A 69,717-nucleotide genomic window follows, 5' to 3' on the forward strand; every position below is an offset into this window, starting at 1 on the left:
GGAATCTCTCGGAACTCGTGTGTCCCCCGTCTGGTGGGGCGGCCACGTGTGGTCACGTGACCCGTGCATCCTTCAGGCAATGTCTCCCCAGGACCAGAGGCTGCCTCTGCCCTGGCCATGCTCAGGGCCTTCGACACAGCCTCCTCCTCCAAAAGGGCAAAGCTGTGCTGCTCAGGGAGCCGTCGGGGGCCACGGCCTGTGGGCAGCGTCCGGACTGAGGGCCAGGCCGGAGGGCTGGTGCGGGTCCTGGTGCCCAGTCACCCCCCGGAGCCTGGCTGCTGACTGCGGGCCTGCGCTTTAGGTGGTGTGTTGGTTTTCTAACTTGGACAGTTTGTAGTCGGAGGAATTCAAGAGCAGATTTACTCCAGAGCACTTGAATGAAGCAACTGAACATATTACTCACATCCCTGCACAAAGGAGGCGGCCCCCCCGGGAAGCTGCCTGTGTCCTGCGGCAGCAGGACTTCTTCACCGTGCAGACTGGGCTTGCTGCCGGTCGCTGGGCCTGACCGGGGCTTACCTGGACCGGTGGCCGATTTCCAGAGCTGTTTCTCTCATACCGAGCATCTCTACTAGTGCCGTGTGGCAGACAAAAGCTTGAGCTCGGCCGCGGGAATATTCCCGAAGACTCTGCCGTTCGTGTAGGTCTGTGGACGGTGAGCGCTCGAGGCCGGCGAGCCCGTCCGTGGCCCTGCGGTCACAGAGTGAGAAGGGCATTTGTGAGGCAGCCTGGTCTTCCTGTGCCTGTTTTCTCTATTTTACCCCTGGAGGATGTCTGTCCTGTGTCTGCTGCGTGACTTAAAGTGACTCGATGGTGGCATCTGAGACAGTAGGGGATGTGGGGCGCCTCTGGGTCCCTCTGAGAGCCCTCCACAAACAGCCCGCGGCTGGTCCAGAGGGGTCTGGACCCTGATGCTGTCGAATCCACTGTGCCTGAAAGAGGGGTGGGTTCCAATCCCCTGTGACTGGTTAAGAAACCCCACTGGGCTGTGCCCAAAGCCCTCTGCCAGCCGAGGGGCCAGGCCTGAAGGGTGTCTGAGCTGCAGACACCCCTCTTCCGTCACAGGTCATCCTGGGGTTCCCAACTGGAGATCCGGGCTCAGGTTATCTTGGCTGGGTCCAGGTCAGCAGACAGCTCCTGCTGACGTCCTAGGAAGCAGAGGCGGAGGCTGCCCTCAACCTTCTCAGATCTGGACAGACAGGCTGCCCGCCTGAGGGCTTGCTTCAGCCAAAACCCAGAAAGAGCCTTGTCATTTTGCAGTAAACAATGATGCACCTTTTATTGCATTTATAAATGTCCCCAGAGGCTATTACTCAAAAAGGGTTCAGCTAATAAATACAGAACTAATAATTACCTCAGTTCAGAGTGCTGACGTGTGTAACTGCCGTCGGGGTCAAGAATGTCCCGTTTGCTCAACCTCCCTGGCACCATGACACCTGCGGTTACGGAGCCGGGGTGCAGGCTGAGGTCAGGGGTCAGGGAACAGGATGTCCTTCCCGCTGGGTCTGAGTGTGGTGGACAGGCTGTGACTCTGTCACCGGGTCCTTGGGGTGTCCTTTCCTTGCAGGGGTGCTGGGTCCTGCTGTGGGCCCTGGACGGATGGCAGCCCCCGGAGCTGCTCTGGGGGCTCCCCGGGCGTCAGGTGGGACCGCAGCAAGGTTGTTTCTCTTCTGCTTGGGCGCTTGTTCCCTTGTCCATCCTCGGCCAGGTGGCCAGGTGGAGGGAACAGTTGGCTCAGGCTGTGCGTGGATTCGGTTGGAGGTCAGCCCTCTTGCTGGGCAGCCATCGGTTGGGCCAGGCCCCTGGTACCCGGCCTCGTCTCCCGGGGCCAGGGCAGGAGAAGACAGAGCTGCCCGCACTGCCGGCCTGACGCCTACCGCACGAGGCGCGGCTCGTGTCCCCACATCCTCCCGCCAGGCCTCGTGGGGTCCCCAGCTGGCCAGTGCGAGGCCACGGTGCAGCCGGGAAAGGCCTGGCTCTGCACCCGGGCTGGCCCGCAGCCTGGCACTGGGGGTGCTGGCGACCGGCACATGGGCGAACAAACGGGACCGAGATGGGTCTGCTTGGGATGCCTTCCCCGAGGAGGCAGCCGGGCCTCCCACAGATGGGCCGCCTCCCGGGCCCAGGGACAAGTCAGCTCCCTCAGTCTGGGATGGAGTCCCCCCCGCCCCAGCTCCGGAGCCCTGGGGAGATGCCGGGGCCCGCTGCACCCACACCACGGGAGCAGAGCCCCAGAAGTCAGGGGCGCCCCAGCTAAGAGGGCAGGCCTCCGCAAGTCCTTGGAGCCTGGATCGCCCCGGCTCATCTTCCTGGAGCCCCATCCTGAGCACTCCCGTGGATGGACCGGCTCCGTGGTTCTGAGCCTCATAGACTTCTGACAGCAATGAGCACAGCCAGCCAGAGGTTGCCAAACCTTCCTGCCTTTCCCCTCAACCATTAGACCTGGATGATCAGAAACCACAAATCCGCGTCAAGGCTGTTGAGTAGTTTGCTGTCTCAGATCCCAGATGTGATGAAAAGCCCGAGTCGTGGCAAATCCTCTGGGCTAAACTCCCTGAGAGGAGAGGCGGAGAGGCAAAGGGGCTCCGGGCGTGCGAGGGGCAGTGCCGCTGGGGCAGTGTTCGTGTCTGCCTGTAGTGCCCCGGGAAGGCGCGTGTAAGGCCTGTGTGTAAGCTGGAGAAGGGCAGGACACCACTCGCTTCTAGCCAACGGTCCCTCTGAAAGCCGAACACAGAGGTCCGCACAATAGCGCTGTGTGACGTTGGAGCCCCTCCCAGTTTGAAAAGAACCTGGAATCGGAGGAAGATGGATTTTTACGTTTTTGATCACAATCTTAGAAGACACTTATTAGGGCCATTTGCTGACAACATTAAGAATTAACAAGTTATGTCGTCAAAGCATAACAAGAGTTTAATGGTTTCATTAGGGAACTGTAAAGTCTGTTACTTAAAGAACTACTGTGGCTTTAGAAAGCAGGAAGTATTTACTGGACTCTTTGCAGTCTAATTTCTAGCACCCAGGCAAAGCTCAGCTGCTATGATATAAAGAATTTGTTGTTTAGTTGCTAAGTCATGTCTGACTCTTTGCGACCCCACGGACTGTAGCCCACCAGGATCCTCTGTCCATGGGATTCTCCAGGTGAGAATACTGGAGTGAGTTGCCGTGCCCTCCTCCAGAGGATCTTCCCAACCTAGAGATCGAACCCACATCTCTCACACTGCAGGCAGATCTTCTACTGCTGAGCCTCCTGGGAAGCCCAGAGTAAAGAAATAAAGAACAGTATAACAGAGGGGTAATGTCTGGACATGTGATACCAACAAAGCTTTGATGCCTAAGAAAGTTGTGGGCCATGTCGGTGCGTTGTGTTGGCATTTTTTACATGTGAAAATGGAAGGTGGGTTACTGGAAGTTCTTTCTTTCCAGCATGGGAGGGGCTGTTTCTGTTGTTTTGGGAGAGCGGGAGAGGCCTGTGGAAGGGTGCCCATGCATCCCTTCACCAGTGAGCAGGGCTGGAGAGGGTTTCTGGGACCCTCTGGGCACAGAATCCTGCTGTGCCCTCGGGGGGTCGCTCTGCAGTCACAGAAAGGGCACCAGGGGCGCTGCCTAACCTCGACAGTGATGCCATGGCCCCCCCACGCCCAGGCCTCCCCTGGGGGGCGGGCACCAGCTCTCACTAAGGAAAGAAACCATGTCGCAGTTTGGGAGGCTCGCCTACCAGTTAATGAGTGAACTGAGACAGTTGTCTGATAAGTTTAGGCCACACTATGTTTCGGTCTGAATTATCCCGATAATTGTGTTACGATGGAAAGAATTCTGAACTGGATCTTAGTTTCCTCTTGGGTCAGGAAGGAGTGTTTCAGCTACCCTGTGGCCTGTTTTCTCATCTGTGAGATCCAGTTCAGTTCAGTCGCTCAGTCGAGTCTGACTCTTTGCGACCCCATGGACTGCAGCATGCCAGGCCTCCCTGTCCTTCATCATCTCCTTCTGCCTTCAATCCTGCCCAGCATCAGGATCTTTTCCAATGAGTCAGCTCTTCACATCAGGTGGCCAAAGTATTGGAGTTTCAGCTTCAGCATCAGTCCTTCCAATGAATATTCAGGACTGATTTCCTTTAGGATGGAGTGGTTGGATCTCCTTGCAGTCCAAGGGACTCTCAAGACTCTTCTCCAGCACCACAGTTCAAAAGCATCAATTCTTCTGTGTTCAGCTTTCTTTAGAGTCCAACTCTCACATCCATACATGCTTACTGGAAAAAACATAGCTTTGGCTAGACGGACCTTTTTTGGCAAAGTAACGTCTCTGTTTTTCCATATGCTGTCTAGTTTGGTCATAGCTTTTCTTCCAATGAGCAAGGAGAGGCCTGTGGGAGGGAGCCCACCTGTCTTTTAATTTTATGGCTGCAATCACCATCTGCAGTGATTTTGGAGCCCCCCCAAAATAAAGTGTCTCCACTGTTTCCCATCTATTTGCCGTGAAGTGATGGGACTAGGTGCCACAATCTTTGTTTGTTGAATATGAGTTTTAATCCAGCTTTTTCACTCTCCTCTTTCACTTTCATCAAGAGGTTCTTTTGTTCTCCGTTTTCTGGCGTAAGTGTGGTGTCATCTGCGTATCTAAGGTTATTGATATTTCTCCCGGCAATCTTGATTCCAGCTTGTACTTCATTCAGCCCAGCGTTTTGCATGAGGTACTCTGCATATAAGTTAAACAAGTAGGGTGACATAAGATTAGGGTCTGCCCGATAGAGTCAGAGTTATCTTTCATTTGTGTGTGATTTTTCCTGAGAAAGGGCAGTGCTGCTTTGTGACACGGTGGCAGCGGGACAGAGGGGTCCTGGGGGCCCCAGGAGCCCCTCTTCCCCTGTGGGGTGGGGGTGGGGACTTTCTCCATTTGCTTATTCTTTTCTTAAGAGCCCAAGGGACGAAGAAGTTGGCTCAGTTCTTGAGGGAGCCCAGGGCGTGGGGTGGTCTGCCAGGGGTTGTGGGGTTGGGGCAGGGCGCAGTGCCCTGCTGCAGCCTCTGGTGTTTGGGAGAATCCTCTTCTATCTTAGGAAGCGGCTGGGCTGTTCAGGTTTTCTGGCACCAAAATCAGCAGATTGATCCCGGGTTGTAGGGGGCTTGGCCTGGGGCACTGTGGCAGTGCTGGCCCTACAGGGTGAGGGCATGGGTCGTGGGTTTCTCTCCGCGGATCCAGCGCCCTGGGCCTGGAGGGTTCTTCTGGGTGGGGGTGGTCAGGTGACGTGACCACAAGCACGTGGGGCGGGGCGCCCTGGCCCAAGTCTCTGGCCCTCAGGTATCAAAGGGCGTTTCCTAAACCAAACGGACCCCCACCCCACCCCGCTGTCCTGAGCTCCCGCATCAGTCGAGGGTCAGCTGCCCTCAGCCTGTTGTTTGCACAGGTGGGCCTTGGCCTCGTGGCCTGGAGGCTGGGGGAGGGCTGAGGCAGGTTAGGTCTGGGGTGGGCCCACGGGGTGGGCTGGGGAGGGTCAAGGGCGGGGAGGGGCGGGGAATGGGCAGGGCGGCGTCGGGTGGGGCTCCCTTGGGCCCTGCCCTTTGCCCTCCAGAGTGCAGGAGGAACGGGGTTTTCTGGGCAGACTCGGGAAGGTTGGACCTCGGTGGAGTCTCCCAGGGAAACTGCCCCACGGATGCCAAGCTCCCAGGGCTGGGTGGGTTGCAGCTGCCACGGGACCTCCGCCCTCTGCCCCCTCAGGCCAGGCCCAGCAGGGCAATGCGCAGGGTTCTCGGGAGCTGGAGCCTGGCAGAGGTCATGACCCCTGACAGGGGCGCCCAGGTCCCCTGACTCTGGCCTTTTTGTAGAGAACCTGATGGTCGCTGGCGGCGCGGGAAGGGGGCCCCTCACTCACCAGAGTCGGGAGTGTGTCTCGGGGAGGACTGACCTTGGAGGGGATAGGGAAACGCTGTGACTGAGAAGACATCCCCTTTCCCCTCCCCATTTCTGTCCATTCGCAGAGTTGTCCTCGTGTATCAACTGGACATGAAAACACTGGCTTTACCAACCCGAGGGGGCAGTAGGCAGGGCCGGGCCTCTGAAGGCAGCCAGTTGGAGAGGAGGGCTTGATTGGCTGGAGTCAGCGATGGGGATGGGTGGGCGCTCCCCGGGCTTCCCATGTGGCTTCAGGGTCGCAAGGAACTGAGCAATGGGTCCCCACTTCTACCCCGTGAACCTGGGCTCCCCCCATTTCAGTTTTATTTTCTCGTCTAATTATTGGCCATGTGGGTGCAATCTCCGTGTAAATGGGTGCCTTTTGTCGTAATTCAACCCTGTTATTATCCTTCCTCAAGACCACTAAGTAGATCAAATCAGAATCAGTCAGGACTTGCTTTCGGTTAACTAGACTGAGGGATGGGCTTTTCCCTCCTATTTCTGCCAAAACACAGCATCCTGAAGTAAAACCCACTCACCACACCCAGCCTCCACGTCGCCCTCTTGTCTTGGTTACGCTGACACCTGCCCGACCCCGGAACAGGAGCGGGGCCTGAATTTACATCCTCTTGGTCTTCACTCTTTGCAGTCCTTTCCCAAGACTGCAGCCCAGGGACTGTTAGAGCTCGGCTGCCTCTGAGTTTATGGAGAAGTAGTTCCGGTACTTCCTCTGATAGACCCTCCCTCCTATGTCCCGCCAAACCGGTGGTTTTCCCTGCAGATCAGAAGGAGCTAGGGCCATCAGGGACTCCAGCAGATAGAACATCCTCTGCATTCCTAAATAGGTGGGTGGTTTTGTTCAGACACTGACTTTCAAAGTGCTCTTAAAACTTCCTCGAAGTACTTCCCTGGGGGTCCAGTGGCTAGGACCCAGGCTCCCAGTGCAGTGGGCCAAGGCTCGACCCCTGGTCAGGGGACTAGATTCTACACGCCACAGCTAAGACACAGTCAAATAAATAATTAAAAAAACAAAAAACTTCCCTGAGGAAATCTTCAGTGTTAGGACAGTTCCTTGCCAAGATCACATTTTGATCAGAGCCAGTTTACCCAATACCTGCTTGAGGCTGAGACGGTTAACAGCTGAGCTTGTCCCCAGAGGTCCTTGGGAAAGGGCGGCCCACACATTATCATTTCTTCTGGTAACTTAAGTGAATTCTTAGAGGTCATTGCTTTGACGTTTAAGAAACCCCACTGATGGAAGTTGGATCCTGCAGAATCTTACAGCGATGTGTCCAGTAACGAAATCCACAGCATCTACCTTTACTGAATTATTCAAGAAAACAGTTTGAACTCCACAAGGAGTTTCTTAAGAGTCAAACCTGAGATCATTTGGGAGGGGGGTGCAAAAGTCCATCTCCAACCCGTCACCACAAAGTGCTGAAGTCAATTGTCAGTTTTATTAAAAAATAAGCACTATGTTGGATTTCATAAAATTTATATATGAATATGTACACAGACACAAATAAAATAATATTAAAAATAAAAATCACACTTGCTTTCAAGTGGCAGTGATCCTGGCACCCCACAAACATAACGGTCAGCTTTTCCTTGGAAGAAGCCACCTGGCCTAAAGAGACCACACTTAAGAAATGACCCAACAGACAGTAAAGCCGCAACCGTTGCCTGCAACATTTTCCCTTCAGGTTTCAAAAATATATAAATAATTTAATTACAAAACCCAACAATATATATATTTTTCATCTTTTGGCACAGTGAAACATTGGTCAATGGCAGAGATGAGGGACGCTCCTCTGGCCCCTCCCGCTTAGCTGCGCCTGTAGACGCCACAGGCACACAAGGGGGGGGGGGCGGGCCGGGACCCCCGAAGTAGTCGAGTCATGGATCACCTGGAATGGTTCCCTGATGTGCTGTTTAGGTTTTGTTTCGCTTTGTAAGGGACAAAGCAGTGGAAGGTGCAACGAAAACAGCAGGAACAAGGCAGAGCCTGGGCCATGAGAAGTTTCTGTGAAGGGGCCGGCACAGGCTTGGTCACGAATGGAAACTATCGGAGGCCCTGCTTTGCTCCTCTACAACGTGAGTTATAAAGGACGAAGGGAAACGTTCGGGATGCAGTTGAGACCCTTCTGTCCGGTGTTCGCTCTAAGGCACGTCGGGTGATGGTGCTGTCCTCGGGCGGAAAGCGCCCGGCCCCGAGCCCGCGTCCCCCGCCGCCCCAACGCGCTCATGCCAGGAGCGTCTCAGGCCGATTAGGCAGGTGCGGGCCGGGTGCGCGGGCCGAGGCGGCGAGCAGGGCGTCGGGCAGCCGCACGGGGCAGTACAGGTGCGCACCGGCTGCCGGGCCTCGGAGCGGCTTGGCCGGGGCCGGGGCGGCCAGGGGCGCTAGGAGGAGGGGCGGCGCCTCGGCCCCGCGAGCTAGCAGCCCCGGAGGCTCGGCCGCTCCAAACGCGCAGAGCGGCAGCAGGGCCCCAGCGGGCGCAGCCTGGAGCAGCGCCGGGTAGGCGGGCGGCGGCGGGCAGGGAGCCGCGCCCCACGGAGGGCGGGCCCCGGGGCCCGCGTCCCCGGCGCGGCGGCTGCGGAAGGGCTTGCTGAGGATACTGTCGATGGCGAAGGGGCCGGAGAATCTGCCTGCCGGGCTGGCGCGCCCCTCCGGGCGGGCGGGCGAGCGCGCGCGGGGCGAAGCCGGGGCCGCGGCGGCGGGCGCGGGCGGCGGGGGCGCGCCGTCCGGGGGCCGGAGCGCGGGGCCGGGGGCCGCTGCCCGGTGGCTGAGGCGCTTGCGGCGGCGGCGGAAGACCCCGTCGGCGAACGTGTACTCGCTGTTAGGGTTCAGCATCCAGTAGTTGTCCTTGCCCCAGGGTCGAGAGGGGTCGCGAAGCACCTTGACGAAGCAGTCGTTGAGCGAGAGGTTGTGGCGCACGGAGTTGCGCCAGCCGGTGTAGCTGCCGCGGAAGAACGGGAACTTGCCCATGAGGTACTCGTTGATCTCGGCCAGCGTCAGGCGGCCGCCCGCCGAGTCGCGGATGGCCATTGCGATGAGCGCGATGTACGAATACGGGGGCTTGGGCCTCCGGGTGTACGGCTTGCCGCGCGCGCCCTCGCCGCCGCCCGCACCCCCAGAACCTGCGCCCCCGGCTCTGGGCCCCGCCGTCGCCCCCGCCGCGCCCGCCGCGCCCGCCTCCTCGGCGCCCGGCCCGCCGCCCGCGCTCCGCTCGCCGCTGCCTGCCGCCGGGCTGTTGGCTGCGCAGTCCCCGTCCGAGCCCAGGGAGTCGTCGCCCGCGGCCGATAGCGGAGATGGCGCGTCGCTGCCGCCCGCACCCTCCAGGTCACTCCCCGGCTTGTCCCCTAGACCCGCGCGGGGCCCGAACACCTCCAGCTTCATGCCTGCGCCCGTCCCCGCCCGGCGCGTACCCTTTGCCTCCGCGCGGTTCTGGACAGCGGGCGCCCGGGGCGTGGTGGAGATCGGGGCCGGGGTCCTGGCCTCTCTCTCCCGGAGCTCGCCTTCCTCTGGGTGAGACAGTCGCTTTCCGGATTGGAGTCCCCTTCCGCTGGAGTTCTTTGGAGTGTTTGTGCTTATTGGGTGAACCGACAGGGGCGAAGAGGGAGGAGCTGGGGGCGTACTGGCTTCAGGGTGAGGAGCGGAGACTTGGGGGAAGGCGTGCAGAGCCGCGGTTCTAGCCTCGGGTGCCGGGGCGCGCGGGGCTTGGAGTTCCTGCCGGAGAAGGAAGCGTGCGCATCTGCTTCCCGTTCCAGAGATGGGGTTTCTTCTCCCGCAGTCGCAGGTCCCGGACAGGCGTCCTCGCGGGTCGAGTCAGTGCCAGCTCCCGTGCCTGCCACCCCGGGGCGAGGGTCCAGCCTTCAGCCTCGAGCGCCCACGGAGCCGAGTCTCCGATGCCGCGGCGCCCGCAACCGCCTTCCCGCCCCTGGCCTCCGGAGCAGCATCTCCACGCCTGCAGCCTCGGCCCCGTCTCGTCTCCACCTTCGGCCCGGCCCAATATAACCCCGCGGCACCCCGCGAGGGCGGGGCCTGGGCGCCGACGAGGGATGGGGAGCGAGGTGGCCCAGGTGGCCGCGGCTCCGGAGCGGGCGCGCGCTAGGCGGAGGCCACGCGGCGGCGCGGCCGCAGGTTGTTTGTTTTGGGTCCGCCCGGCCCCGCCTTCCTCCTCCCGCCAATGGGAGGCGTGCGCGCGGCTGAGGTCCTCGCGTGTGCGCGCGTGCGTGTGCGCCTCGGCTCGGGGGCCGCGCGCGGGCGCTCGGGAGGGGCCCCTGCGCCCCGGAGCTCACGGAAGCCATACGAGAGCGCGGCCGGGGCACCTGTCGGGACGCCTGGCGCGGCTGGGGCCCGCGGGCTCCCTAAGCCACACTTGGTGTGCGGGTGCTCTGCGAGGGAAAACGGCGCTGCTCCCCCACGCAGACCCCCGTCGTCCCGGCCGAGGGGCAAGCAGCGGAGCACGCGCAGGACACTGCGGTGACCTCCCACCGGGGCCGCGCGACGTGTCCTTCTCGGGACCTCGTTTTGGGGACAGTCTCTCTCTTCTTTCCTTCTCTAATGAATAAAAGTCTGGACTCAGGATTGGCTGCACCTGAGATGACCTTGACTCGTTCTCATACTGGCCTTTCTTTGTCTTCCGTGGCCTCTTCCCTCACCTGGGCGGGGGCTCCTGCCGGCTCTGCACGGCTCTCGCCCCCGGGCGGCCCGGCGGCCCTCCTGCTCCAGGACGTTCGCTGTGGTTTCCGTGGCACCGGCGTCTGGCGGTCGGGAAAGCGGGCCCTCTCACCTCGGCGGGACGCCCGGCGGCGTGGATGATCCCCGAGGGCGCACTTCTAACCCTCTGCCCTACCAAGCTGAGGCTTCGTCCTTTTCCGGCCTTTGTTGCAAATAAGCGACGGAGCTGCGAGTAGGTGGGACCCCCGTCGATGTTTATTTTATTACTTTCCACCATTTGTGCAGAAAATGTACACAACCCTCTCTTATCTTTTTTCAGGCAGTTTTAAAGGCATTCAGCATGGGGTCCGAAAAATGACAGGGCCGTGGAGATGTTGTTTCTGGTGTTTGGGGAAAAGATCTGCTTTAGAGATTAGATTGGATTGCGTGCCTGCCGAGAGCTGGGAGCTGGCAGGAATGGCTTTTTTTCTGAAGGCAGCTGCCAGAGGGGGCCGGCTCCAGGCCAGGGGTCTGTGGTCCCCAGGACCTGGAGGTGGGGTGGGCTGGAACAGGAGAGCAGCAGGTGAACAGCCAGGGGTGACAGCGTTGGCAGTGAGTGCCGTCCTGGTGTGAACTCTGGAGGTGGGACCAAGGCCTGTTTTATGGGGCAGGTAAGCCGGGAGCTTTAAGTGTGGGCCATCTGGCTGCTGCAGAGTCTAAGGCAGGCCAGAGACACTACAGGGCCAGGTGCGAGGGGACCCAATTCCACCCTGGAGACGCCTAGGAGGCAGTCCTGCAGGCCTGTCCCCCTGGCCACCGCCACAGCCCTGCCTCAAGCCACCCAGAGCCTGGATTCGCAGCAGTTCCCTTCCTGGGCTCCCCACCGGCTGCCCCCCAGCCCCTCCTGTCTCTGTCTCTGCTTCCCCCTTCGGCCCCCAGAGGTTCTCCAGCTGGAAGGTTAGTCTGGGAAGTGCTAGTGAGCTGGGTGTGTCGGGGGTTTGATCAGAAGGGAAAGAAGAGACCTACGCCCTGGGCCCTGTTGCCACTCACAGCACGCATAGCAGCGACCTTGGGCCCTGTCCTCCCTGCCGCGCGTGTAAAATGATGCCCAACAGAAGGACTCCTGTGCTCATTGCCTTTGGCACTGCTCCTTTCTTGGGGTGATTATACGGCATTGCATTTCCGCCTCTGGGCACTTGGGCGTTTGGGTGAACTCCCAGAGCCCTGAGATCCTACCCCTCGCCCCTGCTCCAGCCTGGCCTGGTAGGAGGGGGCGTGTTGAAGTGTGGATGCTCTCCCCCCGGCTCCCCCCTTCAAAGGAGTGTTGGTCCTGCCGGGGAAGCAGCCCCCCACCCTGCCCCCTGCAGCAGGGTCTCCTCCACCATCACCATTCTGCTGGGGAAAGGACCAGCCATCACTCCCGTGGGGCGGTCTCTCCCTGCCTCAGGGCTGGGCTGCTGGTGGGCTGCAGGTTTGGGAGGAGGGGAGTGAGGCGAGAGGGGGGACTGTCACCAAGAAAACCTTTTTTATTTTCAGGGTGACAGCTTTGGGAGATGGGGAGAGGGCTTTGTAAAGGAAGACACCGCTGACCGTGGTGGGCAGAGGGCCACTCGGAAGGTTGGAAAGACCCCCAGGTACTGGGGTGCAGGCCCCCTAGGAAGCCAGGAGTTCCCTGCTGTGTCTCCAATCCTTGCCTCAAGGACTGTCTCGCTGTGCCATTCCTTGAGGCAGTGTTGCGCTGCTGTTCAGAACCCGTGTTACCTTTACCATTCTTTTACTCCCAAGAAGTCCTCCCCCTTCTGCCGGTACAAGAAGGCAGAGGTGGATGGAGGTTGCCCTCCCCTCTGCATTGTGTGCACGGCGCCCTCCAGGCCGGTGTGGAGCCTGCAGGCATCTCACGCCTGCTGTTTGTGGGTTCCCTAGAAAGGCTTGGAGACGTCTGCTCCCTAACTTTCAATCCCTCGGGGATCAGCATTGATGGGTTAATGATAAATGCCCGTCCGTGGAGCCTCACCAAACACTGTGTTGGGTTTGAAAGACCCATCTGTTTGTCCATTTATTCCCTTGCCCTTGAACTTGAGTGGCAATGAGGAGGTAAACCTGGCAAAGCATGCGCTCACGTCTCAGTGGTCACCAGGGCTCCTTGAGCCTGGAGGAGGGCACGGCAACCCACTCCAGGATTCTTGCCTGGAGAATTCCACAGACAGAGGAGTCTGGTGGGCTGCAGTCCATGGGGTCGCAAAGAGTCAGACACGACTCGGAGACTAAGCCTTTCTTTACTTTCTTTCTTCTTGGGCTCCTGGAAGTGGTTTTAGGCAAAGGAAGGACGTGTGTCCATCTCTCGACAAAGACTAACAGCTGGAAACCCTCGGTGGGTTTCAAACTCACTGTTACCTGATGTTTCACTGCTCCATGCCTAAACCTCAGGGTGTGACTTCTGGAATGTGAGGGACTCGGTGGACCTGACTCTGCTGGAGACGTGGGAGCTGGCCCCAATGCACACAGCATCCTGGACCCAAAGGAGCCAGGGAATCAGCTCTCTCACTCTCCCCTGCCCCCAGACACCGGGAACCGTTGGTGAGCTTCTTGCCGGGTTCCCTCTGCAGGAGCCACCTTTGGCCTCTGGGTCTGAAGAGAAGGTGAACTTACGTTGCCTGCCCTGGGGTCCCAGGCCTCTAACTCTGTGAGAGCGGCCGTGCTGGGGCCCCAGTCCACAGGCGTGGCTCAGATCCGAGCTCCATCACTTGTGGGACGGGGTGGGGCTGAAAGCTGGGGCCTGACGTCCTCTTCAGGGCTCAGGCCCAGCTCCCTGGACACGCCTTGCTCGTGGTGGAAGGGCGGAAGGAGGGGAGCTGGCTCTGCCCAGACCTCCTCCGTGGCCTGGCTGGCTCGTGGTGACGCAGGGCCCTTGGGGGAGCCTGCAGGGTGGGCACGAGTCCCTGTCGGAGCCCGCCTCGCTGGCCTGAGCTCTGTCACTCTCTTCCTGCTGCTGCTCGGCCGGGGACTCGGTTTAAGCGAGGGCCGGGCACTGTCTGGCACTGCTCACCAGGGAAGCCCAAGGGCTGTGCTGGAAGTTTCTCTGGAGACCACAGGGGTCCCGACCACAAGAAGCCTGGTGGGTGTCCCTGAGACCGCAGGGGTCCCGACCGCAAGAAGCCTGGTGGGTGTCCCTGCGCTGCAGGTGCCGCTCCTGGGCGGTGGGTCCTGGGCGTGGGGAGGGCGGGGAGGGGCGCAGTGACCTGGGGCGGAGAGAGGGGTATGGGGCTCCCTGGGGAAGGGGGTGAGGACGGGGGTCAGCCCCAGCTGGGGGCAGGGGAAAGTCGGGGGGAGGATGGAGGCCAGGGGAGCCGCCTGAAGCTCACGACAGCCCTACTCCCCGTGGGAGGTGCTGCTGAAGGAGAGGAAGCCTGGGGGCCTTGTCTCGGTGCGGTGAGGGCGTGATCCTGGGGTCATGGAGCCATCCTCAGGGCAGCGCTCCTGGTCCAGCTCTAGTCCAGCTTCCCTTTCACCTGAAGTCCTTTAACTTGTGAGTTTTAAAAGCAGAGCAAGAAAGCTTGCACTTCCCTTTAAGGTAGGCGAACGACCAGACACACGCCCGTGTTTGTCCAGGAAGGAGACCTCTGGGGTGTGTCTGAGCCTCCCCTCACCCCTGGCACTGCCCCTTTGACCTGCTGCCACAGCATCCGGCGAGATGGGGGAGACGGCAGCTGGGACCCGCTGTGTCCTTGGAACGAGACGGTGTGTGCAGGGCCCACTCAGCCCTCCCCTGCCTTGACCAGGAGTCCCAGATCCTGGGGGTACAGCTTACCATGGGCAGTTGGGCCTATGGAGACCGGACATCTTTGCAAAAGTTCAAAAACTCCCTTCAAAATCCCACAGGGCCCCCATCAAACTCCCTAATCTTGGCTCAATTAAACTGAGCACCGACTCTGGAGCAGTTAGAAATATGACGGGGGCTTCCCTGGTGGCCCAGTGGTCGGACTCCGCATTCCCTCCATAGGACCGCAGGTTCCATGCCTGGCTGGAGAACTAAGATCCTGGAACTGAGATCCGCAGCATGGCCAGTTTTTTTTTTTTTTTTAATTAAAAAAATATGAAAACATTGTTCTACAATTTTATGCCCCCAAATATTGGCCACTCTAAATAGTTTATATTTTTAAATGAATAACTTAATGACATCGTTCATGCATTTAGAACACTTCAGAAAGCTTTTTGTTTTGGAAAGTTCCACATACTTATTGTAAAAGGTAAAGAAAATAGGATAATGAACTCCCACATACCCAAGATTCCACTCTAGCCACTCCCAACCGATGGCCAATATTATTCTGTCCTTATTCCTTCCCATTTCTCTGCCACCTACCTACATTTTTTAAAAGACAAACCACAGACAGCATATAATTTTATCTATATTTCACTGTTATTCTAAAGATAAGAATTCATTAAAAAAATAACCAAATTCCATTATCATACCTACAAAATTAATAGTAATTTTAACATTAAATACTCAGTATTCAAATTTTCAATTATCTTAAAATGTAAGATTACTTTAAAGTCATTTTTACTGAGCTACATTTTTCGTATAATAAAATGTACCTATATTAAGGGTGCAAGTAAACTGACAAATTTATACACTCCTCTGCTGCTGCTGCTGAGTTGCTTCAGTCGTGTCTGACTCTGTGCGACCCCATAGACCGCAGCCCACCAGGCTCCCCCGTCCCTGGGATTCTCCAGGCAAGAACACTGGAGTGGGTTGCCATCTCCTTCTCCAATGCATGAAAGTGAAAAGTGAAAGTGAAGTAGCTCAGTCGTGTCTGACTCCTTGCGACCCCGGGGACTACAGCCCACCAGGCTCCTCCATCCATGGGATTTTCCAGGCAAGAGTACTGGTGTGGGGTGCCATTGCCTTCTCTGATACACTCCTCTAACCACCGTCATATCAAGATATAGAATATTTTTGCCACCACGGGAAGCTGCTTCCTACGCTTACTGTCAACTTCACCTCCTTTTCCATCCTCAGCCCCAGGCTACCTTGCTTTTCTTTTTTTTTACATTTATGAACAGCAAGGACATCCAACCAGTCCATCCTAAAGAAAATCAACCCTGAATATTTACTGGAAGGACTGATGCTGAAGCTGAAGCTCCAACACTTAAGCCACCTGATGCAAAGAGCCGACTCACTAGAAAAGACCCTGATTCTGGGAAAGATTGAAGTCAGGAGGAGAAGGGGATGAGGATGGTTGGATGGCATCACTGGCTCAATGGACCAGAGTTTGAGCAAACTCTGGGAGTTGGTGATGGACAGGGAGGCCTGGCATGCTGCAGTTCACGGGGTTGCAGAGAGATGGATTGACTTAGTGACTGAGCAACAACAACAAAACATTTATGTGAATTTAGGAATTATAGGATGTATGTATATATATATCTGTTTTTTCTTTTTCTGGCCACTTGAAACATTTACTGCCAACAGCTGGTTCTCAGCAATCTGACTGACGCTCCTCCTGTGGCTGGTCTCTGCCACCTGCTCTGTGTCTTCTTCCTGGACTCTAATTACACACGTTTGACTACTTGACAATTAACCTACAGGTTGCTGAGCTTGTGTGTTTGTATTTTGTCTTTTTCCTCTCTGTCTGAACATTTTCCATTGCAGTGTCTGCATATTCACTGATCTTTCTTTTGGAATATCTAATCCAATGTTACAATTGTCCAGTTAAATTTTCCCAACAGATACTATACTTTTCTTCTCTAGAAGTCCCATTTGATTCTTTTTTAAAAAATATTTTCCATCTGTCTCTTCATCCTGCTCATGTTTTCCTTTTAGATTTTAAATATGCGTGTAATGTATTTTTAGGTGTCCTTGTCCGCTGTTTCCGGCCTCTCATTTGTAGATTTGTTTCTTTTGACTGATTTTCCTTCTTGTTATGGGTCAAAATTTGCTGATTTTTTTTTTTTGGCATGTCTAGTAATTTTTAATTGGATGCAGGACATGAACTTTAGGTCACTGAGTGTTTGGATTTTGTTTCTTTTTTAAAAGGGTTTTTGAATTTGTTTTGCTCAAAAATTAAGTTATGTGTTTCTGATTAACCCTTACCAAGTTTATTTACTTATTTAAATTGGAGCCTGTTGCTTCACAACGTCGTGGTCGTTTCTTCTGTACAACAGCGTGAATCAGACATGTATACACATATATCCGCTCCCTCTCAAGCCTCCTGCTCTACCACCCCCACCCCACCCCCCGCCCCGGGTCATCACGGAGCACCGAGCTGAGCTACCCCAGCTCCCGCAGCTGTCTGTCTGCGTGTGGCAGTGTATGAACGTCAGTGCCCACTCTCGATCTGTCCCCGCCCTGCCTCCCACCCCCATGTCTGTAAGTCCGCACCGGGTTTGTTCTTAAGCCCTCTTTTAGGGCAGCTCTAGACTAGACTGCGGAGAAGGCGATGGCACCCCACTCCAGTACTCTTGCCTGGAAAATCCCATGGATGGAGGAGCCTGACAGGCTGCAGTCCATGGGGTCACTAAGAGTCGGACACGACTGAGCGACTTCACTTTCACTTTTCACTTTCATGTATTGGAGAAGGAAATGGCAACCCACTCCGGTGTTCTTGCCTGGAGAATCCCAGGGACGGGGGAGCCTGGTGGGCTGCTGTCTATGGGGTCGCACAGAGTCGGACACGACCGAAGCGACTTAGCAGCAGCAGCAGCAGACTAGTCTGCAGTCAGTCCCGTTACTAAGACGCGCCACTTCTGGCATCTCCGCCTACGGCCCTGGGTGTTAGAGCAGACGTGTCCACTGCGGCTGGTTGGAAGCCGTAGTTCTCCAGCCCCGTGAAGTCTGGGAACCGTCGTAATTGCAGCTCTTCTTCGGTTCTGGGTCCAGCCTTGCATGGGCCGCCCCGCCCCGTGCATGGTCTGGATTCGCCCAGGCTCGAGGGCCCCTGCAGACTTCCGGACCCTCCGGTGCACAGTCCCCTCACGCCCAGCAGGCCCCGCTTCCCGAGCTCAGCCCCGCGCGCCTCGGCTCAGACGTGGACCTCTTCTCCGCTGCTCCTGTCCTTTGGCTGTTGCTCTAAATTTACTTTCAGGCAAAAATCAAGGATGGAGTCATCTCTGGGATCAGCATCATATTGTTTTATATCTTATGTCTAAAAACATTTTTATTTGTATTTTGCCCAATTTTCTGTTTGTTCAGTGGAGAAAAATATTCTGATTTCTCCTTCATAGTCGGGAATATAAGCCATGACTTTAAGACACAGTTTATGTACTTGAATTGGGATTCAAATAAAGCTCACACAGTTTGATTGGCTCGTGTGTCTTTTAACCTTTTTAAATGATTAAGTCCATCCTTCACCTTCCTTGCTGTCTCTTTTTCCTGCCACTTTCTTTTGCTGAAACACTGGCCATGTTTGTATGTTGAGTTTCACATATCATTCTGGATTTCACTGACTCTGTTCCCAGGGTGTTTGAACCTGTTCCTCTGTACATGTTCCCTGGTAGCTGGTCACTGGATTGAGAGACTCGATCAGATTCAGATTAGGTTTTTTCAGGACAACTTTGAAGATGTTGGTTGGTTTTCCGTCACAAGGCGCACGCCTTTTTGTTGTGTTAGCAGTCACTGATGCTCAGTAACTAGACTAAAGCCTTTCATTTAATTTGCTGAGTTATCACAGAGCCTGGGTCTCAGCAAGGATGAGTTTCTAGACTGAGCAAATTGGACCGTTATATCTAGCCATGTACTTGTTTCCAAAAATACCAATTATGATGACAACTTGGAGCTCCAGTAAAACGTGGAGTGTTTTTAAACTTGCTCAAGGCAAAGTTGTCCCATTTGTACACACTGGAAGGAGGCCACGCTGAACTGTATCCATCCATACCTGTTCCTTTCAAAGCTGTGCTCTAGTTGAAGCTGGGCTCAAGTGGTGCTCCCAGGAGGGAAGGCACCCGCCCTCTTCAATGTGAGGCAAGAACAGTTTTTCAGATCAGTCCTCGACAAGGATGATCCTGTGGTGCCACTGTCCCTGCCTGGGGGTAGGCACAGGACTGTGTCTCGTGGGTTGTGTCCACGGGGGCTGCGTCCTTAGAGGCTGCGTCCCTGGGGTGTGTGTCCGTGGATGCTGCCTCAGCTCTGCGGGTAGGTTGTCCAGAAGGCCTTTCCACCATCTGCATAGACATGCCTGTGGGCGTGGGATGCTCTCTGTCTGCTTTGATATGCCCGATCCTCATCCTAGTCCCGTGAGGACAGGGCGGGTGATGGTGAGAGTAGCGAGCGCGGGTGCTGTTCGGGGCTCCGCTGTGAGCCTGGGGACCCTAGGGGGGGGTCTGGCTGGGGCCCCTACCCTTTCAAGTCCCACAGTCTTGTCCAGTTTCTTATCTTGCAGCAGCTGTTGCCTCACTGGGGGAATAACAAAGAGTCAGAGTGAGGATTAAATGAAGCCTGAGCGTGCTCGGAGATGTCAGCTTAAAACAATGCTCAGCGAGTGGCCAGGACCGCAGGGGCTCAGTGGGCAGTGGCCACCTGCTCCCTGCCCGTTCCTGTATCTTCCCTGAGGAGCTTGTGAGTGAGGGAACTTGACCTGCCCACAGCAGAAGCCTCGAGCGAGTTCAGCTTGCTGCCAGAACGTTTACAGGGAGCTTGGTGATGCTCGGCCTGGGCCAAGGGGCCCGATGGTCCTCGAGAGCCCAGGACATGTGTGAGCCGAGGGGCCTTTGGGGGCTGACCCCACTGGCTCCGAGTGTCTGAGCAAGTCCTGAGACGTGTCCTGTGGTGCCGTGAGGCTGGGGTTCAGAGGCATGGGGGGCAGGCTTCTGACCGCTCCCCGTGTGCTGGACTGAGCCCCTGGGAGCAGCGACCTTGCAGCCTCTCCAGCAGCTGCAGGGCCTCGCCATGAACTACCAGGCGGGAGGGAAGCGCTCCGGACCGGGCGCTCCCGGGTCAAGCCCTCAGCTGACCGGGGTCACCATTGCCCTCTGGGCGCTGGGCCCCAGGGAGAGGGTGTGCCTGGCGGCTCCTCGGAAGGCCGCTCTGCAGCACAGAACGCGTCAGGAGCCTGGATGCGAGTCCCCCAGGAAGGGAGGACTCTTCCTCGCAAGGCTCACGTCAGGGGAGCTTTGAGAGGCTTTCAGCAGCTTCGTCCTGTGCGTGGCTCCCTCCCGCTGGGGCCTGCCGCTGGGTGCCGGGTGTGGTAACTGCTGCCTATCTGACCGAACTCGACTGTTTTGGGTTCAGAGGCAACAGCAAAGCTTCAGCACCTCATTCACTCGGGGCGGCTCCCCTGTGGACCTGGGCTCGGTGAGGACGGCCAGCCCGCTGCCCCAAGCCAAGAGTGGCGGGGGTCTCAGCCGCAGACTGACACAGACCCCTGCACTCTACACCAAGGTCTCCTGCCCAACCTCCCCGGACGCACCGGGTCTATGCACTGGGCACCAGGACCGGCCTTTTCTCAACACTTTACCCACAGTTACTTCGCAGCTCGACGCTGCTGTTGGTCAAATGCCAAGCTGAAAGTGAGCCGGGCGCCCCTGGGGCACAGGGTCCCCTCTGCAAGCTCCCCAGTCTGCGTGTCACTGGAGTGACTTTCCTGCCTGAGGAGAAGAGGTGTGTGTGTGTGCACATGCGTATGTGGTGTATGAGCATGAATTCGTGTCTACATGTTTGCCTGAGCACGGGTGCCTGCAAGTGCCCTGCACATGTGTGAACATGCGTGTGTGTGTACATGTGTGCAGGTGTGCATGTGGGTGGGTGTATGTATATGAAGAAGAATTAGAAGTGTGTGTGTGAGGTGTGATTGGAGGCACCTGATTGCTGGCCATTTTTTTGCATTGACCAGCCCATCAAGTCACTTAACCTACTACTTGGACATTAGTTCTGTCAACAGTTAAGCATAGGAATTGGACTGCATTATCCCAAAGAGAATTTTCAGCCTGAAAAGTCCGTGTTTCCGTCATGAATGCTCTGAAGCCTTCACAACCCCTGGTGGAGAGCGGACGAGCTGACCTTGGTGTTTGTGTCCTCGAAGCGCGCTCCGACCTGCCTTGTAGGTTTGTTCTGATCCTATGTCCGGGTGACACTGGTTTGGACTGCATTTCCTGGCTTCCTCCTAAAGCTGGGATGGGTTTTACCTCCAGTCGTGTGGCCCAAGGGCTGCGCTATCACCAAGAGCATGGGCGAGCCGAGTAGGAGGAGGGCCCCAGGAGCAGGCTGCAGGGGGAGGGCAGTGCCCACTGCTGAGGCCGCCGTGACTGCCCTGGGGGAGGGTGGGTGCCCAGCGCCCAGGCCCCCGGCTGCCCGGTGCTCACTCAGCCCTGACTTCCATCTGCCAAGATGGGACGCTGTCCTCCATCGACTGAGGGCTTCTCGTGAGCTGGGGGCACTGATGGGGGCTGTCTGTGGGGCAAGCCGACATCTGGTTCCACCTTCTGGGTGCTGGGTTGCAGGTATCTGCAGCCTCAGCTCGGCTCCCTTTGGGGGAAACCGGGATGGAGCTGTGCTCTCGGTGGATTTGGGGGGCACCGAGGACATCAACAGGTGTGGGGCTCGGGTGCGGCGGGCTCACTGGGCGCGGCGGGCGCCGTGGCCAGGCGGCACAGAGGGACCCAAGCTGGACTGCGCTTCGGTCGTTGCCTGGCTGTGCGTTTCCTCCTTTGCCGGGAGCGGGGCTTGAGACGAGGTGGTTATGTGTCCTTCCAGCCTGCGGTGCTTTGGAAGGAGGAGCAGAGCTAGACTCAGCAGAGCCTGGGGCCGGAGGGGCGGCTGGGAAGTGACCAGTGCTCGTGGGTTGATTGACCAGGAATCAGACGATGAGGGGATCCTCTTGGTCCTGACAGTGAACTGAGTGGATCACCATTCTCAGCTGCCTTGAAGGAGTTCTGATGTGTTTGAGATCCTCTTTGTGAATTTCGATTCTGCAGTCCCGGGTAATCGAAGGGAACGACAGAAGCCCCTGGGGCCACAGGACGGCTCTGGACGAGCCCTGGGGTCCCTGGCATGGACGGCAGACAGAGGGGCCCGCAGCCTCCAGGGTTCGTGAGCTCAGGCACTGTCCTGAGAGTGGTTTTGGAGGCGCGCAGGCTGAAGTCCCAGCTCAGTGCAGGGCCTCTAGCAAGAGCAGCTGCACAGCCCTCCTGGGCACACGGGGCCCTCCTCCTCTGCGAGCCCAGCTCTCCGGGCCCTGGGGGACAGGGGAGGCCGTGCCGTCTGCCGAGACTCACAGCCCACGAGGCCCAATGCTCTACAATCATTTTCAAGCCTCTGTGTCACTTGGTCATCCCATCCCTATGCTGACGGGGACCCTGAGGCCAAGAGGCTGGAACACATCTCCACGCAGCCACATGCCTGGGGCGGGGGCGCAGCCTGGCCTCTGACCCCACACCCCCTCCTTCACACGTGCCCCGCTTCCTGGAGGACAGTCTGTTACCAAAGCTTAATCTCTGCTTCAATAAAGGGAGATTTAAGTTTCTGAAGAGGAGAAGAGGGTTAGCCCTGTTGGAACCATCCCAAGCGATAAAAGCCACTTCTTGTGGGGGGGCTGGCACTCATCACAGAAAAAGAGCCTTGGCAGCTGAGCCAGGGGAGGGGGGGCCTGTCCCTGATCAGTTTGCACTTCCCTCCCTCCCACCCCCTGGGTCTCACCGCCGACCTCCTGGGCTCTGTGGCCGAGCCACCAGCGGCGTCTGACACCCGGCTCGCCAGCCTGCCCCGTGTCCTGGGAACATAGGGTCTCGTATGGGGTACCCCACCCCTCGCCCAGGTGCCCACGCTGCGTATAAGCAGAAACGAAGGCTGCAAGGTGGGAATAAATAGTTTCCACAGAGAAAAAGTCAGTAGCCAAAAAAGACAGAGTTTACTATTCTTAACATGTAACATGTCGTGGCTAATTAACGAGAAAAAGACAAACAGCCCAATTGTAAAATGGGCAAAGGGCATGAGCACAGCACCCGGGTTAAAACATCCGTAGCCCGCTTGCACCCGGAGGTGAACGGAAGCGCAGCCTGGCTGGACGACACGCTGGGCGAGGGCCCCCCGGCCTGAGTCCTGGGTCACTGATGTTTGGCTCCACAATCTTCGGCACGTGAGACTTGCTGAGACCTGGTCATTCTCTGTGAAACAGGGGCAGGAGGTACCCGCGTGCAGGCTGTCCTGAGGTTGGAAGAGTTGATTCTGTGAGGAGCTGAGCGAGCGCCTGGTATGCACACTCTGCCGTCTCTGCCAGCGGCGCAGGGCTGCTGATAACGAAGCACGTTCATGAGTTCACACCTCGCCGATATCACACACGTGATGGAAACAGCAGGGAAATGCTATTTGTTGCCTATTGGAGTGGAGCAAAGGTGGAAGTGTTGCTAACAACCCCCGAAGGTGAGGTGTGGGAAACCAGTCCTGGGCCGGTGGGACCCAGCAGCCCACCTCCACTGGGCGATTTGGCCGTTTGCCCTCACACTGGAAATGCGGACAGGCCCTGACTCAGTCTTCTCCTAGAAATTAACCCGGGGAAGTTCTGGGACGAGGGCACAGTGAAGAATGTGTCAGGATGCTTATCCTGCCATTGTTTGTAGGAGCAACAATTCAGAAGCAATTATGAATGGATCATCAGTTCAGTTCAGTTTAGTTCAGCCGCTCAGTTGTGTCCGACTCTGCGACCCCATGAACCGCAGCACGCCAGGTTGCCCTGTCCATCACCAGCTCCTGGAGTCCACCCAAACCCATGTCCATCAAGTCGGTGATGCCATCCAACCATCTCATCCTCTGTCGTCCCCTTCTCCTCCTGCCCTCAATCTTTCCCAGTATCAGGGTCTTTTCCAATGTGTCAGCTCTCTGCATCAGGTGGCCAAAGTATTGGAGTTTCAGCTTCAACATCAGTCCTTCCAATGAATACCCAGGACTGATCTCCTTTAGAATGGACTGGTTGGATCTCCTTGCAGTCCAAGGGACTCTCAAGAGTCTTCTCCAACACCACAGTTCAAAAGCATTGCTTCTTCTGCGTTCAGCTTTCTTTATAGTCCAACTCTCACATCCATATATGACTACTGGAAAAACCATAGCCTTGACTAGATGGACCTTTGTTGGCAAAGTAATGTCTCTGCTTTTGAATATGCTGTCTAGGTTGGTCATAACTTTTCTTCCAAGGAATAAGCGTCTTTTAATTTCATGGCTGCAATCACCATCTGCAGTGATTTTGGAGCCCAAAAAAATAAAGTCTGACAGTTTCCACTGTTTCCCCATCTATTTCCCATGAAGTGATGGGACCAGATGCCATGATCTTTGTTTTCTGAATGTTGAACTGTAAACCAACTTTTTCACTCTCCACTTTCTCTTTCATCAAGAGGCTTTTTAGTTCCCCTTCACTTTCTGCCATAAGGGTGGTGTCATCTGCATATCTGAGGTTATTGATATTTCTCCCAGCAATCTTGATTCCAGCTTGTGCTTCCTCCAGGACAGCATTTCTCATGATGTACTCTGCATATAAGTTGAATAAGCAGGGTGACAATATACAGCCTTGATGTACTCCATTTCCTATTTGGAACCAGTCTGTTGTTCCATGTCCAGTTCTAACTGTTGCTTCCTGACCTGCATACAGGTTTCTCAAGAAGCAGATCAGGTGGTCTGGTATGCTCATCTCTTTGAGAATTTTCCACGGTTTATTGTGATCCACACAGTCCAAGGCTTTGGCATAGTCAATAAAGCAGAAATAGATGTTTTACTGGAATTCTCTTGCTTTTTCCGTGATCCAGCGGATGTTGGCAATTTGATCTCTGGTTCCTCTGCCTTTTCTAAAAGCAGCTTGAACATCTGTAAGTTCACAGTTCACATATTGCTGAAGCCTGGCTTGGAGAATTTTGAGCATTACTTTACTGGCGTGTGAGATGAGTGCAATTGTGTGGTAGTGTGAGCATTCTTTGGCATTGCCTTTCTTTGGGATTGGAATGAAAACTGACCTTTTCCAGTCCTGTGGCCACTGCTGAGTTTTCCAGATTTGTTGGCACATTGAGTGCAGCACTTTCACAGCATCATCTATGGATCATAGTTGGATCAAATCAGCATGTTTTATACCCTAGATGTCCACGGTGTGTACACCTGTGTAAACTGTATCTCAATAAAAAAACTCAGGAGCCTTTTAAACACCCCTAAGTGAGACTGATCAGTAACTCGCACTTCATCCATACAAGGGTGTCCTTCCTGACCACACAGCAGCACGGTGCAGTGTCCCAGCCTGCAGCAGCGGTCACGGGTGAGGCTCCCTGACGGCGACGGTAAAGAGAGACGCGTCTGTCCAGGGCCTCCGTTTGTCTGCACCACCTATCAGTTCAATTAAAGGGAAAAGTTTAGAAAGAGGCACTAGCTTTGAAACACCTACATTCCCTTCTTCTTGGGAACTAGGTTTATGATTTGACTCTTGTGTGTCTATTATCTTTTAACCAGAAAAAAGAAAACCAATGCGTTTTTCGGTCCTTTAACAGCTTACACTGTACGCAGAGACCTGTGTGTTGACTTGGCTCCAAGTGTACACTGACTTGGAGCTGTGGTCCAAGAACACATCATCCTAGTGCTCTTCCTTTTCTTCTTTCCTTGTTTGCCATCCAGGAGTGTTTCTTCATTCTTCAGTCTGTGACTCAGCAGCGAGACATGAGAGCCAGTGTTTTGCAAGAGTCTCCGTGCAGTGGCGGGTACCCCGGCCCTGGCGCCAGAGCCAGGCGGGCACGGAGCGTCGCCACCCGCCTGCCCGGGGAGGACGCAGCCCCAAGGGGTGGGGCGAGCCGGAGCCAGCCGGTCAATGCCGGACGCCGGGCCGGGGCCTCGGGCAGCACCGCGACACATAGGGCTCCTCTGTTTGTGTGGCTGAGACTCATTGCAGCAAAGGGTCCCTGAGGTGTCCGCCGGACTGTGTCACCCAGCTGTTCCCTAGGGAACTGGGGGGACGTGCCCCGGTGGCTCCTAAGCCACCCTGGTACGCGTCTCTTTCCCTCTTGGCTTGAGCTTCCCACCGTCCACCAGGCTTTCACAGACTTTCACAACGCCCCAGTCTGCCTTGTTCTGCGCCATGTACAGTGTTTAGCAACTCTTGCTCCATCCGCCCTGCCCAGAATCCTGGGGAGCAGGCAGAGCGGGAATCACCATCATCATTTTGCAAATGAGGAAGGAGCTCAAAGACTTCTGAGGCTTGGCTGGGCACCCACAGCACGGCCAGGCCTGGCGCTGGGTCCTCTGTCCCCACCGGTTTCCTTTCTCACTGAGTCTCCAGCTCTGCAGAAAGCCATTGCCCTTGTCCTCTGTGGACCGAGAGCTGACCTTCAGTTTTCCAACTGAGACACTTGGTTTAAACTGTGGACCTGCACGGGTGCACACATTGGTGCGCACGCGCACACACACACACACACACACACGACTGAAACAAAAGTTTTAAAAAGCGAAACTTAACCTTTCTCCCCTGTGCACGAATGACTCAGACGTTTTCTAGTCTTTTCATTCCATTCTTTCTCCAAAAGAAAAAGGAAGGGAAAGTTTGCCCCTGACGTGGTGACTTGACTTCATGACCCCAGCAAGGCAGGGTGTGTGCCCCGTGTGCCCCTCTGGAGGGTGGGCTCCCGGGTGGGGGTCTGGAGGGGAGAGGCGGAGCGCCTGTCTCTGCAGAATGGAGCGAGGGGCCGGCAGGGTGGGTGCAGACAGAGACAGGCCGGTGTGGACGGAGCGGCTCAAGGGCCCGAAGGGCAGCTTCGGCCTCTGCCTCTTGTCTTTCTCCGGTGGGGGATGGGCCGTGTTGCCTGGGGGCCCTGAGGTTCTGTCTCCTTCCCCGTTCGGGGTCAGGCGGCCTCTTGGGAAGGACGCTCAGCTCTCCCCACTCACCCCTGGTCAGGATTGTTATGACCATGCCACCAGCCGCTGAGGGTTCCCAGGTGACTGGGCATGGGCTCCCTGGGGCCGCAGGGGGCTTTCAGCAGACCTCAGGCTGGGGTTCCAGTGAGCTACTCCACTGCAGCGGCCTGACGGCCGCAGCCTTGGGGCACAGCCTGCATCCGGGCTCTTCACTTTCGTAGGTGGGAGATCGTTGCCTCACATTTCACAGACGCAGAGATCAGCGTCCGTCCAAAGCCTGGAAAGGGCTGTGGACCCAGAGGATCCTAAAGGCTGAAGTCAAAGAAGATGGTGCTGAAGAGGGAATTCTCAGGGGAAGTTCTTCCTTGCGGCCCACTCTTCTGTAGACGACCCGGTGAAGCACAGAGTCTGCTGTGTCTGACCTCACAGGATTAGCCCTCTTCTCTTCTTTGTGCCTGCGGACGCGCTAATTCTCTCGTGTCGCATCTGACTCTGCAACCCGTGCACTGGAGCACATCAGGCTTCCCTGTCCTTCTCTGTCTCCCAGAATTTGCTGAAACTCATGTCCACTGAGTTGATGATGCCATCCAACCATCTCATCCTCTGTTGCCCCTTTCTCCTGTTGCCCCCAATCTTTCCCAGTGTCAGGGTCTTTTATAATGAGTCAGGTCTTCCCATCACATGGCCAAAGTATTGAAGCTTTAACTTCAGCTTCAGTCCTTCCAGTGAATATTCAGGGTTGATTCCCTTTAGGATTGACTGGTTTGATCTCCTTGCAGTCCAAAGGACTCTCAAGAGTCTTCTCCAGCACCACAGCTTGAAAGCATCAATTCTTCAGTGCTTAGTCTTCTTTATGGGCCAACTCTCACGTCCATTGTTGCCTGAATCCATTAGAAAATGAGATGAGTTACCAGTGATAGAAAATTCAAATTAATGGTGACTCAAACACAAAATGCTTGAAGTGCCCCTGAAAAGTTGGAAGATGGGCTGTGGTCAGGCCAGGGTTGGCATGGCTATTCCACTGGGTTCTCAGAGGCCCAGGCTCTGTCTCCCCACTCCCTAGACTGCATCACCCACAGTGGATGCTGGTGCTCCTGCCATCACATCCACATTCCAGCCAGCAGGAAGGAGAAAGCGGCGAGGAAGGAGGCCTCTCTTCTCTGTAGGCAACATTTCCCAAGAGGTACATGTGCAACTCTGCTTGAATTTCCTTGACCGGAAAGCACTGTTGTGGCCACACCCGGATACAGGAGACGGGAAGTGTGGTCCTCACTTGGGACAGTTGGGCATTGAGGGACTGGGCACCTGTGCAGGGGCCGGCATCAGCTCCTGCTACGGGGCTCCAGGGAGTCGATGTCTTAGCCGGAGGGGACTGGGAGGGTCCCATGTGAAACCCTTGGTGGTAGATTTCAGTAACCCGGGCTCTGCTTTGCAGAGCAGAAAATCGAGCTGCCTGGCTGGTGGGTGGAGTCCCTGGGCACTGGAGTCGATCTGAAAGGTGGGAGGAACAGGACTTCAGGCAGACAGCGTCTGGGGCACTGTCTTCAGTAGACCAGCGAAGGCTCTGGAGTGATTTTGAACTTGGACTCAAATGCCAGAGCTGCTGAGTGACCTTGGGAAAAGCGTTTGGTCTCCGGAAGCTTCCACGGTCTCGTCCCCTGGACACCTGACTTGTCTCGGCTCCTGGCAGTGTCCCCTGCTATAGGAGGCCCCTCTGACCCTGGCCTCACCTGGAAAGAAGGCAGCCATTGGCTCGTGGTTTTCAAGGTCCCTTCAAGCCCCCAGCTCTTCTGACCTTCATTTAGGGCCAGTCAGCCCAGCACTGTTGCATTAGGCTGTTTTTTTTGTTGTTTTTTTTTTTGTTTTTTTTAATGCTGACACAATTCAGTTATTTTTAAAACAGTTTCCATAAACAGAGAGAGAGCAAATGGCTTTCTACCTGCTTTTCAGGCATGAGTAAATACTGACAAACGCTTGCAGGTAAGTTTCCGTGATGGAACCAGTCACCCGGGTGACCATGCATCGCAGGCACACAGCGCACTCCAAGCCACACGCGTGTCCGGAGCGGGGCGGTCGGGACGCAGTGGGGGGCTGAGTCCGGCTTCCCCTGGACACCAGGACTTTCAGGAGAAAGTTGCTGCAGAAACATCTACAAGGTGTTTCCAAGAGCAGTTTAATCGTGACCGCCAGCCCCAGTCTTGCATCAGAGTCCCCAGCTGAGCTGGAGTCACATCAGGAGAAGCGCATCTGACGCTCTGCCCCACGGCCTCGACGCCGAGCCTCGGGGAGCGCGCCAGGGCAGGGAGCGTCTCGTTCTCACCCCCAGGCACTCCTTGGAGCCTTTATCGCCGGGCTCAGGGACCACGTGAGTTAAACCACCGCATCACCGCCTCCCTCCCCCAGCAATGCTGAGGGTCATGGCTGAGCTCCCCCACCCCTGGCGCCCCACACCACCCCAGGGCAGGTCTGGTCCCAGGGTTCCTGGGCACCCTGCATGACGGAGCTTCTCCTGGGATTTCTCAAGCAGGGTCTGCTTTGTCCCCAGAAGAGGGATGCTCGGGAACTCTCGTTCTGAAGAATGCATGAACCCGCGGGGACTGAGGCCCGCTTCTTCTCGCTGGTGTTGGGCAACCCAGAGTGGCTCCCTGTGCTCTCCCACCAGGCCCGGCTTGGAGAGAGGCCCTGGGACCGCGCTGCCTGGGGAGTAGCCGCGGGCCTCAGATGGCTTCCGGGCGGGGATCGAGGGCTGCGTGTTCATTTCCTGTCCCTGCACACATGCGTCTGGACAGCCACAGGTCTGGTCCGGACCCTCTGGGACTGAGCAGATGCAGACAAAGGTCAGCCTGTGTCAGCAGCAGGCCCGGGACCTGGGTTTTGTTTTGTGCAGAACGGGCGGCCAGCAGAGCCTTTGGATTAAGAGCAGGGAGCTGGGGGTGGTGCCCGGGAGGCAGGCTGAGACGGTGGCAGTGACCAGGGGAGTAAGGAAGAGGGGGACACAGAGGAGGGAATTCTGGGGTGACAACTGGGCTTCATGCCTGGAGGTCCACGTTCGCTAAACAACCAGGCCAGTAGCGGGTGCTTCAGCCCAGAGAACCGTACGTGGACAGCCTGCAGGGGGTCCGCGCCCCATCAGACCTGCCTGAAGCCCGCTCAGAGCCGAGCGCCCACAGCAGCGCCTCCTGGGCAGGGGCTCCAGGTGCTCACCCCCACTCTGTCGGGCTCACCTGGGTCCCAGGGCAGGGCCAGAGTGGAGGCGGGAGCACCTGTTCCTGCCTGGGGAGTTCATCCAGCATGAGATAGGTGCGGGGCCTGGAGCCGGGGTTCAGGAGGCCGTTTTGCCTCCAGGCCTGCGTTGCAGTGACCCCTGTGCTCAAGAGTGGACGGAAGCTACTCAGGGGCTGCCACGTGGACTCGGTTCGGGGTGAGGCGCAGGACCCCTGCGCGGGGTGGGGCCAGAGGCTGGGGAGCATCCAGGAGGGTGAGTGGGGGATGGCCGGGCTCCAGAGGCCAGGCCTGAGTCTGCGCGACCCTGGATGCGGCCAGGAGTGACCCGTGCAGCTTGCGGGACCCTGGGTGCGGCCAGGAGTGACCCGTGCAGCTTGCGGGTTTGATGGGGTGCTGGCGGGGCACCTCTGCTCTGGCCCCGTCCCTCTCCCCGACTCTGTCATAAATGGGTGTGGTGTGCTAGGCTCCTGGGGAGAATGACACCTGTAAATGCCTCAGAAAGCTCTAAGTGACGTCTGAGAACAATCCCTGCGCCCAGTCAAGGGATTCCAAGGCCGGTGCCTGTGAGCATGGCTGGCTCCTCACCCCCAGTGAGCCGAGTGTGGCATGACCAGCTCGAGGGACACTACGTATCCAGGGACAGATTTTCCAAAAGTGCAAAATGGAATGTGTGGAGAAGCAGGGCGGTTGTTTCCTGAGAGTTTGTCCTGAACAGCTGGGAACAGCACCCCACTCCCGCTCCCGAGGGGGCTGTTCCTTCTGTCTATTGCTCCTTCTGCAAGCAGGGCAGCTCACTGTAGGGATTCTCAGACTGAGGAGGGGCAGGAGGTGATTCGAGTTGCTGTTATCTTCCTGTTTGACAGAAAAAACGGAGGCAGGGCGTCTGGGGACCTGCCAGGGTCGCAGGCTCTGGCGGAGCAGCCGCGTGATACCCGCACGGCTCAGGCTCTCTGCCGTCTACTCCACATCCAGCCACTCTCAGCTCGCCTGCCGCCCTGCTGCGCTTGCCTGCCGCCCTGCCGCCCTGCCGCCACCCTCTGGCTGGACTTGGGCCCAGGTGCCCAGGGGTCCCGCCTTCACAGAGCGCCTGTCCCAGGGGAGTGAGTGACTGACCAGCACCCACACTACGAAGGGACTGCACCACCAGTGGGCAGGGGGCTGGGAGCCCAGTGGGGACTTGGGGCAGGAAGCTCGCCCTGACCAGCTGTCTTGCAAAGGTCACTGCCAGGGTCACTCAGGCACGTGGGGAGCATTCTAGAGAATGTACATTGACGATTCTAGGACAAGCTGTACAGTTTAGAAGGACTGTTTCTTTCTGCTTCATTTTTCTCTCATTGACATGCCTGACAAGTTCGCCCCAAAACACTCGGCCCCACTGACACATTTTTTATTTTAAAAAAATGTTTATTTTATGGATATTTTATTCTTGTATTCAGTTTTCCCTTAACATATTTTGTTTTTTAAAATAAGAAAGGGAACAAGAAAAAAAGCAAAAGATTATCTTAATCCTACTGCTCTAACACAAATTTGCAGTTCTCTTAAATACCAAAAAACTGTACAAAACACAAAAAATGGAAACCCGAAACTAGGCAATCTTAACCATTCTCTTGACAACCAGTGAAAATAAAATTCTATGAACAGATCCCCCCAGGAGCCAGAATTTCCAGTTTGTTCACGGGACTTTCCAGGAGCTGGGCACTGCCTCTTGCACTGAGTAAATAGCAGATGATAAAGAGTAGAAAGAGTTCCTCTTTCCTGGTTGAGCGACCAAGTAACACAGAAGAAATCATTTCTGTTTAGAAAGAAAATAAAAGAAAGTGTCGTTTTATGGGCAAAGAGTGAAGTACCGTCACCCCGTGCTGAGGTCCCTGTGAATCCCACACCCGTTCTGGGGCCTCTGCCTCCAGATCGCCCATCCTCCAGGCTGCAGGACGGTGTCCACGCAGAGAGCATCTCTTGGTCCTTGGGGCCCTCCCAGAGCCAGGAGCTGGAGGTGCCAGGGCACAGGGGCCAGAGCCCACAGAGTCCCTAAGCATCTGCCCGGGGCTCGGACACAGGGGGTCTGGTCTGTTTCTGAGCATCCTCACCCGCGGCGACTGTTGTTCCAAACCGACATCCATACAAACAGCCCTCTCCAGCCCAGCTCAGCTTCGCCTTCAGGAGCCGGGGCTCTGTGGTCACCGTGGGCCAGGGGATGGTGCAGGCCTGCCCCACGACGTGACCTGCCGGTGCCCAGCTCCGGCTTCTTCCGGCCAGTGGTGGAGGGTAGGGGGGCTGATCTCAAAGCCCCTTGTGGCTGTGAGCTGGGGTGGGGCTTTCCTTCTCTGGGGACACCCTGGTTCTGCCACCATCTGCTGTTTTACTTGAAGTCTGTCTCAGGGCCTGGGTTTGGTGAGGGTTCACCATCATGTCTGGGTCTGCAGACCTATTCCACTTAGACGGCGGAGTAGGTGGCACTCTGGGTGATGACCACAGGCTGGACGCTGGCATTGACATCCTGGCTGCGGCACCCAGACAGTGTGTGACCTGTCCGAGGTTCTCAACCTCTCCGAGCCTCATGGCAAGTTTTGTTTCAGTTCAGGGGAAACCTGGCCCCCATGGCTTCAGAACGTTCCTCCCTTGAAGCGACTCTGAGGGCTGTGCGGCTGAGTTCTGAGAAACCCTGGTGGGGTCTGCAGGCATCCACGGGGATTTCTCATAGCTGTTAGCACCTGCTGACACTCTTGGTGTGGGGCCGTCACAGGGCAGGGTGTTTCCGGCTGTTTCAGGCTGTTTCGGGCTGTTTTGGGATGTTTCAGGCTATTTCAGAGTGTTTTTCGATGTTTCAGGGTGTTTCAGAATGTTTCAGGATGTTTTGGAGTGTTTCAGGTGGTTTTTCAGGGTGTTTAAGGATGTTTCAGGATGTTTCAACATGTTTCAGGATGTTTCAGGGTGATTCAGGATGTTTTGGGGTGTTTCAGGCTGTTTTGGGGTGTTTCAGGATGTTTTGGGATATTTCCAGGTGTTTCAGCATGTTTCAGGATGTTTCAGGGTGTTTCAGGCTGTTTTGGGGTGTTTCAGGATGTTTTGGGATATTTCCGGGTGTTTCAGCATGTTTCAGGATGTTTCAGTGTGTTTCAGGCTGTTTCAGGGTGTTTCAGGCTGTTTCAGGGTGTTTCTGGCTGTTTCGGGGTGTTTCAAGCTGTTTCAGGATGTTTCAGGCTCCCAGGAGGCTCTGGGCTCCAGCCTTGAATCCAGTCCTGCTGCCCGTCACCTATATGGAGGAAGCCCCCCCGCCCAGCCTGTCTCCCTGGTGACCCGCCCAGAGTGATGAGACCCCACGATCTGTCTTGTGATCACAAGGGAATCTAACATCACAGAGAAGAGAGGAGGACCCCGAACCCCGGGGGCTCGAGGCTCAGACAACTCAGGGTGCCTCTTGAATGAAAGGGTGTGAGGCTGCCATGCTGAACGTCTCTCGGGTTCTCTGGATGAGGTGCTGCAGCTGCCCCAGGTCACAGAGCAGCTCGGGAAGTGAGGACCCTAGCCCGGCGCCCAGGCCTGGGCGCTTCCCCATGGAGCCGTTCCGGAGTTTGCTCCCAGCAGCCACTCCTGACTCACCCCGCATGACTTCCTGGCTGAGCCCTGTGGAGCCACCGGCCCATCCCTGCTCCCCACGGTCTGCTTATGCAACGCTCCCCTCCCTCCTGGAAGCCAGGCTGCAGGGCCAGCGGCCTCATCCCGCCGCTTCACAGCTCCGTGGTCTCAGGCGTCCCCACCAATCGAGACCACAGCTCGCTTCATCCCACCCCAGTGCCATCAGGAGGACTATCTGAGGGCCCAGAAAGCTGCGGTTCTGTCAGACCCGGTCCACACGGAGGCTTCCCGTCTCACAGGCTCTGAGTCTGTCTCACCGTCAGCATTTCAGGGGCCCCTGCCTGCTTCCGGTGCCTTTGCTCTATTTCTATTATCAAATCATACAGTCTTTGCAAAACAGATCAGACTTTTGGCCTCTGCCTCCTTTCCTCACTAGTACACTCCAAAGTCTTGTAAATATATTTATTAACTTACTCGTATTTGTGATAACAAGGTTTTGTTGGTTGCCGCAAATATTCGCAGGTTTATCTCCACTGTTTTCTAATTATGTTTGAACTTTAAGCTATGAATTGCATGGGCTGTCTTGTGTCTCCCACCCATAAACTGCAGGTAGCTTGTTGAGCAGAGTGCTAGAGAGGTGTCTGGGCGTTTCATGAGGACTGAGCCTGCGGGCCGTGTGGGCTTGCTGGCTGGCCGGACACACAGGGTCAGGCCTTCCTGGCTGTCGTCCCGTCTAGAGCACTGCTAGCAGAAGAAAGAAGAAACCGACTCTATGAGAATTTGATGCTAGTTTTTCGAACACATGGCCTTGGAGAAATTCCGTCCCAGCACATTTCACAGTGAAGCCTGGTGTGTGCACTGGAGTTGCCTCTCCAGCCGGGCGAACTCGCCACACCTGCCGTGCAGCCTGCCCGCCCTCTGTTTGTTCCTCCAGCCGGCTATCAGTGCCTCTTATTTTTAATTACAAGAATGTCCTCTTCTCCGTAAATACCTAGTCTTGAGAGAGTTTGATATTCGTTTAGTTTTTCTCTTTTGAGGTAAACTTTATGTCCTTAGTTGCTCAGTCGTGTCTGACCCTTTGTGACCCCGTGGACTGTAGCCAACCACGCACCTCTGTCCATGGGGTTCTCCAGGCAAGAACACTGCAGTGGGTTGCCATGCCCTCCTCCAGGGGATCTTCCGGACCCAGGGATGGAACCCAGGTCTCCCGTATCGCAAGCAGGTTCTTTACCCTCTGAGTTACTCAAGTGAAATGCAAACCTCAAGGGTCACATCCTCTGGGTTTTGACCAGGGTGTTAGTGTGACCCAAACATATATCAAGATGTCGAACATGACCCCTGACCCCTAAAGCTCTGTGACGCTTATCAAGCCCCAGCCCCCACCCTCAGGTGAACTTGTCCTGTAGAATTTGAGACGGACACATGCACACAGCGTGCACTCTTTGTGCAAAGCCTTCTTTTATTTAGCAAATTCCCCTGAGGGTTCGTGTGTGCTGTTGGGCACGTGAGCAGTTCACGGCTTTCTGTGTCTGGACTGTAGTCCGTTGGAGGAGTCCACTGCAGGTAGCTTACACGTTCTCCGACGGATGGACACGTGGGCGGTTTTCACCTCTTGGCTACTGTAAGTAAAGCCATTACAGATATTCTTATGGAGATCTTTGCAGAAATGCGTTTTCATTTTCTTGGGCAAATGCCTGGTGCCTGCGTCACATGCAGCTGTAATGTTTGGTTTTTAAGAAACTGCGAGATGTTTTCCCAAAGTAATTGTGCCGTTTTACATTGTGATTGCTTTACATCCTCACCAATATTAAGTCTTGTCAATACGTCTTTGTCTTAGGGAATTGTCTGACCTAGTGGCCCAGCAGTTAGGACTCTGTGCTTCCTTTGCTGAAGGTCCAGGTTCAATCCCTCATTGGGGAAGTAAGGCCCCATAAGCTGCACAGCACAGCCAGAGAGAGAGAATCTTGGGCTCAGACCCGCTCCTTAGCATGCAGTGGCACCTCACGGCAGCTTTCATTTTCAATTCCCTCATCGGGGGTAATGTTGAACAGTTTTCACGTTTCCCTTCTTTTGTTGAAATCTCTCACTTGCTTTTATTTTTATTGAGTTTTAGGAACTCTTTATAGAATGTGAATATTTGTTTTGCAAATAATTTCTCCCAGTCTGTTTCTTGCCTAATCATTATCTTAAAGGTATTTTTTAATGACCACCAGTGTAAAATTTTGATAAAGACTAGTCATTTTTTATTTTATGGTTATTGTTTTCCATATCTTGGCTGAAAAGTCCTTGGTTACCTGAAGTCACAAAGACACTCCTATGCTCTCCTTTCAAAGCTTCATGTTTTAGCTTCCACGTTTTAGTTCGTGACTCATCTCAAGCTAATCTGGTGGGCGGTATAAAGTAAGGAGCGCTGTGGATGCTCCTGCACAGATGTACCATTGGTTTGACCTGTTTTTCTACAGAATCTGAAGAGAAGGCCACATTTTCCACATCCACTTGTCTTCCTCAAAGGCCCACAGGCTACCCTTCTAGTTTCTGAATGGTATTATGATGAAGAGTTTCGTTATGTAGTAGATTGAGGTGCAGCATGCAGCATGCCAAGCTTGTTTGAAAACCATTGCAGTAACTCAGATCACAGACCACCACCCCAAATTAAATGCTACGGCACACCTACATAGTCCAGTTTCTGCCTGCTGACTTTTCTTAAGTCATCTTCAATGTTTTTAGCTGGTATCATTACTATTATTATGTAGAGCACTTTGTTTCACGACAGCATTACTCAGCTTTTGGATTTTATAGTCTAAACCAGAAATAAAGTTTTATTTCATGACTCATTTTATGTAAGTAAGCAAATCATTTTGTTGAGCAAGAGTGTTTCATCTCATGATGATGGCAAAGAATTTGGGGATTAACTAAATGATGGATGTAGAATTTAATAGGTTGTGACAGACTGAGGAATAATCTTTTAAATCTTTATGAATATGTTTATATACTGTGTTTTACTTAAATACTAAATAGTCAGTATCTTTGGACTCTTATTAAAATCTCCCATATATTTCAAAGAGTAAGAATTCATGATATGCATTATTGTTCACTCATTTCGGTTCTTTGATTTGTTTTTGATAATAGCCCATACTATAAATTCTTCAGAAGAATCTCTTTAGCCAACAGACAAAGCACCACACATCCATCACCCTTACCCTGCCTAGCAGGCTTTCCACAGATCAGAACATTTGGAATCTCCGTTCATTCTCTTAGGAGATCCTAGGGAGGCTTTTCTCATTAGCAGGGCAAGTACGTTCATTTGTATTTGTCTTTCCTTGATAGAGACATGGAGACCACAAATGTCTCTTTCCTTCAATCTAGAATCAGCTGTTTGGTGTATAATGAAACTTGACATGAGGTGAGTGCATCTTGGGCAGCAGGGACTAAAGTGTCTTTGTTGAAGAACTAAAGGGCATCAGGGTAGGACGGGCCCTTTGCGTGAACGACTTGAGGCCAGGACTCTCGGGTGCAGTAGAATTATCAGGTTGAAGTTGTGGGCCAAGGAATGCGTGTGTGCACGTGTGTGCGATTGTCTAGATCAATTAGGTAATGTATTAGCTACCCGATGCTGAATAACAATCACCCCAAACATAGCACCCTAAGACAACAAGCAGTTATTGTATCAATTTCTGTGGGCTGGGCCTGGGAGCACTCAGCAATTGGTTCCAGCTCAAGCCCCATCATCGCCAGCGCTGTGGTCATCCAGAGGTTCAGCAAAGGGCATGTCTGCCTCACATGGTCGTGAGTGGACCTGTGTCCTTGGTACCTGTTGGCTGGGATCTCAGTGCTTTGTCTTGAGATTGCCTGAGAATCCCCAGGATGGGCCACGGCTTCCCCGGAGCTGGTGATTCAGGTGAAAACCCAGAGTTCCTCCGTCACGGCCACGGTGTTCGACTGAAACACGGACCACGTGGTGCAGCCTGGGGGGTGGTACCCAAGGAGAGTCCCTCCTGCAGAACTGGGCACATTGCTGACTGTACCTGATACACAGATGTTTCTCTACTTCATTCGCTTTCAATACCAATTTTCTATCTGGTAGGACATCCATAATGTCACATCATCGAAACTGAATCATTATAGGTAGAATAATAAGGCCTTATTAATTTTTTGGGAAAAAAAATCTCCTTTTCTATATAACTCCTCACTCTGAGAAGATAAACATTTATGGATCACAGAAACGACTGTCCAGTGGGTCTTCAAAGCTCAAAGCAGAACACGGCAGTTGTTACTGACCCTTGTTTTAAAAATGAGAGAAGCTGCAGTGGCCAAGTGACTGGCCTGAATGTCACGTCCACGTCCGGGGGAGGGAAGAAGCGACCATCCCCATGTCCTGAGATGGGATCCCTCATGAGCCATCTTGGGAGGGACGCCGAGCGGCCGCCCACTCTGCAGTGAGCAGGTGAGGCTGAGTAAGGTGCCCGGGTGTAGCCTTGGAGGTCGCAGCGTGGGAAGTTGCACGCGGGGCTGAGGTTCAGTGCAGGACCTCAGGCTGGAGCCTTAGCCTTCCACCCCATTGCTGTCCCCACAGAGCCCAGGGCCCTGTTCCCACTGCATCCTCTTCGGGGCGCCTGGGATGGTGTCAGGACCTCACTGTGGTTCTCTGGGGGGCGTCTGGGATGGTGTCAGGACCTCACTCCGGTCCTCTGGGGGGGACACTCTGGGATGGTGTCAGGATCTCACTGCGGTCCTCTCTGGGGTGACACTCTGGGATGGGTGTCAGGACCTCACTGCAGTCCTCTGGGGGGGCACTCTGGGATGGTGTCAGGACCTCACTGTGGTCCTCTGGCGGGGGGGGGGGACACTCTGGGATGGTGTCAGGACCTCACTCCGGTCCTCTGGGGGGGAGACACTCTGGGATGGTGTCAGAACCTCACTGCAGTCCTCTGGGGGGGACATTCTGGGATGGTGTCAGAACCTCACTGCAGTCCTCTGGGGGGGAGACACTCTGGGATGGTGTCAGAACCTCACTGCAGTCCTCTGGCGGGGGGGGACACTCTGGGATGGTGTCAGAACCTCACTGCGGTCCTCTGGGGGGGACACTCTGGGATGGGTGTCAGGACCTCACTGCGGTCCTCTGGGGGGGACACTCTGGGATGGGTGTCAGATCCTCACTGCTGTCCTCTGGGGGGCATCTGGGATGGGTGTCAGATCCTCACTGCAGTCCTCTGGGGAGCACTCTGGGATGGTGTCAGATCCTCACTGCAGTCCTCTGGGGAGCACTCTGGGATGGTGTCAGAACCTCACTGCAGTCCTCTGGGGAGCACTCTGGGATGGTGTCAGATCCTCACTGCAGTCCTCTGGGGAGCACTCTGGGATGGTGTCAGAACCTCACTGCAGTCCTCTGGGGAGCACTCTGGGATGGTGTCAGAACCTCACTTCGGTCCTCTGGGGGGGACACTCTGGGATGGGTGTCAGGACCTCACTGCAGTCCTCTGGGGGGCATCTGGGATGGGTGTCAGATCCTCACTGCAGTCCTCTGGGGGGCATCTGGGATGGTGTCAGATCCTCACTGCAGTCCTCTGGGGAGCACTCTGGGATGGTGTCAGAACCTCACTGCGGTCCTCTGGGGGGGACACTCTGGGATGGGTGTCAGGACCTCACTGCAGTCCTCTGGGGGGCATCTGGGATGGGTGTCAGATCCTCACTGCAGTCCTCTGGGGAGCACTCTGGGATGGTGTCAGAACCTCACTGCGGTCCTCTGGGGGGGACACTCTGGGATGGGTGTCAGGACCTCACTGCAGTCCTCTGGGGGGCATCTGGGATGGGTGTCAGATCCTCACTGCAGTCCTCTGGGGAGCACTCTGGGATGGTGTCAGAACCTCACTGCGGTCCTCTGGGGAGCACTCTGGGATGGTGTCAGGTCTTATGACATGTCAAGGTCATGTGTGTGAAGGGCGGATTGGTGCCTCATGTCTGACCCACGTCTCCGGACATCCAGCACCCTCATCCCCCCAGACACTCCCGCCCTTTGGGCTCCTGCCCTGGGCTGGCACTGGGCTGGCATTTGGATGTAGGACCTTGGGGTTGTGCAGGGGACGGAGTGCATGTGAGCTGAGAGCCGGAGGCAGGGGGTGCCATACGCGCCCAGAAGACTGGACCCCACCTTCCCCACTCACCCTCAACCCCCGCCCCCGCCACCCTGGACTGCAAGGACTCATGATGCTCAAGCAGAAGACTGAGCTGTGAGGTGGGAGGTGGTGACCCTCACTGCGTTAGCCTCTGTCACATCCTGGGTCCCACCCCTGAGGTCACCTGGGGAGCCATTCTTGGGTCATCCCTCCTCCAGGCGACATTCTCAGCTGCAGCAGAAACTGACTTGGGCCAATTTTGGAAGAAAAATAAGATATTAAAATGTGCTGACCTTCCAGGCAGCCTGAACAGTCCACCTTCCCATCTTGCAGAGCCGGGAAAGTCCTACGGTGACATCACGGACGGGGAGCAAGGTCACGACGCGACCGAGGCCACTCTCCAAGGGGACCAGCAGTGGCCAGCGCTGCAGACCAAGGGCCGCTCCTGCGCCTTGTGCTCGGCACAGCCAGCTCCTGAGCCACCGTCCCCCGCCTGTGGAGCCCGGGAGGCAAGGGTCAGCTTCCCTGAACGGCAGCCTCGCCCCCATCATGGCCGGCACAACCTAAACCGAGTAACGACGATGAGCCCGCGGGCAGCCCTGCCTGCAGCCCCGGCCCGCTCTCTCCCCGGTGAGTCTCCTTCCGGGAACCCTCCCACATCCATTGCCATCTTACACCTTCGGCTCAGTTTCACCCCAGAATGAACTGCAGTCATCACCCATCTGACTGGATGGTTTTGGAGAAGCAACTTTTGATGGAAAGTACCAAAACAGAGAAATCAGGGGTCGGGGGTTCCAAAGAAAACGCCGCAAGCTTTTACCAGAGCTGACCTGTCTGCTTTTTTTGTGTTAAAGATGCAACCATGTACTCTTCCCTCTGGGCTTGCTCATTCTAGGGCTCCATCCACCAACTTAGCACTGAGTCCACTGTGCGTGGCTCCAGGTTTGCCTGGCCCAGGGGGCAGTCCGTGGAGACTCTTTGAAAAGTGATCTAAGACATTCCTGCTTTAGCTCACCGTTTCCGTGAAGCCCACCCAGATTTCTCTGGCCACCCCTGTGTCAAGGTCAGCAGAGACCTCACTGTTTCCCAGGGATTTCCCTGCTGGAGGCTTGTTCTCTGCTCTAAAACACCAGGGTCCAGCACCTGCCTGGAGGAAGGAGGCCCAGGACCCTCGGGGCGCAGCAGTGAGGCTGTCTGACCTCAGTTCGGTCTTTAGCAACGACTTCTCAGAGGTGCTGACGTCTAAGGTACACCAGTCTGTCTGACCTTCACAAGAGTTCACCCCTCACCCCCGAGAAGAAAGGGCTCGGTTACACACCCGAGGAGTCAGGCAAAAATTCCTGAGTCAATGCTTACTTAAATGCAGCGAGCGCTTTGAAAGCAAGTATGTTTGTTGTGTGTATGTGTCCAGGGCTGTATTTTAAAGCAAGTGTCTATCAATCTCGTGGCAACCTCAGCCTCAGGACATTGTTGAGCCAAAGAGCTCCGTGAGATTTTAGAAAGGATTAGCTGTGCCGGTGAATAGGACTAGGTTCTGTAATTACTCCCGAAGCCGTTCTCAGTGGGCAATTAGGGGATTAAGCCTACGATTTGATCAAATGTTCAGGCCTTTCACACCCTGGAGCGCACTCGCCAGGCCTCGGAATACCTCCATTTGTCCTAATACAACAGTCGTCCTTAAAGGAATCACTCAGCTAAGGGATTTACCACCAACAATTAAACTGAAGGCACCACAGCTCAGACAGCAAAACTTAATGATTTTTCTGTCTCCAACATCACAGAGAATTTCATCCCTCTCAGAATTTCACAATGGTACCTCGTCAGTCCTGTGTGGACAGCGCACCAGCCAGATCAAAGGCTGAGCCTCCACACACGAGTTTTATGTTCCATCTAAGTGATTCTTCTGTAAGGAAGCGGCATGACTAAAGGTTAATTGTAGAAGTACTAGGAATACTGCCGTGAACTTTATGAAGTCAGTGGGCAATGAATAAATGTCCTCTGAAGAGCAGCCTTCCTGCCTGTTAAGGAGTGAATCACTCACATTAGGGTCACAGCCTTCATTACACCCATTTCAGGCTGCCTGTCAAGAGTGCACCGTAGAGCTTGGCCTTTGCTGCGTCCTCTGCATGAGACAGTCTCCTTGAACAGAAGGAGACTCTGCAATGGTAGTTTAATGGCAGCAGTGCACGCATAGCCATCGTTTTCAGAGGCAGCGAGGGTCTCCATCCTTCCGGGTGTGGCCTTGCTTCTCTCTCAGGCTCCCTGGCCGTCTCCACTCTGTGCCCACAGATGCCTTACACTTCTGTGCAGTTTCTCACGCAGGCAAAGAGGCTTAGACTTTCTTTTGTGTAACTCAGTCTTTTATGTAACTTTACCACTAAATTTTTTATACAATGTTACAACTATTCATCTATGTCCTTGGTCAAGGGCAGGGAGGCGGGGGCTGGGGGCCATGAGTTTGTTCTCCAGAAAACACTGGTGAATATCTGGAGACGTTTTTTGTTGTCACAATTTGGGGGGCAGGGGTAGAGGTCGGGGTGCTGCAGAGCAGCTGCAACACAGGGCAGCCCCTGGATACAGGCCCAGCTGCTCCAAAGGCCAGCGGTGCTGAGGCTGAAGCCTGGACACTGGGGCCTTTCCTGCTAGATGGAGGGCCTGACACACGGGAGGCACGCAGATCTTCTCAGAGGAATGAGCGTCTACCGTAGATTCTGTCTCCTCTCCCAAGTCTGCAGCTGGAGCTGGGTTCATGGCAAGCGTGGAAACCGTTTACCTGCAGAGGTGGGTGGAAGACCCGCTCTCGCTCCCCACCGGGGGCCCAGCGTCCCCAGAGACCCCTGAACCTTCTCTGGTCCCCTGCCTAGCATCCTTCAGGGCAGCCCCAGCTGCAGATGAAAACATTCTTTTTTTTGCCCAGAACTGTTTTGCCTAGAAAAATCTTCTCCTTTCCAGCTCCACGGTTCACACGCAGGGAAGAAAGCAGGAAAGGACCGGGTGCAGAGCCGCTGAGCAGAGAGAGCAGGGGCCCTCCCTCGGCCCCGGGGGATGAAGTGTTTGGAGAAGCGTGGCTCTGGGCTCATCTGGAAAGTATGCATCTTGAAAGGCAGATGATGCAAAACACCCTGCTTGGTGCCCGCAACTGTCGCCTGGAGGCTCGGCTATTCCTGCCAAGAACCGGGTGACTCCAGGCTGGAAACGTTCAGGAACCCATTAGGTGGGCATCGGGCTGGGGGCTGGGGCCCAGCTCCAGGGTCACCGCAGCGTGGTTTCAGTCGAATGTCCCCCACCACACTCCCCTTTGGAGGATGTTTCATTGACCTCTGGTCTCACAGCCTCTGTTTCTCTCGCCCGACCTTTGAAAGAGCCAGCCACGATGGCCGTCCAGCCGATAAAGGTGTGAGACGGGCCGGTGGGCGGGGTGCTCCGTGTGTCCAAGTCTGCTTGATAAAGGCCTTTGTGGGTGTTGATCTGCCGCATCTGAAGTGTGATTTCAGACGAAACTCGAGGACGGGTGGACCCTGGTCAGAGAAGGCCGGAGCTGGGGTTCCCCGCCCCCAGGCCCCGTCTTCTGACAAAGCCCTCCTGGAAAGCTGCTCTTTCGGAGCAGGCCCAGGGCGCCACCTCCTAGATGCGGCTTTGGTGGGTCCTTTGCTCTCGGCTCTGAGAGTTGCCCCAAGTTGGACGAGACCAGCTCGCCCATCAATGGTTAACCTTGGCCAGTGGGCTTCCCAACAGACACTGTTTGCTCAAGACCCAGCCCTTCTGGTCGCTTCAAGGAAGTGGTGTGTGATTATGTTTGTATGTGCGAGTGGCTTTTCCTTTCTAAACACACAGATTTCAGGGTGATGGCATTGTCGTGTGGGGATCAGTGAGTCTGCCTGGGGCCAGGGCGCCTGCAGGAGGGGGGTTGGGCTGTGGGGGTGGTGGGCTCCTGGCCAGCCCGCGGCCCAGGCAGGCTGTTTGCCCAGGTCTGTGTGTTTGTCCCGCGTCACGGCCGGGTGGTGGTGAGCACCCTGCTCCACGCAGAATCTGCGAGGCCACGAGGGGGACACATCAGCCCTCTCTGGGAGCCCCGTGGCGGGCAGTCATCTGGCCTGATGGAGACCTGGGTGTCACGTTCCCGGCTTGTGCCTTTGTCCTAGAAGCTTCGCGGTGAGCCCGCGGGCCCCAGGGCAGCCGTGAGTCCCTGTGGGGGCTTCTGGAGCGGGGGTCGTACCGGCTCTGGGGAGGCCGGTCCTGCGTGGGGTCCGCTCTCATCTCTCCCAGGGCTCCTGTGGGTGCCGAGTAGGGGGAGGGGCACTGCCCCCAGGGGCCGGGGAGGGCAGAGGCTCTGGCTGGGTTGACCTGCCCCAGGGACGTTTGGACATCTTTTTGTCTGGTGGTGAGTCCTGGGGTGCTGTGCTGCTGGCCCTTCGCAGGCCGCTGGGCAGCATGTCCCCTGAGCGCAGGGCCCCTCCATGCCGGCTCACAGCCCCGGGCGTGAGGGGCACAGCTGAGACCCTGGGCCGTGGCCGTGAGGTGCTGTCCCAGAAGCCCCAGCCCCTCTCCTCCCGGGCTCTCCCCTCCCGGCGCGGCGCTAACCCGTGGTGTGTGGCAGCAGCCGCGGGGCCGTCTGCCCTGCGTCCACCGCACGGCCGGCTGGGGGAGTCAGAGCTCGCCTTGCCTTGTGGCGGCTCCCACCTGAGAGCGCCCAGCCCCTTGGAATCCCACACCCCAGGCAGTGCCCTTGCCCGCGTTCCTCTGGCACTTTCCGCCTGAGCCTGGCCCCGCAGACCCCGGGCGCCCCCAGTCTCCTGCTGTTGTTAGCTCGGTGACTGCGAGCCCACCAGGGTGGTGCCCGTCCCTGCTGCCTTCCCTCCTGCACGGCGCTGCTGCTCTGGCCCTGGGTCCCGGGGACCCTACCTGGAACCGCTCCCCCCAACCTCGCTGCTGTGGCCCGTGCTGCCAAGGTCACCCAAGGTCACTGGGGCTGGTCCCCTGCAAGGACCCCGCGGCACCCTGAGCCCCACCCCAGTCTGATTTCTTCAGCCTCAGCCAGTGTGCCCGTTCCCATGTGCGTTAAGTCAGGCCCCCTCCTGACCAGGGCTCCCCGTCCCCAGGACCCAGTCAAGTTCCCGCCCTGGCCCCAGCCCTGGGGCCCTGGGCCTGCTCCTCTGCGGACCAGCCCTCCTGCTCTCCCGCTGGGCCGGGCCTTGGACTTTTACCGCCATGTTCCTGCCTGGGATCTCCTCCCCCGGGACTTTCCACCTGCCGCTCACGTACCCCACGGCTTGTTCGCCTCACTTCCTCGGGCCCCAGGATGCCAGCCCCCACTCTGCCCTTCGAGCGCTTTGCTCTCTGCCTGGCCCCGAGCGCCCGACACCGCATGCTCTGGGTGCGCACGCCTGCTTCTCCTTCTGCCCTGTTAGAGTGCCAGGCCCATGGGGCGGGGATTTCGTCTCTATTAGTCACAGTGCCTCCCGGGGGCCTGGAACAGCGAGGGGAACAGCGTGGGGAACAGCGTGGGTACTGCCTGGATGCCCGTGAGGTCCCCTCTCCTCGGACGGACACAGAGAGAGACCGGCCAGAGGCTTCGGCTCCCGCAGTCCTAGGGGCGGCCTGGCTGGAGGCTTTCCCCAGGGGTCGTATAAGCAGGTGGAGCTGGCTACTCAGGAAGTCCTCTTTCCTGAAATCCTCAGGAGGAGGGGAGCCAGGAGTGCGGCGAGCTGGCCTCAAGATTGGGGGAGCCGCTCGTCGGACGCTCGTCGAATGCTCTGAGTGTCCTGCCGTCCTGGGCCACGGGCTGCGTCTTCGGTTTCCTCTCCCCTCACTCGGGGTTGACTCACTCCCTCTCTGAAGTGCAGACGCCTCTGGGAGATGTAGCAGTTCTCCTAGACAGGCGTCAGGGGGCTCTTTTCTCTCTCAAGGTCTCGAGGGAAGTGAGACCATACTTACTCGGATGAGCTCACGCCAGAAATCGAGAGGTTTGAAACTTATCGCTATTTTCTCCAAAAGTGATTTGAGGCAAACAAGGGCAAACCCACAGTTATGATTATTGCTGTTATTGTTTATTGACTATTATTATTAACGAAATCTATGCCAACCTTCAGGGTAATTCCAAAATTCTGAGGACAAAGTCATCAGGACTCTGTCCTAGCTCCTCTATACTCAGGGTTAAAGGAATGTTTCAGGGAGTCAGTGCGCTGGCGTTGGTGGGTTTGCTCAGCTCCTGCGAGCTGTCGGGGACACTGGGCTGAAGGAGCTCCAGCTCCCCTACCCCCTGCCCTCTGATACGGACTGTTGCCCATATGTGCTCGTGCCCAGGAAGCCGTGCCTGGGAGCCTCTGTGGTCTTTATTTGTGCCACATGCTCTCGTGTTCTGGTCATTTTCTACCATGAATTTTAAGACAGGCTACATATCTATAAAGAAAAGAAATTCAGCGATAAATGCTTCTGGGAATAAGGTGTGCTTGAAAAAAGTGGACAGCTGCAAAGTTTTGTTTCAAATCTGAGTGATGATTATCCTTGACCCAGTTTCTACGTTCTGCTAAGAGTGTGGAAAATACTTTTGCAATTACAGGGGTTGGATTTGGGCTTCTCGACTCTGTAATGAGTTTGACAAAGGATGTTTACGTAACTGAACTCGGGGCGAGCCTTGCCAAAGCAGCAAACGAGTCGCTCTGCTGCTCTGACTGCCAGCAGCCATTACAGCCCGTGTTGCATCACGTTTCTTTCATGTAGATTATCAGTCACTGGAACCTCCTCAGGTCACTGTTACCATTTCCCCCCTTGGCATCAAAGCAAGTTTACTGAGCTAACTCATTACTCTTGCTTTTGAAATGTAAGCATTGATTGGCAAGTTTATGCCAAACATCTTGCGTAAGTTTCTCCTGGAAGCTGTAAAATCTAATCTGAAAAGGAAAGTAGGAACAACTTCTACAGATGTTAGTGTAACACACACTGAGAGCGTTGTCTTTGTTGCTATCCAGTTCTTTTTGTAGCTTTTTTTTGGTAATTGGAAATAGTTCCTAAAGTTGTTGTTTGGCAGATAAGGAAATATGTTCAAGTACTTGATCCCTCTTGGATGATGTGTATTGATTGGTTGCTTTCACATTTCAAATAGTTACGCTCATTCCTTGTTTTCCCCTTCTGTTCTTAGAAGAGCAATTCATTCAATTGAGATCACTTTTTAATCAACTATTCCCCTCCCACATACTTTAAAGGGCATATTTGCTGCTGCTAAGTCGCTTCAGTCCTGTCCGACTCTGCGTGACCCCATAGACGGCAGCCCACCAGGCTCCCGCGTCCCTGGGATTCTCCAGGCAAGAACGCTGGAGTGGGTTGCCATTTCCTCCTCCAATGCATGAAAGTGAAAAGTGAAAGTGAAGTCGCTCAGTCGTGTCCGACTCTTAGTGACCCCATGGACTGTAGCCCACCAGGCTCCTCTGTCCATGGGATTTTCCAGGCAAGAGTACTGGAGTGGGGTGCCATCGCTTTCTCCGAAAGGGCATATTTAAATAGCTCTTATTTTGCTCAACCAGCCCCTGTCTGGGACACATGCCATGGTCCGCTCCTCAGGCCATCGGCCTCCCTAGAATGTCTCCGTTTAAGAATTGTTGTTTAGTCACTCAGTCACGTCTGACCCTTTGCGACCCCATGGACCATAGCCCTCCAGGCTCCTCTGTCCATGGGATTCTCCAGGCAAGAATACTGGAGTGGGCTGCCACTTCCTCCTCCAGGGGATCTTCCCAAACCAGGGGTTAAACCTGTGTCCCCTGCATTGGCAGGCAGATTCTTCACCACTGAGCCACCAGGGAAGACATTCTGATGATGAACGACCCCTCAATCACCTGCTCAGTTGCTCTTGTAGAGGCTACCAGGAATGCTTCCGAGTGTCTGATCCTTCCTCCCCCTTCCTTGCTCTCCGTCTCCTTGTAGCACTTGGCACTGAAGCCACACTCTGGGCTTCGAATTCTCTTCTCCCCGAGCCTCTGTGCCTTCCAGATTCCTGTCCTCGTCTCCTGACGGACCCCCTTTCCTCAGGCTCCTCCCAGGGGCTGCTCTCCAGGGTCCATGCTCCTATCAGTGTTCCCACTTTCTTGTTCCTGGTGACCGTCTCTGTCTCGCGACTTCAGATACGACTTCGGATTGGAGACGCTCATCTCTGCTGCCTGCTGTCCTGATCTCCGAGGGTACACTCAACGCACCTGAAGACACAGCAGCATGACCGGTTTCCCTTTTCAAGTCCTTTATTTCCATGAACGGTGTCATTACTCTTCTAATCAGCCTCAGAATCTTGAAATAATTTCTCGTGTTTGCTTCTTTCTCCTCTCGCATAGCTATGCTGTAGATCATGGCAGGTGTTGCCATTTCTATAAGCTTCCACATTACCCCTCAGTATTACTAGGTTATTCCTAAGTAATGACTGACTGCGTTATTACCTGCTTAGAAAGACACCTTATATTTGAATGACCTGACCAGGAGCCACAGGACAAGATCACACCGAAACTGGAAGGATAAGCATTAGGGTTTGAGTCAGTCTTTTGAGTCAGAGTAGCTTCTGGGGCCTGGTCTCATCCATCCATCATCCCACTCATCCACATATCCACCCACCCACCTACCTACCCACCTACCTACTTACCTGTGAACTGACTTGCCTACATCTCTGTCTCTCTTCCAGAATTTCTCAGCATTGACACCACTGAGAATGTCTTTACAAATAATTCAGTGTTCTGTAAGTCACGTTACAATATTCATTGTGCATTGTCTACCTGTAATTTTTTTTTCTTTTTTTAGAAGACTAGTTGAAGAAATTGGACAAGCCCTTATCTGGCTTCTGATTAGAGGACTTAGCGTGGTCAGGACTTAGGAGACACTAAGGAAAGAGCTTTGCCCAGTGGAAATTGGAAGATGTTTTATTACTCAATCCCTTCTGGCCAGACGACCCTTCTGACCCGCTATGGGTTCATCCAGCTTCCTTTAGAGCCTCTCACCTGGACCTGCTCCCTGTGGCATCCTTGGAACAGAGTCCACCTGGGTCACAGCAGCGGCAGGACTGAGTCCCGACCCTGCCCGCGTCCCAGCAGGACTGCCCTCTGTGCCCCTCAGCCAGGTCATCCTCCTGCTGGGCCGCTGCCACGCAGCCCTCCTCTGAGAGGCTGTGATGCCGTGCTGTGCGTGCTCACACGTGCTCACACGTGCTCACATGGCTCTGTGAGGGGCTGTCTGGCTCTCTCCCGATGGCCCACCTCCATGAACACAGCAGCGCCTGAGCTGCAGAGGCTTCGGTCCCTGGTGGTTTCACTTTGCCGGCTGGAGCCCTGGAGGCGGGCGGCCTGGCTGAGGGGTGCGAGCTTCCCCCCCGGCACAGATGGCAGCTGCAGGCCCCCGCGGCCCCACCTTGAGCCCGTGCGGTGGTGTCGTCGTGTCCTCGGGCCGTGCGGGGTCTCTGCCCGTCCTTGCCCTGCGCGGCCGACCTCCTCACACGTGCGTTGCTGCTCGTGTGTGTCTCTGAGTCGCCTCACTTCCTGGGCCACTTCGCGCTGGGTTGTGGGTCTCTCCTCATCTTCACCACTTGTGGAAGCTTGTGCCCCTGTCTGTGGTGGGGCGCTGGCTTGTCCACACCGTCCCTTTCAGAAGCTGCACCACAGCTGTGTGCCCCAGTGTGCCGCCTGCCTACCGATGTTATTTATGCTCCACTTTTGCCTTACGTGTTGAAGTTCTTTTCTGTAGTTGATTTGGTGTGTGCGTATTTACAAGTGTATGTCTGTGGGGGGTGGGTGTGTGTGTGTGTCTCTGTGTGTATCTGTGTGTGGTGTGTGTATGTGTGTGGTGTGTATGTGTCTGTGTGTGTGGTGTGTGTCTGTGTGGTGTGTGTGTCTCTGTATCTGTGTGTGTGTACTGTGTGTCTGTGTGTGGTGTATGTGTGTGTGTGTGTGGTGTGTGTCTTTGTGTGTGGTGTGTGTGTGTCTCTGTGTGTGGTGTGAATGTCTCTGTGTGTGTGGCGTGTGTGTCTCTGTGTGTATCTGTGTGTGTGGTGTGTGTGTGTGTACTGTGTGTCTGTGTGTGTATGTGTGTGGGTCTGTGTGTGGTGTGTATGTCTCTGTGTGTATGTGTGTGTGTGTCTGTGTGTGTGTGTGTCTCTGTGTGAGTGTGGTGTGTGTGTCTCTGTGTGTCTGTGTGTGTGTGTATTGTGTGGTGTGTGTGTGTCCCTGTGTGGTGTGTGTGTCTCTGTGTGTGTCTGTGTGTCTGTGTGTGTGTGTCTGTCTGTGTCTGTGTGTATCTGTGTGTGTGTGTGTGTGTCTGTGTCTGTGTCTGTGTCTGTGTGTGTGTGTGTGTCTGTGTCTGTGTGTATCTGTGTGTGTGTGTGTCTGTGTCTGTGTGTATCTGTGTGTGTCTGTGTGTGTGTGTGCGTGTGTCTGTGTGTGTGTGTGTCTGTGTGTGTGTGTGTGTGTGTGTCTGTGTCTGTGTGTATCTGTGTGTGTCTGTGTGTGTGTGTGTCTGTGTCTGTGTGTATCTGTGTGTGTGTGTGTGTGTGTGTGTCTGTGTCTGTGTGTGTGGTGTGTGGGCATATATTCTGAACCCCTCCTCCTTTCTCCTTTGTTCCCATATTAGATCTTTCTACGCTCTCGGGCCTTAATGCATTGTACTGAGATTTACTGTAAATTGATACTGGTTTCCTCTGTGCGTTTAGGTCCTTTTCTCACCAGCGTTCGTTTTGCATGTGCTGTGAGTCTCTGTCCCTCCAGATGGATCACCATGTGGCCAGTCTCATTTATTTAATAAACCCACCTCCACCCACCAAACTGAAATGCCAGCCATGTCATTTATTATATTCTTACATAAATTAAGCTGTTTCAAGAATTTGGTTTTTTCATTAGTCTGTTTGTCTTCATGCCAGAGTCATCTCATCGTGTTTATCATGGTGCAGGTCATATAGTGTGTGTTGGCAGCTGGTAAGACAAGTACCCCCACCCACAGCATCCCCCACACACTAGGAAACTTTTTTCTTTGCTATCTTTGATCAGTTATTTTTCCATAGGAACATTAAGATAACTTAAACCTACATTTCTACCAAATCCAAAAGGATTAAAATTGCAGTTTTTAGATTATTTATTAACTTTTTGATGATTGAAAATTTATCAGATTGACTCTTCTCACTCAAGAGCATAATAGATTGTCTGCATTCCTCAGAACTTGTTTTTTGATAAGAACTTCTGATAAGATTTTATGGTATTCTTCACATCACCTGCACAGTATTTCTTATGGAATGTTTTCCTATTCTATAGACTTCTCTATTAAGAATTAAATATTTCCCCAAATATCTATGTTTAGCTATTTAATACCAGTATAGAAAAAAATCGTTACAGATTTTTGTGTGTTTATCTTGTATATGGATACTTCGTTAACTTCGATTAATTCTAATTTTTTTCCTCCAAGTTCTAATTTTTTTTCCCCTCCAGATTCCTTTTGAATTTTGTAGAATCACATCACCAGCAAGGAATGAATTGCCTTCGCTCCGCCAGTATTCGTGTGGGCTGTTTCTTTTTCTCGTTTCAGTGTCAGATTGCTGGTTATCTGTGTTGAGTTGGTGAGAGGGCCCTGCATTCTCCCTGCCTCTGATGCAGGTGCCCGGCCTTTTTCATTTACAAGGAGGCCTGTTATTCTTCGTCCTCTACTGTGTTGCATGCATTCAGTTTCCATTCCCATTTAACTGAACTTGGGCAGAACAGCCCTTGAGTGTTTACAAGACGTCTTCAGAGCATCAGCTGTGTGCTTGTGAGATTCTCCTCGTGGGTTTAACAAGCTATGTTGCTTTGTCTTCAAACAGTAAATGCACATTTATTCTTGGGTTAAAACTAATTTGACCCTATTCTGTTATTCTATTGAGACACTTAGGAGTTCATTTTATTCACTACTTTAAAATTTTTTAATTCATAAATATTGTTTGTCTACAGGGTGTTTTGGATACTGTGTTAATCTTATAAAGATTGTTATTAAACATAGACTAGCTTTAGAGAGTGAATTAAGGAAATTTTCATCTTCTTATGCGCCATATGTGAATATATGTTACATTAATAGGCACTGTACAGAAATATGAGACTGGACCCAGCTCTGAAGACAGCTGGCCTGGGATCTTTTCGAAGGTATATGTTTAATCACTCTGAGTCTCTCATATAGTAACTCACATCTTTTTTTCTTCTTAAGGGGAAATTTTGCATTTGTTAGAAAAATCACTACATTTTTTTAGGTTTTAGCTTCATTGCCCCAGAGTTACGGATGCATTTACTTATTAGTCCTATATTTTTTGTGTCTGTGTACATTCTTCCGGAGTTTTGTGTATTTCTTTTATGTTTCTTTTTCTTAATCAGGTCCATGGAGAGATTATTTATTTTAATGGTCTTTCCAAGTAGTCAGTTCTAAGATTTATTTGTCTTTTCTACTATTTTTTTTTATTTTTCTTAATTTCAGCTTATATCTGTCTTCATTGATTCTCCTAGTTAGTTTTTCTCACACTCTTTCTCCCTCGTATCTTAAGATAGATAGTTAGCACTGCTTTAGCCGCATCTGTTTTAGTATAAAATTTTTTTTTTTATTGTTTTGGAGATAGATTTAATTTAAAAATTGATTTTCAATATTTTTAAATAGATTATTTACAAAGAGATATTTTAGTTTCTAACAAAGGTTTTTTCTATCATATTCTTCTAATTTTATTGGGTTATGATCAGAATATCCTAACATATTTTTCTGTTAGGTCTGTCTAATTCTGAAAGAAGCAAATTCTGCTGTGGTTTTTTTTTTTTTTTGCTAACTACTACTATTTGTGACTATTATATTTTTCTTAAATACCTTTACATCACATTTTTTGTGAGTATTGTAGCCCCTGCTCTCATCACCGTTGCCTAGCGTCTCTGTCTTCGTCGGCTATCTCTCACATTTTTATGTGAGTATTGTAGCTCCTGCCCTCATCACCGTTGCCCAGTGTCTCTGTCTTCGTCGGCTATCTCTCACATTTTTTGTGAGTATTGTAGCTCCTGCTCTCATCACCGTTGCCTAGTGTCTCTGTCTTCGTCGGCTATCTCTTCACTCCTGTGTTTTGTCCACCTTTGGACAAAGGACAGCCTTGTACATCAGTTTGCAACAAACTCACATTCCCTGGGGGCTCAGACAGTAAAGAACTCGCCTGCAATGCAGGAGACCTGTGTGTGACCCCTGAGTTGGGAAGGTCCCCTGGAGGAGGGCATGGCAACCCACTCCAGTATTCTTGCCTGAAGCTTCCCATGGACAGAGGAGCCTGGCGGGCTACAGTCCACGTGGTCACAGAGTCAGACACGACTGAGTGACTCACCACACAAGCACACAGCATGCAGGTATCACCCTAAACCCTTCCCAGAGCAAGGAGGAGGATGAGTGAGAAAGAAAGGAGAGAAAAACAGAAAGAAAAAAAAGAAAACAAATCAATCACTAAATAATAGAGAGAAATTTGGAGACTTCGGCATGGGCCCAGGCGAGGCACAGGATAAGGAAGGTGACTCAGTGTGCTCTGAAGTCAGCGTCCCTTATTGATCCTAGTTCTTCTCATTTTGAACCAGGCCTCTCTTCTCCCATAAAAATATTTATTAACTTGAAATGTACACAAATATATACATATTAAAAATGAGAAAATAAAAAGTGGAATAAATTCTACTTCACTTTAATGGTCTGTCCCTGTAAAGAAGTACATTAGTAAGAAGACTGATTCAGGTAGTTCTAATTTTAGACTTGAAGCTTTGTGGGTTAGTTGGGCCAAATTAAACATCTGTAAGGAATGTTGTTAAGTGTTTAACCACGGGCTTGGGGTCGGGGGGTGGTGGTGCGTGGAGCTAACAGACTCTGATTCGCCTTTCTGATGATGTCTCTCATCTGTGATTTCTGCTGTTCAGCTTCGGGCTGTGAACGTGGCGAGCTGCCCGGGGAGCTGGGGGCACAGGCCACACCCCAGGGTTCCGAGCGTTTTGTTCCCGCGGGTTCAAGGAGCAGCCGGACCCGTGTGCACCCAGAGCCTCGCCGGGCGCGGTCACCGCTGGATGTGGGCACGAGAGTCACATGAAGGACTCAACAGGCGAGTTCCCCAGATGCATTCCTGTGGTCTGCCGGCTGTGTTTAGTGATTTAGTCACGACTTCAAGGCTCTAATTACAGGGTTTTGTTTTTATTTTTAAGAACAGTGTAGTCTTGACATGAGCAGTCCCTGCAGTGCACCTTCTCTGCTTTATCAACAGCCCCTTCCTGACAGACCTGGTGCTGGGCGGTCTGCACACCCTGACACTCAGAGACCTCGGGTTTCGAGGCTGCGAGGCTCAGCGAGGCTGGTTAAACCCCTACCTCGTGTGTAAGCCTCATCCGAGGGAGTGATACTAGAGGCCTGAGGGGGAAGGCTGGCTGTTAGCTGGGTTAGCGCTTTCTGAGTCTGTTTGGTTCACTGTATTTACCGGATTTTAATAGGAGTTAATTTATGTGGCTACAAGGCCAGTGAGGCTATTATCTTGTACTGGGAAAAGCTGCCATCACCCAACTAGGGAGTGTAGCTCTAAACGTCTTCCTGTGCAGCCTGAATCACACAGTGAGGACTCCGGGGTTTGAATGAGAGTATTCTGGACAGCGGTGATGGACGCAACAGTGACGGGCCCTGAGTACGTGCCTCCTCCGCTGGGCGCCCACCTGTCGCCTGTCCTCACGGAGCCCTTCCGACCACCTAGATCCTGTCTCACTGGGTGAGAGGCACCTGTGAACCTGCTGCCCAGGTCGGGGGTCAGGTGGCCACACCACACTCTGTGTTCCCCGGAACCCCTACTCGAGGACAGCTTCATGGGGGCATCACCAGCGGTGACTGGAGCCCCAGGACTGCTGTGCTGGGTGCAGAGGATTCAAGGTCCTGACTGTGCTGGTTGTGGGGGAGGTCTCTGTCACAGGCGGAGCGTTTTAGGGCTGGTCGTTCACCCTGTCTCTTCCTCGTGGGGATCGGGGCAGGGGGGCAGGGGCGGTTGGGCCCCAAGCTGGGAACGGGGCCCCGCAGAGCGTCTGCCACCAGGCAAACGGAGCCCTTGGTGTCAGGGGGCCAGAACTCCAGGTCAGGACCCTGCCAGGCTGTGGCTGCACGGGATGGAGCCGAGTCATCAGGGGCCCGCAGCCCCGCGTCCGGGGTGAGGGTGGAGGGAGAGGAGCCACACGTGGAGGAGGCAGGGGTGGGGGGGGTGGAGACCCGTCGGGTGGGGAGACCCGGGGCGGGCAGAGACCTGGGGGGCGGCCGGCACAGAGATGTGGCTGACAGCAGCAGCCTTCACTGCTTAATGCAGCTGCCGAACACCCTTGGAGAAGAGATGCTGCAGAAGATGCATCCCGAAGGAGAGGCCAGCCCCATGGGCGAGGGGGGCTCAGGAGATCAGAGAGCAGAGGGGCTGAAGGCTGACCTCAGGGGGTTAATGTTGTTACGAAGGAAGGGGCTCGTTCCCTTCAACACGTGACCAACCATTTCTCCCCCTTATTCCGAAAGTCCTGTCTGGGGAAGGTCCCTTTTGTCATAGTCTAGGGTCTTCCCCCAAAGCCAGACGGGAGGGAGAGGTCCACAGGCTGCCCAGTCTCCCTAAGGAGCCGGGATGCGGGTTGGGGAGCAGAGGGTCTGTCTGATGTGCTGGGAGCAGGTCCGTCAACCCGGTCTTCACTGAATTGCTTCCCGGGAGGACTGTGGCTGGGCGACGCCAGGACAACCCAGCAGCTGCAGGTCCGAGGTGCCGCCCCGGACGTGGCCACACCGGGTCCGTGGTACCTGCTCTGTGCACTGGCAGGGGTGGGCCTGGGCCAGCGCTCCACCCCTCTGTCAGGGGCGCCTGACACCCCGCCACCCCTCCATCCTCCCTCACCCTGACCAGCAGTCACGGCTCGCAGGCGTCCACCTCCGTTGGCTCTGCTCGCCAACGGGTTGGGTCAAGTCACGTAGCATCTCTGAACTACAGTTCCTTGCCTCCCTTTGTGAGGATCAAGCGAGTGCTACACAGACAAGAAGACTTCCATATCCCCGGGTTCTGCACTCACAGACTTAACCAACTCTGGATGGAAAATATTTGAAAACAAATTCGAGAAAGTTCCAAAGAGCACAACTTGAATTTCCTACACACTGGCAAGCATTTACAGGCGTTCATGTTGCATTTACAGCAGTCTACGCAGCATTCACACTGCATTAGGCGTTACACACCGTCCAGGTGACTTGACGTGCACGGGAGGATGAATACAGGAAGGGCACGTGTGATATGAAGGGGTCTCGAGCATCCCCAGGTTTTAGATTTCACGGAGGTCCTGGAACCCACCTCCCCATCAGACACCAAGGGGTGACTGTATGCTACCTGCTGCTTCGTGGACACTCCATGGATCGTAACTTTTGTTAGTAGTTGGCACTGATGGAAATTTCTTGGAACTTCATATTAAAAGCGGAGAAAACCACACAGAATCTCTGAGGCCTCAGGGTGCTGACGTCCAGCCCAGCCCCGAAGCCCCCTTCCTAGCCCTTTAGACCATGGTTGGCAAGTCAGAGCAAAGCTGTGGTGGGAACTCCGGACGGAAGGACAGAAGCTCACGACTGAGGTTCTAGAGCAGAGGGCCCGAGGCCTGAGGCGGAAGCGGGGCAGCAACGCCCAGCCCTGGGGAGGGGCCCCGAGGGGCGCGGCCGGCCAGCCTCGGTGCCGACCCGAGGCCTGGCTGTCTGGGAACGGATCACAGTCAGGGGAAGCCGTGCGGTTTAGAAAACAAGGGCTTGTTTGTCGTCATATTCCTCTGGAGCCCGAGGCAGCAGTGTGGGTCCCCAAACCACCGAAACTGGGCAGGAGCCACGCCTGCCCTGGGCGCATGTGTGCCCGTCCCTGTGCCAAGCAGCCGCCTCCTCCAGGCAGGACGTAGGGGTGCCAGTGGCCCGGTGGGCTGGGCCCATGAGAGTGCACAGGCCTCCCCCAAACCTGGCAGCGGTTGGGGGGCGTCCACGCCCCCTCTGTCCTTGCATGAGCCTTCCCCTCGAGGTTCCCATGGCTTCCTCTGGGGCGTGCACAGCACAACCCTTGTGGCTTCACCCTGGACCCCAAGGCCGTCAGAGGCAGACGGGAGAAGACCAGGCGGAGCCCCTCTTTTGCGTGGAGCTGGAGGGAAGGGGGTTTAGCACGTCACCTGCGGGAATGACCGCAGCCCGTCCTGAAAGCAGACCTCAGCGTGTTTCCATGGCGACGCTGTGGCTGGGTGTTCAGGAGGCAGGAGCATGCTTTGTACCAGCACTGTCCACAGCGAAAGTCAGAGTCCCTTCCACGCAGGAGTCCGCCCCCGGGGCCCCGCTGGCCAGGGTCCCCCGAACTCCAGTCTGCTCTCGTCCGTGGTCCCCGCCGCCCTGCAGGCCCCTGGCAGGAAACCAGTGACCCCCATGGCCGTGGACCCACCAGGGCCCGTTCCTAACCCTCCCCACCCTGAGCGCGAGCCCCTCCAACGGGAGTCCAGGGGCATCTTTGGGGGTTTCTCCCTAAACCTGGGAGGGAGACTTGTGGCTGTTTGTGTACTTTGCTCCCTGAACCCCAAGGACATCTGGGGAAGGCTGTGTGCTTCAGCGGCTTAATCACCCCCATTAGGGTTAATTACCGTAATTACTGCTTCACAGTCGTAATTGTAGCTCCTGCTGTCTTTACAAGGATCTCTGAGGCCCTGCGAGGTTTGCGCGGTTGTTTACACGGTCTTTGATTCTGTTTGTGCTTCACACTGTTTACTTCTTGCTCCCGAGGGCTTGGCTGGGCGGCCCGCTCAGGACCGGCGAGGCCCGCTCAGGACCGATGCGGCCTGCTCAGGACTGGCGTGGCCCACTCGGGCTCAGGATCGGCGTGGCCCACTCAGGACCGGTGCGGCCCGGGCTCAGGACCGGCGCGGCCCGGGCTCAGGACTGGCGCGGCCCACTCAGGACCAGCGTGGCCCGCTCAGGAGCAGTGCAGCCCGGGCTCTGGGCTGGTGCTCAGCTGCGTGACACTGTCAGCCTGCGACGGTGGAGGTCACGGACCAGCCCGGCACAGCAGGTCGTGAAAATGCACAGTCACCCTGCAGACCTCACGACCACCAAAACACTCCTGGAGACTCACTGTGAGTCTCAAAAACGGCACATATTCAGGCCGGCCCCACCACCCCTCCCCGAGTTACCCCAGAACAGATACCCGGCTGTTCTCATGGCTTATTGAGACTGGTGAGGGTTTTCCCATTTGTAGTCTTCCGGTTTGAATTACCTTCTCAAGTGTTCACTCAGGCTTCTATTGAAGTGTTTAATAATAAAATCCATTACTTATGAGTGTAAATATGTAACTTCATTTATTATTATAGTAAAAAATTTAACAGTAGTGGTAATTAATAACGAGAATAGACATTTAGGAGGCCTTCCCTAAGTGCCTTCCGCAGGGCTGATGCTGTCGTGTTTTCTCTCTTTTAATCCTCACTGTCTGGTGAGGTCTAATCAATTATTATCCCCATTAAAACGATACAAGCTTATGAAGGTTAAATGAGCCACACAAACTCACACAGCTAGTGACACAGTCTGGTTTATTAAGAGCTTGACTTGGAATCTTAACCACTTGCCTGTCATATTAAGTTCTCGCCTTCTGGTTGATTGTTCGTTTTTCACTTTAACCAATGCTCTTCTTAATGTAGAAAATTTCAGACGTTCATATAGTCCTGCACATTTATCTTTCATTATTGTATTTTTTTGTGACTATGCTTAGGGTCACCGTCCCTACTAGGGATCAGATCAGCATTTAGCTTTATTGCTTTCTAGTCTTTTTGTTGGTAACTTTCTGTACATAACTCTCTGTATTCCATTCAAAACTTATTTTGCTGTAAGATGTGATTTGGGAATGAAGTTCTTTACTAAATAATCCGTCTTCACTTCTGATTTTAAAATCCAGCTTCTATCAGATGTGAGCCCATCACGCGTGCAGGAGTCTGATTGGCGCCTCATTCTGCTCGGTGGGTCTGTCTCCTCTTCTCCCCGACGTCCTGCCGTCTTGATCCCGGCCCCGTCGTGCTGCGCTGGTGTCTGGGGAGCAAACCCTCTCCCCCTGGGCCCACGCGCCCCTGGCTGTTCTGTAATCAGGGGGAGAGGGCTCCTCCCTGGCTCTGATAGTCCCCTTGGGCTGTCCCGGCCCATCGACAGTTCACTGGTATTGAACTGTTTGGTGGGCCGCTCAGAGTCCTGTTTTCTGAGGAGAGTTGCGAGCCTCCCATCCCCCAGGGGTAGAATTGAGGACACGTCCAGTGGAAGGGCTGGTGGACTTCCCGGCCGCAGGGCCCCCAGACCCTGGTCGTGGTCAGCAGAGGGAGGCTGTGTGCTCGCCGCTGACGGCAGGTGATGGGGAGGTAGGGGAGCCTGGCCCTTTGTGTGCGACAGTGAAAGAGGCTCAGTCCTCACCCAGAGTCAAACGGAGGATTTGCATGTTGACTTCTCATCATTCATGATGCTGTTTGTTCCTTCTCAATTTATAGCCCGAGAAACACATTTTGGACAGAAACCAAGACAGGAAGTAACAGGAGTGGTTAGACAAGCGGGGAGGGAGGCGTAAGTGAGAGGCACCCTCCCCCAGCCCGGTTCCGGGGTCACAGTGCGGTTCCAGGTGGACCAGCAGGGCCCGGGAACCAGGCGTGTGGAGGAGGCGTCAAGGGCCCCTGGGCAGACCCGGGTCCTGCATGGCCAGTGGCCGCTGCCTAGAGACGGTCTCACCCACTGGGCTGTGAACACGGCTGCCTTCTGGCCCCGGAAACCAGGGGAGGAAACCCCAGCCTGGACCTCACCGTCTGCTCTGCACCGTCAGGGGTCAAGTGCGGTGGGCTCTGGGCACCCAGGGTCTGTGACGTCCGTGCCTCTGAGACACCTCCAGCCACAGCCGGGAGCCTCGTGGTGGGCAATGAGCCTCACCCACGCGGCTGTGCGCAGTCCTCTCCCCACACTGGGCACGGCTAGTGACCTTGGTCCTCAGGGGCTCCTCAGCAATTCTTGAAGCAGAAGATTCACGAAGCAGGCATGTGCTCTCTAGGCCGCATGTTCACCTGCAGCCGCAGGGACCAGGCATCTGGCCTGGCCTGGGATGGCGGCGCTGGCAGGTGGGAGAGCTGGGGAGAGGCCTCCAAAGTCTCCTGATTGAGTCTCTGACCAGACCTGACTCTGGGCTGCAGAGTGAAGGGGGCCTGGGTGAGGGGCCTGTCTGCCCCAGTTGCCCTTAAGTTCCCCAGACATGGTCATTCTAAATGCAAAGGCAGACAGTGTAAAGAACTGAAGACACTCACGGGAAACTAAAGCCAGCCAGTTGTCTTTTCAGAGTTCCAGCCTCTTCACTGAAAATCCTGAGCTGTTCATTGGGCATTTTACAAAAGCCTGCTTATGCAAATGCCCACATGCTTACCGACCGTCCGCTCACTGTCCGTGTGGGACTGGAGAAGGTGTGTTTCCTCTTGATCCGGTTTGTCCTCCCAAGAGTACTCCTGGCAGGAGCAAGCCGGACTCCCCCAGTCTGTTGCCAGGCGCTCCCCGCACTCGGCGGTCCTCTGCTGGGGGCCTGGCTGCCTGGCTCTCACTGACCGCAGGGAGCCGAGACAGCTAAGATCCCTGGGGGTTGAGGAGATGCCACTCGCTGGCTGTTTTCCATACATTCAGATTCATATCTGAGCTCAGCAGGCTTTGTGTGCTTCCCCACGTGCTGGGACAGGCCTGTTCTCAGAGACCAGCTGCAGGAGGAGGGAAGCAGCTGGTCTGACGTGCGGTCCCTGGCGCAGGACCACCTGTCCCACACGGGCTTCCCTGGTCAGTCCTCCTCCTCGGGGTCGGGAGCTTCCTCCGGGGACTCTGCGCCATCCCCTAAGCATGAACCCGCTCTCTAACTCACACAGCACCACTGCCCCCCTGCCCCCATCCTGGATGTTTATCTAAGTCTGTGGCAAAAAGGTAGCTTACAATTTTTTAATTAAGATGCTTGTGTTTGAAGAGGTGGTGACAGCAGTTCCCTGGCTCCTCTGGCTCGTCACGTGCCGCAGGAAGGGTTTGGGTCTGGATTTCCATCAGGCCATAACATGATGTCTGGACCTGTGACAACCTCATTATTCACAGGAATGAGGCAAAGGTGAGCTCAGAGTGGTCCTGGAGATGGAGAGGAAGCTGGAAACATCCAAAGACGGGCTTGGCGGAACCTGGGGGCTGATGGAGGCAGAGAGGGACCCAGAAGGACGTAGGAGAGATGACCTTTGTCTCCGCCATCATGGCTGTGGGATGCCCTGGGGTGTCAATGAAATGGGTCGGGGGGGGGGCACCCAGGTGAGAATGTTTTTGGACATTTGGATCTATTGAATTTAAACTGTTTGGAATCTAACTGTTTGCTTGTCTGAGTCTCTGACCAGACCTGATCCTGGACTGCAACGTGAGGGGGCCTGGGTGAGGGTCCAGTCTGCCCCAGTTACCTTTAAGTTCTCCAGATGTGGTCGTTCTAAATGCAAAGGCCGACAGGGTAAAAAAACTGAAGACACTAATGAGAAACTAAACTAAACATAGTCTTCCCAGTGCCATAGAGACATTTGGGAGTGAAACAGGAGCCTTCAGTTCAGGACGACAGGTCTAGATGGGGTGGGACCCTGAGTGGAGCTGGCCAGTGGGGCTGCGTCGCATGGGCAGCCCCCTCGGACGCACTGGCACGTCTACACGCCAGTGTCTTCTGTCTCGATGACTCATGAAAACAAGGCCTCTGTTGCTGTCTCTCTTCAGTGTTCCACCTGACATCTAGGAGAAAACTATTCATGCTCGTGCTGAATCGTGTCCAACTCTTTGCGACTCCCTGGACTGTGGCTCACCAGGCTCCTCTGTCTGTGGGATTCTCCAGGCAAGAACACTGGAGTGGGTTACCATTCCCTTCTCCAGGGGATCAGGGGATTAAATGGATTTCACATTTACACTTGAAACTTGCACACCCTCATTTTCCACCAGCTAAGGAGAAAGCTGCACCAACCACAGCACTCCATGAGTCTGCGAGAGGCTTTAGAGGCGCGGGTGGGGATCCTTGCCCCTGAAGGATGGGGCTGCGTCAAACACAGGGCCTTCGGGGATGGTGTGCGGTGCCACTTTGACCCTGGGACACCACACTTATTCGTTGCACAGACCGTCCTGCGATTTCCCAACACGGTAGGAGTTGTCTGTGTTCCTTGTCCTGTATTCTCGGATTGTCCTGTCTTTCCTGATTGGCTGGGCTTAATCTTACGCATTGATTTTTTTCGTCACCTATTCATGTCAAGGTGGACTTTTCAGGACTTTGCCTGGGTCTCAGGGCAGCAGTGATCCGTGGCCTTTGACTGCAGGAAGGCCCTGTGCGGAGCCCAGCTCTGTCACTGACTCGCAGCTCCGTGCTCACAGGCGAGCTCTCAAATGTCTCTGAGGCTGGGCGTCCACGTCCTGGAAGCCGAGGGTGAAGCGTGCTGGTTGCAGGCTGCGGTGAGGACTGAAGATGAACGCACAAGGGGCCTGGCACGTGGTGAGAGCTTGTGTTCTGCTGGGGCCTGTGGGCTGGGGGCACATCAGAGGTGAGAATTCGCCCTGACGCTTAGTCACCGCCATTCCCTACTTCTCGTTTGATGCGGGCGGTGCCCACGCCCTTCCTCCATCCAGGGAAATATTTTTAAAGTCTTTCCCAATCTTCTTGGGGCTCTGAGAGATTCTGGTCTGGGGGGGACCAGCTTTCTCTCAGCACGCTGCTGTCTGGAGCTCTTTGTTCAGGCCTCAGTCAGAACAAACCAGCACACGAACCTGGAAAAACAACACTTGGCAGGAACTTGGCAACAATAGCCCCCTTGTTGCCAGAATCCTTGTTCTCAGTGTGGGTGGCTCAGATGGCACTTAATTAAATGCGTTTTCCTATAAATTCTCAGCAGTGTGCTTATTTTTGCTGGTGGCTAATGACTGTGCCATCTCTAAGGCAACCCAACTTCGCAGCTCACGGAGTAGAAACTAGGGTGTAGAAATTCCACGTTGCTTCTTAGCGCCCAGCCCCGCTGCTCACCGGCCGCCAGCGAGGGCAGATTACCTGTTGTCTCTCCCACTCTGCACTTTGTCTTTCCGCACTTTCCTCCCAGGGGACTCACCGACACGCCTGCACGACAGAAAAATTCCTACTATTTGGGGGCCGAGTACACCTCATGCACTGTCACCAGAGCCTCAGGTTCTTGATCTAATTTAATTTTCACAAGTCTTTGAGGTGGGTATTCGTGTGCCCATTTAGCAGATGGAGAAAACAAGTTCAAGGAGGTTCTGTGCTGTGGTCATTCAGCGGTGAAGTGGTCAGCATGAAGCGTCAGTGGTAAAGCCCATGAGCTTTCCCTTGTGCCCTGGGGACTTTGCTAAGAAGGTTTTCAGGCTGTCTCAACAGCCCCTCCTGGGGCAGCCCATCTCCAGAAATGACATCTGCCTTCACTCAGGGCCACGTCTCGCCCCAGGCCTCCGTCCACAGCAGGAGCACCAGGAAGGTCATCAGCGGCCGGGTGGAACAGGTGCAACACTGGAATGCATCTTCCTCACGTTTCTGAATCGCCACAGGGGTTTACTTGGCAGAGACACAGCTTCTTAGGCACATTTATATACTTGAAGACCAAGGTGAAGGTTGGCTGGAAGTTGTAAACTGGACCAAGAATGGGGGAGGCATTGGTGGGCTGCTCTTACCGCCCACACGTGCTTTCCCGCACGTCTGCCTCCTCAGGGCTGTAGCTGGTGGGGACAAGCAAGATGTTAGAGAGGGGTGAGCGGCACAGACTGCTTTTAATGTGTATTCACAGCTTCATCCACTGTGCTGGACATGGATGGATGGACTTGACTGAATGCCTCTTGCAGCTTCATTTAAAAGATATTTTTCTGTGTCTGGTTTGGCAACTGTTCTCTTTCCGTGTTTACAGACACCATCATCGTCTTCTGCATTCCACTGTTTTTTTTTTTTTTTTTTTTTAAGTCAACTGTGGATACGACTCTGCTTCCTTGGAGGCAGCGGCCCCTTCCTGCTTCACTGTCCACAGCTCTCACCCCTGGCTGTGCTTTGATTTTTGGTATGTTGGCCTGTGATGTTTACAGCCTAGCGTGACGTACATGGATCTAAGCGTGTTTCTCCCACACTGCCTTTATCCAGCTTCAATTTCTTAGAGCTTCTTGCATCTATGGGTTCCTGTTTTTACTGTTTGGTGAAATTTCTTGGCCAATTCCTCCTCAAATTTCGTTTCTGACCCTTTTCTGCCTCTCTTCCTCTGGAACTCCCTTTCCATGGATGTCATGCCTTCCCACTGTGTGATGCGTTTCTCAAGCTCTCATATATGTTTTCTCAGCGTTGTCCTCTCTTTGGTCAGTCTTCCTACAAGCCTGTCTCCCTTGTCTCTCCCCGGCTCTGCTGAGTTCACTATTCTGACTGCATTCTTCATTGTGATAATTATATATTTCATTTCTAGCTTTTTTTTTCTTTTTATAGCTTTTAAAAAAATATCAGTTCTCCATCTTTGCCGTCTCTTCTTTTAGCTATTAATCACAGCTATTTAAATATTCTGTCTGATAACAGTAAAACCCAGATGACCTGAGGGGCTGTTTCTATTGTCTTTGATTTTTCCCTGGTTTTCATTCCTTTGGCCCTATTTACTAGGACTCCTGACAATTCATGGTTGGATGCTGGATATTGTGTATAAAAGCTTTAGATTGTCTTAATGATGCTATCTTTATCTTCCGTGGAAGCTCCTCCTCTCACAGGCAGTCCATGGGGCTAGTGTGGTCTTAATGATGCTATCTTTATCTTCCGTGGAAGTTCCTCCTCTCACAGGCAGTCTGTGGGGCTAGCGTACCCTGGTTCCATCAGGGGCTTTGGCCACCCATTTCTCGTGGACAGGACTGTTCCTGGTCACTCCTCACCTGCAGGCCCACGCCCAGGGCTCCCCCTCGGGGGCCCCTCCATTCTCTCTGGCATCCTGAGTTTCCTGATAGCTCTGCTCAGCTTTGTGGCCTCTTGGGCAACATTCTCTCCTTGGCTCCTTGGATGCTGGCCGCACGCAGGGTGGGAAATGCACAGGCCTCAGGGGGGACACAACGCGAGGCCAGGCTCGCTTCTCTGTGGCTTCTGTTTCTCCAGATTCTCAGCTTCTCTGGTGCCACTGCCTTGGTGTGGGGACTCTGACCTGATCCCCAGCAGATGCGCTGAGTTCCTGCCTTCTCCACTTAGGCCGTAGCAGATGCTCTGGTGGAAAAGCCAGGAGGAACGTGATGCTCAGTTGTGATCCCTACTTCTCCGAGCACCTGGTCTGAGTGCTGCTTGAGTGCAGCCTACTGTCTTTCAGCAGCTCGTTTCGCATTTCATCCAGATTTTATGCTCATTCTCGGCAGGATGGTCTTATTGACACCGGCTCCTTCACTGGAGCCAGAGAGGAAAGTCCTAGAACCACAGCTCTGAGTTGCAAGCTTTACTTCTCTGGTCTCATTTGAGCCACTTGGATAATGAAATAGACATTACCTGGGTTGTAACACTGAAATCAAAATGAGGAAAACTGGATTTCTTTCCGGAATCCATAGGAAAGTGCTCTGTGACAGTGGGTTTTCTGGTCCACTGTCCTGTCTGAACTATGCTTGTCTATTTAATTGCTGCTAAGTCGCTTCAGTCGTGTCCGACTCTGTGCAACCCCATAGATGGCAGCCCACCAGGCTCCCCCGTCCCTGGGATCCTCCAAGCAAGAACACTGGAGTGGGTTGCCATTTCCTTCTCCAATGCATGAAAGTGAAAAGTGAAAGTGAAGTCGCTCAGTCGTGTCCAACCATCAGCGACCCCATGGACTGCAGCCTACCAGGCTCCTCCATCCATGGGATTTTCCATGCAGGAGTACTGGAGTGGGGTGCCATTGCTAGGGCTACTGAAATTATTTAAATGAAGTAGAGAGACAAAAGGAAGATTTTTCTTGTTATTCTTCCTCATTCTAAGTTAGTTCCCCGTGAGACCTGAGAACTCTTGCTACAACAGCCAACAGCAACCCTTTCTGTCCCGTGTCATGCCCACCTTTGCCATCTGTTCCCCCCGCACACCCCGTCCAGGAAATTGGAGGAGGAGGGCAAACGTTGACTCTGTGTGAAGCTGCCATTGGAGCCCAATCTGTTTCTGTCCTGCAGCATCTTTATGGGCCTTGGTTTGTGCAGCGTTTGGAGTTGATTTCAAGATGTTTTCAAGAGAAACGCCTTTTGTTCCCAGAGGCGATGCTGACCTAGATCGTGCATGTTCGCTCCACCAGCCGGAGGGCGGGGGGAAGGTCTGAGCTGGCTGAGCGCACGCAGCTGAGCCACCGGAGTGTACGGTCCTGGCCATCTCAGGGAGCCAAGGCTGAGCCAACTTTTCTCTAGGTTAGCCTAATCTAAAAATAACACTTTCATCTCATTAATAGGCCGGTCATTATCTGATGTTTTGCTGTGGGTTCAGGGCCCCAGAATTTATCACGCTTTGATGATAGCGTGGTTCCAGTTATCTGACTCACTCGGGATGGGCCTGGCGCAGATTGAGGTCTGTCCCGGGCCTCGGCTGGGACAGGGCTCGTCAAGTCCCTAGCCCTGTTTATGCCATGTAGGCGGAGCTACAGAAAGTCTTGCATTCCATCTGGCTAGGGGAGCCCCGTGGTTGGAGCAGGGGAGGGAAAAACTATCTAAAGATATTTTTTCTTTCTGCTAGTCCCACTAGGAGATTGACTCTCGTCGTTAATCCCAGTCAGGGGAAGCCAGGTCGCCCTGGAGGTTGACTAGGGTGGCCGAGCACCATGGCCTCTTTTCACCATCAAATTTCTGGGTTGAGGATCGGGCCCTTCTCTCTTCGACAAAGTCTCCTGGGCCTTGTTTGTTTGTTTGTTTTGTTTTACACTGCAGGAGACTCTCAGAGAACTCAAGGCTTTTTATTCTGAAATTGCAGAGGGGAGGAAGGAAGGGCAGCAAGCAGTGTCTGCAGACTCCTGGTGCGGCCGCCGGGAGCAGAGAGCCCGAGGCGGTGACTGTCGCCAGGAGGCCCTGAGGGTGGCAGGCACAGGTGCCCTTCAGGGGGGTGTGGGGGGGACAGTAGCCAGGACAGCCCCCCACAGGCTGCTCCCTGAGCGACGTGACGATGTTTGGTGATGTGGAAGTGAGGAGGTTGTGGGTCAGCCCCAGCGGCACGTGGGGTGATCACGCGCATGTTGGGGCAGACTGTGCCCGGTGGCCACAGGGGCCCGGGGCCCTTCCTTGGAGGGCATCTAGGATCCCCTGGCATCTGCCTGCCAGATGCAGCAGCACCCCAGCCCAGCTGTGAAGACAGAACTATCCCCTGAGGCCATGGTCACTCTCGGCTGAGCGTCCCTGCTAGGAAGGAAGCCGTCCGGGCCAGAGAGCTGAGAATCCTGTGCTTTTCAATGGCCATCCATCAACCCTAGACTCTTGCACACACTCAGCAAACAAACAAAAGGACAGTTGAAAAGCCCCATCTGGGGGCAAAGGTTTTACTCCACCCAGGTCGAGCTCACCGAGATGCTCCCGTCGCTCTGAATAAACATCGCCACCTTAGGAGGGACGAGCACCTGCTCAGCTGCTCCCTGGGGTCGGTCTCCCACTTTGGTTCCTATTCGTTGTCTCATTTTAGCTTGCTTGGTCTCATTCAGCAGATCTTATGTGTTTGCCAGTAAATTGTGTGTGCCTGGTAACCAGTGACGGCGACACGGAAGCCTGACAATATTGTCCAGTGTGTTTGGGATTTCTGGTTAAGGCAACTTCAGGATAACATGCAGTGATTCATACCGGTTTACTGACCAATATTACGGAAGAAAGCCTGGTAGGAGGAGTTTCTGTGGCTCAAGGAAGCTCCCATGGCCGATCTGAAACGAAGAAACGTGGTCACCTCCTGGGCCCCCGCTCTGAACAGGAAGTGAACCCAGGAATGTAGGCTCTGGGTTCCTGGCGGGGCAGGAGGGGCTGGGTGAGGAGGGGCCCTGGGCCGGGGGGGAGGCCCCCAGGCCAGCCCCAGTGTGGCAGGGTGGACGGTGGAGCCTGGACAGGTCCCCACAGCGTGTCGCTTCACAGCGTGTCGCTTCACAGCGTGTCACTTCTAGCGGGGGGCCAGGGTCTGTGTCCCTAACCACGGCCCTAAATTCACACAGGGAGACCCAGTGGGGCCTCAGCACGCTGAGGGCAGCCGTGAGCCACCCCTCCTGGTCCTCGGGGCCTCACAGGGCCGACACAGGGAGGTGGGCAGCGGCCCTGCTGGGCTGAACCGAGACACCCAGGACGTCCCAGCAGGAGCGGGCGACTCCATCAGGGCCTCCCCCACCAACCCAGGACACAACCTCCCCCGTGGCTGCTGCCCTGCCGTCCAGGCGGAGCAGGAACACGATGACCAGTGTTCTCATTAGACCTGATTTATTGACCTCAGAGCAGCCTTTGATCTCACGGAGACGCGAGAGGAGAGAGGAGGGCATGGGGCTGAGGACGAGAACAGGCTGAGTTGGGGTAGCGGGGTGGGGAGGCCGGGCTGCTCCCCAGCATGCAGGCCTGTGTCGGGGGTGGACACAGGGAGGTGTGGCCACCGCCCCCAGGGCTGGCCTCAGGGTGGACACGGGGAGGCCCGGCCAGCGCCCCCAGGGTGCCTCGTGGGCTCACTGGAAACTCTGCGCCTCTGTGTTTGGCTTGGCGGGCGTCTCCCCATCCCCAGGTCTGGATGCGTTTCCACGTCGCCCTCAGGTGACCGGCAGCAGTCTCCGCTCTCCCTCAGGCAGTCACTTTCCAGCGGGGACCCCCAGGGGGACTGCCCCGGGTGGCATGTGCTTTTTTGATGGACCTTGTTCTTACTGCTGCGGCCTCAGAGGCTTTAATCAAAGGCCACGTGGGAGTGCGGCCAGCTAGTTAGCTGGTGATGCTTCAAGGCTGACTGACGGGGACTGAAGCCTTTCCCCGAGACGGCGGGCTTGAGCTGTCCAGGAAGATGGACAGTGCAGGAGTCACTCACCGGGCGAGGCTCCCCGTCGACAAGAGCGGAGGAGCCGCAGGCTTGCGCAACGTGGGCCTGCAGGGACACGTCTGTGCCCGGGGCCGGCTTGGTGGGGGTGAGCGGTGGGCGTGTGGTCGCTAGAGGGTGTGGACAGGGCTCAGGCACCTCTGCTGTGTCCACGGGAAGCACCCAGAAGTCCTCGAACTGTGCTTTCAAGAGAAAGCTGAGGCGGGACTAGGGTGCGGGCTCAGGTCTCTGTGTTTTCATACCTGATTTACGACGGAACGCTCCTTTCCTCTAGGCAACTGCTTTTCGAGCCCCAAGCCTGGGTCAGACCCTCTCAGAACCCTCCGAGCAGAGACTTGCAGCCAGGTTTGGAAAGGAGCAGGCGGTAATTACAGAACCTCCCTGAGGGGCCGCGACGGGTGGGGCTGCGAGGTACACCCTGGGCGCTCGGCGGGAGCGGGTGAGGAGGGCGGGAGCGGGCACAGAGCCTGGCTGGCTGTCCCGGCTCCGGGCCCCCCGGCACCTCCTCCTCCAGCCCCCGGCACGGTATCCGTCTAGCCTGCAGGGCGCATCTTTCCCCTTTTATTCTTGGTGATGAGATCATCCAATATTGATGTCACCTGACTTCAACACTAGCTGTTACCTGGTTTGGTACCTGGTGTCTGACTAACTCTGCATTTCTGCAATAAAGCAATTGGCTTGAGGTCTTACTGTAGACAAGTGCAGGAATTTAGACAGAAGTTGGATGGATTCACCTTGAACTACCAGCAAAAGAAAGGATTTGGTAATTAAATTAAGAATTAAGGAAACCATGGGGATTTGATTACACCTTTTAAAGAGAATCAATTGTCTTAAGGCTCCTTTATGTATCCATTTACCTTCAAAAGAAAATAAAATATTATTTCATACGTTTTCCTAAAGGACTAGACGTAAACTTCAGCATCTGGTTCCGTTGTTAAAATTGCAAGTTGAACTTACATTTTAAAGTATAAAAACTAGATTTTTCCTAAATCACATCAAATAGCGTACGTTAGGGTCATTTTAACATTTTTTATTGAGTTATTAATATCAACAAAATACTCAAATAAAGGTCTTGAGTTGGTTGATACAAGAGAACTACCCTTAAATTTCTGAGGATTCTCAAAGGATTCCCCTTTGAGAATCGGATCAGGAATACAGACATCTCAGACAAGAAGAGGCCCAGACCGTGCGGCAGATGGGTGCAGAATTCCTGAGCTGGGGGCATTTGCTTGCAGATGTCCTGGTTTTCAAGCTGGTGGGTGGACCCCTGGACGACTCCTGACCTAGAGTGGGAGCCTCCCCAGTCCAGTACCTTCTCCCAACTGTAGCACCGGCCGCCCAGTGATAGCCTCAGACCCCACGGGTAAGTGCTCAGCCCCACAAGATGCCCCCACCTGAGACCCAGTCGCGTCACCCACTGCTTCTGACCAACCAGCTG

General features: G+C 54.7%; 1 protein-coding gene and 1 long non-coding RNA gene across 5 annotated transcripts; one reads left to right on the plus strand and one right to left on the minus strand.

The window, feature by feature from the left end:
- Positions 1-7,321: 7,321 nt before the first annotated feature.
- FOXQ1 (forkhead box Q1) lies at positions 7,322-10,030 on the minus strand. The gene has a single exon (XM_070778500.1). It carries the CDS (start codon positions 9,278-9,280, stop codon positions 8,126-8,128), a length of 1,155 nt encoding a protein of 384 aa, XP_070634601.1. The 5' UTR covers positions 9,281-10,030; the 3' UTR covers positions 7,322-8,125.
- Positions 10,031-27,534: 17,504 nt separating this feature from the next.
- On the plus strand, positions 27,535-54,442 carry LOC109577440 (uncharacterized). Of its 4 annotated transcripts, none has more exons than XR_011563567.1 (5): positions 28,333-28,707; positions 39,590-42,037; positions 42,209-42,470; positions 51,317-51,381; positions 53,158-54,442. It is a non-coding gene; the product is annotated as an uncharacterized lncRNA (long non-coding RNA). The 4 variants fall into 4 exon arrangements; XR_011563568.1 differs by having other exon boundaries at positions 39,590-40,503; XR_011563566.1 differs by lacking the exon at positions 28,333-28,707 and adding an exon at positions 27,535-28,322 and having other exon boundaries at positions 39,590-42,470.
- The last annotated feature ends 15,275 nt before the right edge of the window (positions 54,443-69,717 follow it).

The sequence above is a fragment of the Bos indicus genome, chromosome 23 (genome assembly GCF_029378745.1).
Source record: "Bos indicus isolate NIAB-ARS_2022 breed Sahiwal x Tharparkar chromosome 23, NIAB-ARS_B.indTharparkar_mat_pri_1.0, whole genome shotgun sequence".
Lineage (NCBI taxonomy): Eukaryota > Metazoa > Chordata > Mammalia > Artiodactyla > Bovidae > Bos > Bos indicus.

Excerpts from the sequence above, each read along its gene's own strand:
- FOXQ1 (XM_070778500.1), bottom strand. The coding sequence starts at position 9,280 with ATGAAGCTGGAGGTGTTCGGGCCCCGCGCGGGTCTAGGGGACAAGCCG.